Source organism: Urocitellus parryii, chromosome 11, assembly GCF_045843805.1.
Source record: "Urocitellus parryii isolate mUroPar1 chromosome 11, mUroPar1.hap1, whole genome shotgun sequence".
NCBI lineage: Eukaryota > Metazoa > Chordata > Mammalia > Rodentia > Sciuridae > Urocitellus > Urocitellus parryii.
Window position 1 is genome coordinate 102,372,547 of NC_135541.1, and position 68,831 is coordinate 102,441,377.

Consider the following 68,831-nt stretch of genomic DNA (forward strand, 5'->3'; position numbering starts at 1 on the left):
TGTTAATTTATTTTGGCTTTTCTTTTGACATTGTCCTCCAACCCTTCCTTCACAAACATCAAAGAAGAAAAGCTTTAAGTGCAAGGATCTCTCTAATTTAGGCTGGAATTACCTGACACTGTGAACTCACTGACATTTACTACAGAGTTTGACATAAATAGATTTATTTGCAATTTGTTTTTCCCTGTAGGAATGGATCATGAAGGAAATTAAAGAGTTTCTCTTTTATTATGATGAGAACTTCCCAACATTTTCTGCTATGACCAACTTCCAGGAGTTTTCTAGTCACCAGGATGGCTTGGTAAAGTTCAGTGTGTAATTCTTAGCTCTGAAAGCTGTTCCTGGGTAAAACCTGACCTCCCTAATACACTGAAGAATCAGAGGCTGAGGAAACCATTCTGTCAATTACTTTTTCTTATATTCTAGTGATATCCAGGTGACTTCCAATACTAAATGAAAACCTTAGGCCTTTTGTTGTATGATGTCCCCAGAGCAATATCTTCTAGGGGGCAATGTAGAAAAGGGGTTAATTTGTAGTCAGATCTACTTACTACTCACTGTTTGAACTTGGGAAAGCTGCTTAATTTCTCTGAGCCTATTTCCTCATCTGTAAAAATGGGGATCATTATAACCTACCTCACAGGGTTGTTGTGAGGATTAAGAGATGAGACATGGAAGCGCCTAGCCATAATTGGTAAATAGGTACTCAATAAATATTGGTTTTTCTTCCCTTTCCTCTGGCCCTTTTTCCCCAGAAGTGTTGATAATGGAAAAGTATCACAAAAAACTCATTTCATTCTAACATCAGTTAGAAGCAACTGGGGACTTTAAAAACTTTTAAGAATTAGCATAAGAGTTATGATGCATGAGGCTGTTTAAAGTGGTTCTAATTTTCTAATTAATGAATCATCATTATATAGACCTTTCTGTTGGGACTTTGTATTCTTTTAGATTCTTTATTCCCAACTGATTTTTAATCACAGGAAAAGATTTTAGGGGCTGCAAAGAAGTCCCTCTCCCTAGAATGTACCATGACAGTACCTGTGGGGCTGTCTATCGGTAAAGCTAATTCAGAACAGGCGCCACAGTACTTTCTAAGGTTATCAGTGAAAAGGTATCAGTATGGGGCTTTCACAGATTTATTTTCAGGTGACAATAAAGCCGAGAGGCAATTTTTACCAGAACTTCCCTTTTTGTGTGGTATCACAACAGAAAATTTTAAGAGATTAAGAGGATGCACTGGTTTGTTTCCGGGTGGGGCTGACTGGACAAACTACACACCTTTCAACTGGCCTTTTGTAAAGCCCACAGCAACTTAGAAGTAGTACCATAAGGACTAGAATATATTTTAAGAGCAGGCAGCAGTGGGCCAGAAGAGAAGGCTTGTCTTAAGTAGCATTGGTGTTACAGATCTCAGATATCAGGCATGGCCGGAGCTTAGGCAGGGCAATGTGTTCTTACTCGATAGATCAGACTGAAGCAACTTAGACAGAAAAATGTCCAACACCTGGGCAAGTGCTCTGGGCCGCCAGAACAGAACCTGAGACCAAAGGGGTTTTATGCCCAGCGAGAATTTAACAGTAGAAATGGACATGTTGGCTGTGGGTTCTTATTTGAGAATCCCAACCCCCAGCCTCCAAACCCGCTGTGAGACCTCAGAAGAGCAAATGAAAAGGAGACCCCGGTTTTTATACATTTACCCAACAGGTAAGGGGGGATTAAGGTTAGGAGGTGCGCACCGAGCTTCACAGAACCTGACAGCTCCGCGGAACCCTCGCCCTCCCGGGGCCTTCCGCTTTCGGTCTCCTCTCCTCTCTTAGAGCGGGAGTGGTTCAAGTGGTAACGGCCGCAGGGCGTCGCCGGAAGTGTCGTAAACGCCGGATATCCGGTTTCTCGGATCGCTAGTGAAGCTGACGGAGAGGGCCGCCGCCCAGCAGTAGACGCGCTGTCTGAGCCAGCGGAGAAGCACTTTCAGCAGAGTGTGAGTGAGGCCGGGCCCGGTTCCCTCTCCCGCCGCCGCCATGGGCTGCACGTTGAGCGCCGAAGACAAGGCGGCGGTGGAGCGGAGCAAGATGATCGACCGCAATTTGCGGGAGGACGGGGAGAAAGCGGCCAAAGAAGTGAAGCTGCTACTACTTGGTGAGGGGCTGGGGGCGGGGTTGGAATGTGGTGGGGAGAGCCCGGCTTTTCCGAAGCCTGAGAAGGGTCTAGCCTGACCGGCGGAAAGTACCCCAAAGGGATCCGGAGGGCGTGCCGGGGTATTGAAGTTGGTGGCTGAGGCCCGAGAAGGCGTGTTGAGGGGTGGAGTTTGAGGTAGTAGGAATTAGGCTGGAGAGGGTGTAACTCCGGACTGGTATGGCTTTTAAGAGAGTTTGGGAATATGGAGTTTTGAGACTGTGTTAGGAATTTGTGAAAAGCTCGTAAAGGAAGAGCCTCTATTAGGGAAGGTTTTACCTTGGGTTGGAGCGTGTTGGTAACTCTGAGGACGCGGAAGCGTATATGTTGGTTTTGTACAATGGTTTGGGAGTTTGAGCGTGGTGATACTTGGATGACAGAATAAAGCTGCAAGACTTGAATGTTTAAATGGAGAGGCTTGGACAGAATAGTCACATAAAGACCTTGTCATTTGTTAGAGTATTTTGAACTGTTATTAACGTGTTCAGACATGAAGGTATCTATGTGTTGAGATAAATGGTAAGTTCTTAGATATAAAGGAAAGGAGCTTGGGTGCAGAGGCAGTCTGTGCTTTTTCTACTTTTTTGTACCATTCGTATTCTCAAGATTTTATCTCTCTTTTTGTAAAAGGAGGGGGATGGTATGAATTGAGGAAATTCAAAGAATGACTTGAGTTTTGTGGCTGTCTAGTGGACAATAGATTACACATTGGAAATTGCTGAATAGTTGTTATGGGTGGTGTGCAGTGGAATGGAGTTACTTTAGGATAAATTATGGAATTGGACATTTACTGTAAGACTAATAAACTTCTGGGGAGCTGGTTATCTCTTGTGTTCTCTTTAAAGGAAAAATACTGCCTTTAGGACTACTTTATGTTACCTGATATTCATTTTAACTGTTTTTATGTACAGTCAGAAGCATTTTACTTAGCATGATTTAGTTTTAAACTTTTATAAATCATATGAAGTACTCTGGTATTAACTTATCGATAAATCAAGCCATGTTTCTTCATTGTTAGTATTTTATAGGGGTCTGTTAGAGTAAGTAGGAGTCATGGTTTCTGTAAGCAGTAAAACTTTACTTTTTAAAATAAATTGATTTTTTTGAGAAAAAGGAGTTACTTTAGGGAAGTGCCAGATTTTCACAATGTAAAGCTCCAAAGGACAGAATACAACATTATAACCCAAGACTCACTTTGTACTCCATTTTGTACCAAGTACTTCTCCTAGTCTCTTTATTTTTATTTAATTTAATTTATTTATTTATTGAGTACTGGGAATTGAGCTCAGGGGCACTCCACCACTGAGCCATATCCCCAGCCCTATTTTGTATTTTGTTTAGAGATAGTGTCTCACTGAGTTGCTTAGTGCCTTGCTTTTGCTGAGGGTGACTTTAAACTTGCCATCCTCTTGCTTCAGCCTGTCTAGCTGCTGGGATTACAGGCTTTATACCGTCCATATATCTTTGTTAATGTATTTGGTTGTTAGTAGATTGTAGAAATATTAGTGACAGCTTCTTTTGGATACAGAGGAAAAGTTGTACATTGAAAGGAGCTTCCAGTTTGAATACCAGAACTTCCAGAAGGCATGAATTTGAATTGTAGTTTTGGACTGTCTTTGTACAACAGCAATCTTCTGTGGATGAACATTTCCTTGGAGCATAGTAGATATTCCTTAAGTATTTATTGCTAGTTAATGTTGGACATTTGTCTTTGGGGCCCCTAAGAAGTTTGGTATAAAACACAATATCCAGGACATTAGCATTTTCTTTATTGATCAGTTGGTTATGAAATTAAAGGCATATTCTCATCTTTTGTAAATGATTTGATTTATTTACATTGACCATAAGAGAGACCCTCAGGACACTAGCCTATTGTAATATAATTGTAAACTGTGAGGCTTTTTAATGGCATGATGTAGCAGTCAGAACTTGGGCAAGCAGATCTTTTCCAAATGTCTGGAAAATTTTTTATTCAGGACTTTACAAATAGTGCATTTAGTTAAAAACAAAATTAAACACATGTTGACTTACAGAACTTGAAAAGCAATAAGTAAAAATCAAAGTACTAAAACTTTGCTTTTAATTTTTACCAGCTTTATTGTTTTTCAAGTGTGATTTTTATATAGTATTCTTGAGTAAGTTAAATTAATAAATTCAAATAGGTTGTAAAAACAGCTGCTCTCACTTGAGCCATATCATAATACATATCTTTAAGTTAAAATTATCTTTCATGCTATTTCTATAAGCATAGTACACCAACATAGTATCCAAGGTTTGTTTGTTTGTTTTTTTTTTTTGCTGTAGAATATCTCCTTTGATGTGCATGCAAGCCTTTTTTATTTTTACTTCAATACTATGAAAGTATCTAACTTAGTTTAAGTTGAAATCTCTCTACTTATCCTTGTCTCTTCTGGCTCACAATAGATTTTCTTTCTTACTGGGATATAGTTTTTTTTAATATTTACTTTTTAGTTGTAGTTGAACACAGTATCCTTATTTTATTTATTTGTTTACTTTTATGTGGTGCTGAGGATCGAACCCAGGACCTTGCACTGCACATACTAGATGAGAGCTCTACCACTGAGCCACAACCCCAGCCCACGGATGTAGTTTTGAATAATGATGGACAACATGGGTTTCCAATCTTAATTCCCATTTGCTAGATATAAACTTGGAAAAGTTATTTACTTAATTTCATTCTGCCTCAGGTTCTTTAAAATGGAGAAAATAGAGAATCTTCATGGTGTCGCTGTATGGATTAAACATGAAAACAATGTGAGGCAGAACACAGCCAAGCATATAGTACTACCTCAGTGAATATTACCTGTTACTGTTATTATGAAATTAAAGTGTATGTTACAGACTATAGGTAACACAGAAATTTAATTAAGATACTAGTATGGGCTAAATTAGCTAAGACTTGAGTATTGTAATTCTTCCTTGATTACTTTTGGTTTGAATTTCTTTCTAATTGGAAAGATCTCGGATATGCCAAATTAGTGTTCAATCACAATTTTCTCTTGAAAGAGAAAATTATATTATGAAAAGCTTCCCAATCAGTGTGTAGTAGACAAGATGGCATACAGGTGAGCTGTTTGCAATTTTTTTGTAATGTTGAAATTTTAAATTATTTTTATAATAGTTGAAATAATATTTGAACACTTCTGATGTGATTCTCTAAACTTCCTGAAGTTAGTAATTTGAAAAATATTTATTAGAAAGATTTATTCCAATTTAATAAATTGTAATACTTTGTACTTTTTTAGTCATAATTTCATAACAAAGAGTATTTTTCACCAAACCTCTCCAGTTTATTCCAGTGAGCCTTACAAGTACTCCTTCTCTTCTTCCCCCTGGACACTGGGGATTGAACCACTGAGCTATATCCCCAGCATTTAAACATTTTTTATTTTGAGACAGGGTCCTGTCTTTAAACATTTTTTTTTTATTTTGAGACAGGGTCCTGCTAAATTGCCCAGGGTGGCCTCAACCTCACTGATAGTTGAGATTATTGGCATGTACCACCACTCCCAGTTTATCATTTTCAGTGTGCACCCTGATATAACTGAAGTTGGGAAGCACTAGTGTGATTGATAAAGGCACTACTTTTGAATAGAAATAAAACTGAATTAAATTTCTACCTTTATTTACCACTATGAGATCTAGAACAAGTAACTCAACCATATGCATCAATATATTCACCCATGTAGAGTTGGGATGATAATACTTGTTTCATAATGTGCAATGAGATAATATATATAAAATGCTTACCATTGTTGCCTTCCAAATAATATTCACTCAATGACAAATTTTATCTCATGTTTGTGAGGCTTATCATTTTAGCTTTTTCCAGAGATATTTCAGAAAAATATTCAATTATTTTTCATATTACTATGTTCTTTCCCAAGCTTTTCAAAGAATTTTATATTCTTGGGGTGAAAGGAATTAAATCTATGGCAAGAATTAAGTTGCATGCAGATAATTGCATTAAAAACCTATATTGTAGGATATTTGAATTTATCTCTAATCCTGTATTATATAATTGATCATATTTAAATTTGCAAATTACTGACTGAGTGTGCTGGAAATAAGACTGTCCTTTGATACATATGCTATTATATTCTTCTATAGGAGGGTATTCATTATAACATTTGCCATTTATTTGGGATAAGGTTTATAGAAGTTAAATTTATTGTGAGGATTTGTGTTATATTGGGACAAAGAAAGAAAATGGCATAACAGATAAAAGTACGTGTTGCAAAAAACTTTTTTTATAGGCACTTTCTTGGTATCTTTTTTTTTTTAAGTTGTTGATGGGCCTTTATTTTATTTATTTATATATAGTGCTGAGAATCGAACTCAGTGCCTCACACATACTAGGCAAGCGTTCTACCGCTGAACCATGACCCCAGCCCATCTTGATATCTTTTACATAAGTGCATTCTTTTGCAGACTGAAATATGGTCCTTTTTTGGACACATGTCATAATGTGATCTTCCCTGACGATGATATTCTTGTCATACAGTGATGACCATAGAATAGGGTGCTCAGTATTTAGATTTGAAAGGGCATGTGACTTTATAATCAGGGCTGCAGCTATATTTTCTTTTTCTTTTTTGGAGGGGGTTGCTGGGGATATTGAACCCAGGGGTGCTTAACCACTGAGCAATATCCCCAGCCCTTTTTAAAATACTTTATTTAGAGACAGTTTCACTAAGTTACTTATTAGGGCCTCACTAAGTTGCTGAGGCTGGCTTTGAACTCATGATCTTCCTGCTTCAGCCTCCTGAGCTGCTGGGATTACAGGATTATTGGATAGCAATATTTTTTAATAATAATAATAATTTTAGCTCAGTATACTTATTTGCACTATTACAAAACTTTGTTTAGATTTTAGGCACTTGTTTCTGATAACAGTGGCTCCTGGTCAGGAGTCCTCTTTGGCAGGTTTGTGAAATCTGAAGCAATATGCTGTTTACACTGTCCCTCCTCCAAACAGCTGAACTGCTTCACCTTCTTGTTTCTCAGGGAAAAGGGAGTTGGTTGGTCTCTGAGATATTTCCTTTTTTTCCCTACCATCTTCTCTGTTCCTTCCTTGGTTTCTTCCATAGCATGCTTGCTTTTTTAAAACAACAACAACAACAAAAACATGGGATGCCTGCTACTCATTAGATCCATGAACTTTGAAAAAAAATTATTAACACAATTTATGGTTATATATGTTTTCGTGAGGAAGGGAACCATTTTATTTTTTCCCATCAGGTTCTTCCTTGGAGTTTTTGAGAAATCTGTTTTCCCCCAGTGCATTAATAAACTTGCTGCTACTTATTCCCAAGTCAGTACATCCCAGAGAACTAGCCTTCCTTCTTTACTTCTCTTCTCAGATGCACTTGTTGCAAACTTTTCTCTTCCAACACCAGCATTCACATTCAACATTATCTATACTTGGGCTGAGGTTGTGGTTCAGTGGTAGAGCACCTGCCTGGCATGTGTGAGGCACTGGGTTTGATCTCAGCACATGTAAATGTAAATGAATAAAATAAAGGTAATGTGTCCATCTACAACTTAAAAAAAAAAAAAACATTATCTAGACTGAAAACTGGATTTATTTTCAACTCCTCTCTTGCTCCCATCTCTTTATTATCTGTCAGTTGCCCAGTTCTGTCACTTGGTCGTTACCAGATTCCAAATTCTCTAGACCAGCAAAATTTAGAAGAAAAAAATTTTTTTGGTAGACCTAGGATTCCAGTTTTCTTTGTAAATACATTTAAAACATGTTTCACACACTATTGTCCACTGTGATTACCATTTAGTTCCTTTTACCATAAAACCTTTTTGATATTCTGAATTGGATATGATCTGTCCCTCTCTCTCTTTTTTTTTTCATTCATTAATTGTTTATTTACCAAGAAAAACTATTCTTTAGGCCATATATTCATGTTTTATAGTTCTGGAGCACACATCAGTAACAAACTTCCAATGACCACAATCCAAAGATTTTTTTTTCTCTTGATAATATATTTTATTTCAAAATTCAAGGAATAGTTTATACTTTGTAAAACCTCAGTGTGCATTATTTTGATTTTTCAAGTTAGAGCAATATATATGAAGGAAAAGAATTAGTACCATCTACAAATTAATCATCCCATTGAGCATTTGGACATTAAAAAATTTTCAGATGACTCTAAGTCGAAATTGCCTCAGATCTACAGTATACAAAGAGAATTCCTCATTAGATCCGTTTACAGTTCACTTTTTCAAAAGTCAACAATCCTGCATATAGTCTCATAGGTTTACATAATTGAACACATACACATGTAAAAATATGTCTGGAGAGAGACCAATAAATTGATCAGTGTAAAATATACACAAAGATATTTTTTATTTTTTTTAAATTTTTATTATTGGTTGTTCAAAACATTACATAGTTCTTGACATATCATATTTCATACATTTGATTCAAGTGGGTTATGAACTCCCATCTTTACCCTGTATACAGATTGCAGAATCACATTGGTTACACATCCACTGTTTTACATATTGCCATACTAGTAGTGTCTGATGTGTTCTGCTGCCTTTCCTATCCTCTACTATCCCCCCCCCCCTTTTTTTTATTCCAGGATCACTTTGCACTTTGAAAGATACCAGCATTCTTCATCTCCTCAGAATCTTTTTTTCTTTTCTTTTTTTTTTTTTGTGCTGCTAGGAATTGAACCTCAGGGCTTTGTGCATTCGAGCCAAGTACTCCACCAACTATGTTACATCCCCAGCCCATCCTTAGACTCTTTCATAGAATCATAATTTCTGTAGAAATCTTTATATGACTTCTTTCTTGGTTCAGTACACCAAACTTATAGAGGGCTGCAACCTCCAGGGTGACTGAATGCTCCAGCAGTATGAAACCCCAGATGCTTGGCCAGAAGGCTCTGCCTCTGAGGATTCGTCCAAGTGCTGGAAGCTATGGCAGCTACTTTCCTTCACACCAGCATCCCTCCTGATTGATGGAGAAATGAATGGTGTCCCTCTTCTTGAGATTTCATGGTACTTTTTTTTGCCAATTAGTGTCTGCCTTATAGCATGGTTATTTATATATGTAGTTGCTCCTAACTATATATGGTTCTTAGTTCAGGAGAACTACATATTTCTCATATATGTGTATTTCGGGACCTAATATAATGTTAAGAGCCTGTAAGAAATAATATCACTCATATCATACAAGTAAAAGGGAGTTTTATTGACAGAACACAGTAGGTGACTTCTTAGGCATTAGACATCCCAGGAGAGATAAGAAATTAAATACAAGCAGGTTGCATTCTCATGGACTGTGACACTATTCCCCACCCCCATTTCTCCTTCAGCAGAATGGCCACTTGCTGTGTTCTGTTCGCTAAGTCATCAGTTCGTATCAGCTTTCTCTGCTCACTTCTGATACTCTCCCAAACCCACCAGTATTCAACTTTGGCTTATTCTTACACCTTCTATGGCTCACATGCCACCTGACCTGGTATGTTAAGTGTTATGTGTCATCTGGCATATACTTCCAGGATCCCCCCATTCCAGGATCCTGGGAAAGAATATCAGATTGGTTCAGCCTTGTTAGATCCCACCAGTCTAGTTTTGAAGTAGGCAGGGTTGTTGGGGTATTGTGAATTTTATAAAGCTGTACTTTATAAATTTTTATAATTTTATAAGAGCTAGGGTGGGTCACTATTAGAAAGAATTAATAATTAATTAATAGATGTCAATGCCTACCACTTAGTAGACATTCACTAAATATAAATTGAATATAATGAAATTAGATGGAAATATTGAGGAACTAAACATATTACTGCTCTAATTTCTCATTAATTCACGAGAACATATCTGCTCATTTTCAATATGGTCATTTTGTATAGTTCAGAGAAAACAGTTCAATTCACCTTGAGGTAGGGTGTAGGATTCTATTCTAAGCTCCTGTTATCACATATCCAATTGAGAATACTTAATGTAAACTGAATTTAATTACCTTCTATTTTACTTTAGAAATGTTTAAAATATACATAATCAAATGTATTTTGGGAGGTTCATGCATCATCATCACCCCTGTTTTTTCTTGCTAATCCCCCCCCCCCCGTAAACCTTTTATGAACACCAAAAAAAATTGTTCAAAAGTAAGAAGAGAAGTAAACAGGTTATTTTGCTGGTTATATTGTATTTCTAGGTTTTTCATAAGGAGTAGGTAAAAACATTTGGCAAAGTAGATTTTGGTGTGGATAAGTTTTAGCTGTCTTGTGCTGTTTTTTGTTTAGTTATTTGGCTTAATTTCATTGGAGATTGGGACTTTGGAGGGAAAGGGGAAGAGGGGATACTTTAAATGTTCAGGAACTAGAATATTAGCAGTAAATACCAAAAAATAAAAATGTTACAAATTTCATTATAAGAAATGTCTAGACCAGTGGCACTAATTTTGTTTCAGATTACTGATGTTTATTTTAAATGTATTTTCTAGCCAACAGAATATAGTATAACTAAAACACATCCCTGATTATACAATTCAAAATAGGAGATACCATGTAATACAAGACAAAGAGCCTGAAAATTGAGAGATTAGTCCTAATCTTTGAACTTCATTTTTCTTTGACTCAATTGGTGAGGGATTTAAATTGATCTTAGGGTCCCTTGATGGTGAAGTTAATATGATTAACCAGATAGAATATTTAAGTTATAAAAGGGTTATTTTTGTGTTATTTTTCTTATTCTTGAGTGTGATTGAAATCGTTTTAACCCTACAAAACTTCTTGAGAAGATAGTTAAATTGAAGTTAGAAAAATGCCTCTGATGTAAATGTTCAAAAGAGAATACAAAGAAAATAAATTCTAATATTTGGATTTCCCTCAATTTTAATTGTCTTCATTTTAGTGTAGCTCTTTTGCAGTGTTTAGCAAGTTGGAGTTATCTTTAAGCTTTTATCTATCCAGACTATCCTGTTACCTGCTTAGTGATCAGCTGTATTATTTCTGTAATTCAAGCTGCTTGAACTGAATAACATTGTGGTAGGATTGCTGGTTAATTGTTCTAGTTTTGATATAGTGCTCTATGTAAATAACATATCCTGAAATAGCCTATTTTTGTTCTTAATGTTTAACAGAAATTAATACATCTGATGTACACTAAGCCAAGAACAAGGGTACCCAAAGACCAAATTTGTTTGACTGTACCTGAGTGTGGCTTAGAGATATTAGAAATAAGTTTTTAGGAGAAGCTAGTTTTTAGTCTGAAATTCCTTTGATTTCTAAATTTAACTTGAAAGATACTTAAAGGTTTAAGGAAGATTGTTAAAAATTAGCTGAGATTTTATCATGTTTATTGATCCATTACTGTTTTGCTGCTGTGGGCTTTTCTTTTTGTCACTGAGTCATATTTTTAAATTGATAAAATTTTAATATTCATGTAAAAAAGTTTTTTGAATGATGTATTTTAACATCTTAGAAATTCTTGTTATTTAACTCAAAAAGTAGATGATATTCTGATTTTTTTCTAGCTGCTCTTGTAAATCTACAACTGTTGAATTGGACATGTCTTGCTATGATCCAAACATTTGTATACTTTTATTCACCTGGCCTGCAAATAATACTTACCAGACTGGTCATATAGGGATCATTTCGACTGGATATATTTAAAATTATTAAGGTAATTTGATTCTGGTCATCTTGTAATTACTTTTCATATAAATATTGATATGTAACCTATTTATACTAGGTCAGGTACTAAAAATTGCTTTTATTTTTTCAAGCTGAATTTAATTTTTTGTTACTGGATTGAGCCCAGGGGTACTCAACTAGAGATGTGAGTCACATCTCTAGCCTTTTTTTGGTGGGGTACTGGGGACTGAACTCAGGGATATTAAACTGCTGAGCCACACTCCCAGCCCTGTTTTTAATTTTATTTAGAGACAGGGACTCACTGAGTTCCTTAGCACCTCACTTTTGCTGAAGCTGGCTTTGAACTGGCGATTCTCCTGCCTCAACCTCCCTAGCTGCTGGAGTACAGGGTGTGCACCATGGTGCCGGGCTCTAGTTATTTTTTATTTTGCGACAGGGACTCTCTGAGTTGCTTAGGGACTCTCTAAGTTGCTGAGGCTGGCTTTGAACTTGAGATCCTCCTCTGCCTCAGTCTCCCAAACTACTGGGATTATAGGCATGCACCACTGTACCTGGCTCCCCTCTGTTTTCTCTATTTCCCCTAGAACTGGGGAATCATTGACACCAAAACAGAGCACTGTTTGATGTAATGACATAATTACGGCTGTTAAGTTACTTAGAATTTCTGAAAATAATAATGTTAGTACTACTTTAGTTTATTGGTGTAAATCTTTTAAACCATTTTGCAACATTAATAAATTCTCACATATTTGGTTCATCCCAGAATATGATCCAATCCTAGGGTACTGCATCACATTTAGCCAAGGCTACTTTTTATTGAGCTTTTTGATTTTCATTGTTGTGCCATACAGTGGGAGGCTCATTTATTATTCATGATTATGTATCTCTGATTGTCTTATGAAAAAGGCACTTTTATAGCCTAGTGATAGAAATAAGAAATAGACAAGACTCTTAAGCAGTTCACGGGAGGTAGATGTACAATTAAACAATAGAAATATATGTGGGATGTGATTTGAGAGGGAGACAATTTTGTAAGGTGGAAGAAAAAAGATATTCATATCAGGAAGTCCTCTTGGAGGATGTTACATTTGAGAGGACCTTGAAAGATAAACAGGAATTCTTAAAGCAGAGACAGGAGAGAATTGTATTCAGAGGGAATAGTATGCATTAAGGCTCAGCATGAGTGAGCAAATAGATTTGACAAGAAGGATTGGTATAGGAGGAGGATAGGAGATGAGGCTGGAAAGATATGCAGGAGATTTGGAGAGTATTTATTTGAAAATTTTAATAGCTGTTTTTTAAGACATATTTTATTATATACACACAAACAGAATTAACATACCAAAGTCTTTAGACTTTGCTTTGTTTTTATTACTTACTTTTAAAAAATAGAAGTAAATACATATGTGAAACCCAGTTTTGTCTTAACAATGGTGAACATTTATATGTTAAAGGAAATTGAAGTAGGCCCTTACCTGGCAACTCAATTTGTTCAGAGTTTGATGTGTTTTGCCAATTACATGAACATGAACCTGTAACAAGCCTTATAAAACCAAGCAATAGATCACTAATCAACCATTTTTACATTCATAAATCACTTGAGGAAGCTGTTGGTTTGATTTTAAAAGAGAGACAGTTAGTTCACTCAGTTCCCAAAATATTACCAAAATATCACCTCTTGAGAATATGAACAAAGTAACTTTAGTAATGACAACTGGCCAAGAAGGAGGAGAAGCCAAGTTTCTTCCTCAACTATGCAGAACATAAGAATGCTTAAAGGAGCAGCCATTTGTCAGCAAGGAGGATGATTATCCTCTGCATGCCTTAATATTCAAATGTTGGCCTCTAGTGAGTAAGTTTCTTCACTTCTTTGAAAGCAAAGCAACAAAGAGCCATTTTGCTAATAATACTAAATTATATATGGTCTTTATGTATGACATGACTGAAAACATTCATTTATTTAGGGTAAAAAGGAACAGAAATGCCATGAACAACATAATGTACAAATAATCCAAAGACCTATTTTAGTCTATACAAATAATTCCATTATAGTGGAGGATGTCCTCCAAAGTTAACAGTAACACTAAATCCATTCATCAAAATCCATATATCCTGCTAGGAGAGGTGGCGTATTCCTATAATCCCAGACCTCTTGGTAGGCTGAGGCAGGAGGATCATGAGTTCAAAGCCAGCCTCAGCAACCTAGGAAGGCTCTAAGCAACTCAGCGAGACGCTGTCTCTAAACAAAATAGAGAAAGGAGAAAAGGACTGGAGATGTGGCTCAGTTGTTAAGCTCCCCTGGGTTTAATCCCTGGTACAAAAAAAACAAAAAAAAACAATATCCCATAATTTCACCTTTAAAAATATCAGAATCAAATCCTAGGACCCAGAAACATTGACAGCAGCACAGAACACTTTTCTACATATCTATTTAATCAAATGTAAATTAATATATCACCCTCTAGAAATATTTAATGTAACAGTAATTGACATTGAGCATACACATTGATGGCTTCAAAGATAAATGGTAATATTTAATTTTTTTGAGGAATAGGTACACAGAAATTTGTTTTATTACACATAACAAATATACCCTTTTATTAGCATTTAATATTTAATAAAAACAACAAACTTTTTAAAGGCTCTCTCCAAAAGTAATACTAATTTCCTTAAAGCCAGTTTCATTCAGTTTCCTTTATTTACTTATTTTGTTGTAAGGAATAGAAAACTCATTCAAACTAGCTTACAAATTGTTAGAATATAGATTTTTGTGGGAATACAGAAAAATTGAAGAACTGGTTGCAGGAGCTGAGGCGCCCGTTTTTCTTCTTGCCTTCACTATATCTGCCTCCTTTTGCTTTCTTATCTTCACTTGTTCCCCTCTGCCTCTTTCTCTTTTTTGGTCCCTTTGGTCCTGTCCATTCTTTATTTCTTTACTAACTTTCTCTTGGCATGCTCTCTTTTCACTCTCATGGCTTCTTTTTTTTAAGTCTTTCTGCTCATTTGTCTAGACACTTTCAACCTTTCTCTGAATCTTTTCCTTATGACCTTGGTGTAAATGAGGCTCTGTAAAGGTAGTGTGAGCATGTTTTTTCTTTCACATATTGTGAGCTTTTAGTTTAGGATAAGGTTTTCTATATCTTCTGGCACATATTTCTCAGATAACTGATTTTTCCTGCTCACCTTTTGGAGGTAGGTTTCACAGGTGTAAGCACCTGACAGCCTATGATTGGGTGATTACTCTGTCAGGCATTCATTACTGATCCAATCATGGAAGGAAGTTGGCCCAGATTATGTGGATGATTGACTACTAAGGAGAGTTAGGATTTTTCTAGAAGGGAGTTTATGGGCAGGCAGGTATTCTGAAATTCTGTCTAAATGAATGTGGTGGTGGTGCATGCCTATAAACCCAGCAATTCAGGAGGCTAAGGCTGGAGAATTGCCAACCTCAGTAATAAGACTCTAAGTAACTTTTTTTTTTGTACTGGGGATTGAACCCAGGGGTCCTCGGAACAACTCCCCCCTCCCATTGTAAAAATTTAATTCTTTTGTAAAAAATATTTATTTTTAAGTTGTTGTTAGACACAACACCTTTGTTTCACTTATTTATTTTTTTATGTGGTGCTTAGGATGGAACCCAGGGTTTCGCATGTGCCAGGAGAGCGCTCTACCCCAGCCCCCATTGTAAAAATTTGAGACAGAAACTCACAAAGTTGTTTAGGGCCTTGCTAAATTGCTAAGGCTGCCCTTGAACTTGTGATTCTCTTGCCTCAGCTTCCCAAATTGCTGGGATTACAGGCCTGTATCCTGCTAGTTAAGTTTTATAAAAATTTTCATATATATATATATATATCCACCATGCGGCCAGCGCAATGGTTTCATTAATGAGGTTCTTGGCATAAAAGTTCGCTAGCAGAGATCGAAATAAAACACACAGACTCAGTTACCTTTTTCTATGGCCAGGTCCGAAACGGCTCCCCTCTCTGGTTCCTATCTCTAACCGCCCGGTAGGGCAGCAAGGATTACTCAAGGCTAGCAGGAGAGAGAGAGAGGGAGCACGCCAGGGAGTAGCCTTTTATTGGGGAACAAGAAATTCAGGGGAGAATTCCATCCAATGAAGGTTGGGGGGGGCGCACTCCAAGGTCAGGGTCAGTGATTGGGCCCCCGGGGTCAGTGGTCAGTCACCCCCCCCCCCCACAGACCGGTTCTCTCATCAGGAGAGGGCCGGAAAAGTTCCGACACAGCCAGAACGCCTCAGACCCAAACCGGGAGTCGCCCAGTCATGTGTGAGAATGGCTCCCCACATATATATCCTTTAAGCCTTTTTAGTGATTGGTATGTGATTGCTTCCTTGAAAAAATCTTTTTTAGAAGAGAGCTCCATCATCTCTGTCTTAATTGAAAGTTCACTGACTTACTTAACCCATAAGGTATTTATTCATTCATCCACTAAGCGAATATTTAAAGAGTGCTCATTATATTTTTTGTACTCTTTTAGGTGTTGGGGTTACAAGGAAAGATTTGTAGTAGTTTATGCTACTGGAACAGAATGGTAGTACATGCACGGGAGCTAGGACAGGGTTTGAGATTAAGTTTAGAGGGAAAGGAGGCTGGTGAGTCCAAATTTATTCTCATTATAGTAGTGGGCTGAGAATTGAAGGCATAGCCAGGAGTGGGTGTAGAGTTGAGTAAAGATAGCCAAGGAATAGAAATCTGTTTCTGTTAACTGCCCACATTAAAAATTCCATCCATCTCAGCTGGCACTTACAAAATAAGATTAGGCAACCACTGACTATCATAGAAACTCGAGCCATTCATCCTACAGATAATTATTAAGTGCTTATTCTGTCCTAGTTTTGGAAGAGGGGGCTATAGAAAGAAGGCAGTTTTTTGTACTTTCAAGAATTATCCTTTTAAAGAGTTTAAGGATAAGTGGAATTCTAAACAGGCATAGGTCCAAATAATTACAAAAAAATTAACCAAGTACGAGTGTAACAGTGTTTGATCCTATCTTATAGAGCCAGGTTAGGCCTGGTCAGGGTACTCTTAAGGGTGAGGTACACAGGCATGGAAGGGTTAAAGATTTCATAATTATTTTAATCAAAATCAAGAAGACCATTTAACCGTTTATGAGAAGCCAGGAGATGAGGAGCTAGGAAGGTAGTCATATAGTGTTTTTAGACTAGCCAGAGCTGGGCTAGAGATAAAATTGAGGTGCAGTGACTGGGAGGGACGATCTGCAGTTTAATTTTGGAAATTAGCCCCTGGGACTGATGCTGAAAATGGATAATCTTTGCCAGCCATTGGGATGGCAGTAGAACTGTAGGAGAAGTGAAGAAGACTTCAACAATAAATTGGACTTTTACTTGAACAGGGGCATCAGGAGTATTTATAAATACAAGGCTTAGGATGTTTAGAGAAACAGTGGGGTGAGTAAACAATTATTCTGTTATTTTAGACTAAGGAAACTTGAACTTTGAACTCTTGATGACCAGCAGTTCTGGGCACAGAGAAGGCATATTTGTTGAAAAAAAAAAAGTGAATAATAATTTTTATTTGCTCAATGACATTTTCCCCCAGCTGTGATTCTTCTAATCTTTCCTTTTAATTAATTAAAAAGCAACTGATTTTTGTAGTTAGTACCTTGAAAATCACTTACATGAAATGTCATTGTTAACCTTTGTCTGAATTTTTACTGTTAGCTACTTACTACCTATTAATATGAAGGAACCAGCGAGAGCAATAGGTATTCTCATTGGAAATAGCATGGACTGTGTTCCTGTGATCCTTAATTGTAGGTATTTACAATTCTTTTCTTTTTTTCTCTTTTTAACCATAGCAGTCTAACTTGAAGGCTCTGCTAGTTTGAGTCTATATATAAAGTACCCTTGAGCATGAATAATAGGAGTTGACATCCTTACTGTCATGTACTCTGATTCTATCTACTATTGGTCCCTTCTGGAGCCAGGAGTGCATGTTGGAGAACATGCTAATAACTGCATATGGTAGCTGTTGTAAATTGAGTAGATAGGAAAGTAGGGAGCCATGATTTGATTCGAGACTTCTGTGTGTCAGAATAAGAGATTTAGTCAGCTTTTAGTGTTATAGTAATTATAGTCATGGAATAATAGAATATGAGAGTGCAACTATAGATCACATGTAGGCCTCCATGTTTTTAATTTTTTTGTAGTTGTGTATGGACAGAATGCCTTTATTTTATTTGTTTATTTTTATGTGATGCTGAGGATCCTCTGTCTTTTATATATAAGGACTTAAGACATTGTGAAGTTAGGTTATTTGCCCAAGGTCACCCAAGTAGACTTTGTAGAGTTCGGACTAAATTTCACTCTTCTGTTAGAGTTTGTAACATGGTGTCATTAGCTTTAAAAAAGGAGGGAAAAAATCTTCTTAACTGCCTGTGTTTAAATGAAAAGTGAGAATATGTTAGGGGAAAAAAATCTAGTTAACTTGCTTTAGAGGAGGGGCTGTCCATGCCTATTCTAATTATTTTTCCATATGTATGATAATGGACCTATACAAGAGAGAGAGTCTTGGTCTAGCATTGGCTAGAAGATTATCCAAAAATATTGTCATTCTGGTACTTCATTGTGCATACCTCTGGAAGAGGGTTTGTGTTCCAGTTATGATTCTGAATTATTAAAATTTTCAGGATTTCTCCACAGTAACAAGTATTTATTTAGAAGCAAAAGGAGGTGTTTCAGGTGCCACTGGAATGCCTGTCTCTCAGGTGGTAAGAGGTATAAAGGAAACTTTAAGGAAAAGCAATAGAGACAAAGGTGGGTTAGAAAACTGTGAGATAGGAAGCTGTAGACAGAGCTTAAAATATATTTAAGGAGGGGGGGTGGAGAAAATAACTAATGCTTTGACGTAGTTTGCTGTAGTTTTTAGGTTATAAATTGTTTATGTGTGTGAATCCAGATCTGATCTAGGGTTTTATGAAATAGTGAAATAGCTGCTGAATATTATGCCATTTCTACTGATGTTTTTAATAAAAGAAACTTTGGCAAGCCTTGACATTTCTTGATGATATTCTGAACAGTGAAAACACATTCATAAATAATAGTAGGCTAATATTTATTGAACATTTACTACATGTCAAGCACTTTTAAGCTTTTTCTATTAGTTCCTGTTTTGTGCTTGAAGACATGAATAGAAGAGTATAATATACTCAAGTATGTTATAAATATACTCAAGTATAAAAAATAAGTGTTTATTTATTTTTTTAGTTGTAGTTGGACACAATACCTTTATTTTATTTATTTTTGAATATCAGGCATTTAAAAAAATAGACTGATTTTTTAAAACCCATAGTGTTATATGTGTGGAAGGGGCAAATAATATGATACCTGTTCTTAAGGGATTTCTTTAAAATTAAGAATATATTTAGGTAAATACAATGATTAGGCAGTAGAGTATGTACTGGTAAATTGTTTTTCATCTTACAGTGATGGTGATTATGTGCATATTCCTCTTGTTTTACTTGATTATTTATAATTTTCTAAATTAATTTTACTTCTTGATTCTCTGCAGATTACTTTGCCTTTTTTATTAAGAATGAGACCATCTAACATAGCTTTTTTTTCTCCTTTTTCTCTCAAAAATCTTGTCATTTTTATTTCATCCTTTCTTTGTATTTATATAGGATGCCCTTTAAGTAGATATACTTTTAAAGATAATGTTTCTAAGTTTAACTGATCCCGTTCCCTTTTGTTTCTGGGACGTTCCCAATGTTTTCTCCTACCTATAGTCTAAACCCGGCCTAGTGCCATCCCTTCTGCCTACAGAATCATCTTCATTTCCCCCTTCTCTAAGCCATAAATTGTCTCTGAAGTAGTCTTTGCATCTACCCCATTTAAAAAATATATATTTATTTATTTTTTAGTTGAAGTTGGACACAATACCTTTATTTTATTTATTTATTTTCATGTGGTGCTGAGGATCGAATCCAGGGCCTTGCATGTGCTAGTCGAGCGCTCTACCACTGAGCCACAACACTATCCCCAACCATAACCCCAGCCCCATACCTCCTGATATTACTTTCCTTGATGGGAATATAGGCAACTTTTTTTTTTTTGAGAGAGAGAATTTTAATATTTATTTTTTAGTTTTCAGCAGACACAACATCTTTGTATGTGCAACTTTTAATGAAATTTTGAAGGAGTATGGCCAAAAAGATGTAGATAAAATTAAGAAGTCCTAAACACCACATATGTAGTGGGGAAAGGGGTGGGACATAGGAAAACAACTTGGGGAAAACCTAAGAGTGAGATGTTTTTTGAGACCCTACTACTAGAACAGTGGACTAGGGGGGCTGAGGTAAAACAGAAGAGCCTAGACTTAATAAGAAAGAATTATGAAAAGTGTTTGAATAATTTGGAAACTGTTAAGCTGATGCTTTTTTAGCAGTGCTATTTGGAAGTAATTGGAGAAGGCCTTTGAATTTAAGTTTGAGAAAATTACAGCAGTAGCACATAATAGGCTGAGTGTCAGGCTCCATCAAACATGAGAAGTAGAAATTTAATTTTAAAAAAACAAAGGAAGAGAGAAGATTTTGTTACAGCTTGATAAGGAGAAAAAAAACCAAATGGGTTCTAGATGACTCTTATTTTTCGTACTTGGGAGATGGATGAGATGGTAGCACTTTTCATAGTGATCTTAGAAGCTTAATGGGTTAAAGATGTTTAGTATACAGTGATTCACTCTTTTTTTTTAGTTATACATGGACACAATATATTTGTTTTTTTTTTTTTTAAATTTTATGTGGTTATGAGGATCGAACCCAGGGTCTCTCACATGAGAGGCGAGTGCTCTACCACTGAGCCATAACTCCAGCCCCTGATTCACTCTTCATGTGTATAAAATACCCAGGAACACCCATGAAACAAATCCTGTATTTAGTTTTGTGAGTAGTAAGATGTGCCTTCTTGGGGCTGGGGATGTGGCTCAAGCGGCAGTGCGCTCGCCTGGCATGCGTGCAGCCCAGAGTTCGATCCTCAGCACCACATACAAAGATGTTGTGTCCGCCGAAAACTAAAAACAAATAAATATTTAAAAAAAAAAAAGAAGTGCCTTCTTTCATGAGATGGAACTGGATGCCTAGTAAAAGCTTGTGGGAGGCATATAGTGTAATAATAAAGGGAAGAACAAGCCAATACTTTTTTTTTTCTTCCTCTGTTTCCCTCTTTCTCTCTCTCTTTATTTTTGTTTTGTGGTGCTGAGGATTGTACCCAGGGACTTGCACGTGCTAGCCAACTGCTCCACTATTGAGTTGTATTCCCAGCCCCAAATTGATGTTTTCTAAGGGAGCCTTGGAAAAGACTTTGTTTTGTTTTAAAGTTAGCACTTTAATAGAGTAGAACTTAATGAGATAGGTGGATATTGATGCTAAGATTAATAAAATTATTGATGGTCATTCAGAATAGTCCGACATGAAAGGCAGAAATGCTGTTTTCAATATATAAAAGAATGGTACACATTTTATTAACCTATACTTTTTTAGCATATAACCACTTATTAGTATAGAATGATCTGGAAATAGTTTTATACAATTTATACTATAACTCATATGCATTTGTATTCTTGTTTTTGAAATTAAATCATTAGTTTTCCTAGATGTATATATAGGAGAAATTCACTTCTTTCAAATAGTATCTTAAGAAAGTCACTGTGTGCTGCTGAATATTAACTGTATTGTTCTATCCCTGATTATGGACCATAGTAATAAGAATAAAGTCATATATAAATGTACATTTTTTTTTTGTATTGGGGATTGAACCCAGGATGCTTTACCACTGAGCCACATCCCTAGCCCTTTTTTTTTTTTTTTTGTATTTTATTTAGAGACAGGGTCTTGCTAGGTTGTTTAGTGCCTCACTAAATTGCTGAGGCTGGCTTTGAACTTGTGATCCTCCTGCCTCAGCTTCCCAAGTTGCTGGGATTACAGGCATGCACCACCGCACCCGGCTTAAGTGTACTTTTTAATTCTGCAAGAATGTAGCTTGTTTAAAATTTTTATATGGTTTAAATTATCTTTTAATTTACATTTTTGGTTGATGAAGTTGAAATATTTGGTAAGGGTCATGCTTATTATTTGTTCCATAATATTTAAGTAATTTATGTCAGGCTCAGTTTGAGGCTCTAGAAATATAGAGATAAATAAGCCTTGACCAAGCATATATCTTAGTAGGGAAGACAGGAAGTAAGCAAATCTGTTGTGTGAAAAAATGATATATTCTGTGAAAAAAATGTAACTGGGTAAGAAGAGAGTGTGATGGGGTGGAAGCTATTTAGGTAGATTAGTCGGCGAAGGCTGTTGAAGGGAGCAGAAATATGAGTGAAGAAGAAAATCTTGCAAAAATATATTCAGGTGGTGGGAAGAGTAAATGCAAAGACTGAGTCAGGATCTGGCTCAGTGAGAACCAGTTTGGTATGTTGGAAGAAAAGTAAGAAAGCTGGTCTGACAAGAGCAGTGAGAGCAAAGTGGAGACTAAAGGAGATGAGGGTGAGGAGGTAGGCAAGGGCTATTGAAGGTTACTTCCATGCATTTTAAGTGTAAATGGAGGCCTTGGGCCAACTCTGGTCAGAATTGTGACATGATCTGATTTACTTTTTTTTTTTTAATATTTTTTTAGTAGTGGACACAATACTTTTTATTTTACTTATTTATTTTTTTGTGGTGCTGAGGATCAAACTTAATACTTCACATGTACTAGGCAGGTACTCTACCACTGAGTCACAACCCCAGCCCCAGATGTACTTTTTACACAGTTTATTCCAGCCACTAAGTGAAAAACTATAAGAAAGGCATGGTCTGAAGCACTGGCCCACTTAGAAGCTTTCATTGTCATCTAGGCCATGTTTTCAATGTGCAAGGAACAAACTGTTTTTGTATGTTTTTATTTTTTTAAACAAACTAAGCTTTACTAATATTTAATGTATAGATCAGCACTGGAGCCCCCATTCTGTGTGCATGTTAGTTATATTTCAAGTTAGTTCACTTACCATTTTTAGCCTGAGCAACTGGATGAATGCTGGTGCCATTAACTGAGAAGATGAAGGGAAGAGTAGAGATTGTTTTAGATGGGTGTGGGGAAGTAGTAACTCAGTTTTGGGCATTTTAAATTGGAGATGCCTATAAATATCCATTGTAATTTATTCAGTAGGTGATTTAACTATACGAGTACAGATCCAATGTTAGAAACCAAGATTACAGATCCATGTTTGGGAGTAAAAGAGGCAGCATACACCACTTTGGAGCCAAATTCTGTGAATGTACATTACAGTTATGCAATTTACTGTATAATTGTGGGCATGTTATTTGATATCTCTTTGCTTCATTTGCCTTGTCTGTAAAATGAGGATAATAATATCAACCTCACAGGATTGTTGTGAAGGTTAAATGAGCTAATAGGGCAAAGTTCTTAGAGCAGACTGACATATCATAATTGTTAGATGTTAAATATTACTATCAGCTTATGAATGGTGTTTAAAACCATAATTCATAAGATTAGATGAGATAACTTAGAGTGTGGGTATAGATAGAGAAAAGGACTGAGGAAGAAGCCTTGAAGCAATACATTTTTTAGAATTCAGAAATTGGAGAAGAGAAACTGAGGAGTCAAAACCAGAAAGGTGTGGTAGCTGGAAGCATGCCTAGAAAAGAAAGTATTTCAAGGGAGAGAAGTCATCAACTTGGACAAATCCTGCTTGAGAGGCTGAGTAAGATGAGAAATGACTATTGGGTTTGTCAAGATGGAAATTGTTGGAGATCTTGAGAAATGGTTTTAGTAGATTGGTGAGGATAGAAGCCTTATTAGAATGGGTAAAGGAGAGAATTGAAGGTACAGAATATTGAAGGTACAGCGAGTATATATGACATGTTAGAGGAATTTTGCTGTAAAGAGGATAAATGGAGTAGTAGCTAGAGGAAAATAAGTGAGGTCAAGGAAAGGTAGAGATGAGTGTGGGTGTGTATTGACTAAAGATGGAAAGTCAGTATAGCATACGATTTGTATGAGCTGATCAGGATTGACCCAGTTAGCGGAGAAAAATTGTCATTTGAGTAATTGATAACATTAGAGCAGATTGACATCATACTTTGTTAAATATTATTATCAGCTTATGAATGGTGTTTAAAACCACAGGAAATTGCAGCAGTCGTGACTGTGAGCAGGTAAAATGAAGTAGTGTATAAGGAGAGGGTTAGTCTCTAAGATATCACAGAGCCAGTTCATCCATTGATGAGGGTCAAGAATACTAGTGGAAGTGCAGATGGATTGGTACATATGGTTATGGGAAAATGAGATAATTTTTCCTGGTTGTTTTAATTTTTACAAGATGGGGCAGAATCATCAGGGATAATGTTGGAGAGAGAGGCAATGGTGTTGGCATTTCGGAAGGTGAGAGAATGAATTGACTGGGGAAGATCTGGGAGGCAGATTGTCAAGGAGTTCAGAAGGCCTATTTGACAATAGTGATTGTTAGCTGAAAGTGATTCTGGTTTTGCAAGGAGGGAAGTGTGGTTTTAAGGGTCTGGAGGAGATATACAGTGAAAAGGTGGTGGAGGCAATACTTTTATTCTTCTGTTATAATGAGAAGTCAAATGTCTCTTAAGTCCTATGATGAGAATATTGCTTTTGAAATGTTCCTCCAGTTCATGGGCATGGCAAGTAGTCAACAAAGGAATTAAATAATCATTAATTTTTGCCTATGTTCAGTATATAATCATGTTTTATGATGAGTTACTAGAAATGCTTCTGGAATATGTCTGTTTTACACAAATTAAAGCAAGCAGGCCCTTGTCACTTTGAGTAGATTATACTTTGTTGCTGAGTTACATGAAGAAAGTAAAATGTTTTAATGGAGAAGCTCCATTGTTTTTTCCTGATAGACATAACAGTCTCACCCAGTTACCCTAGGACCTGTGGTTTTCATTAATTTATAGTTATCACCTATGTTGATTTCATACTTTTATGTGTGAATCCAGAGAAATTCAAAGTCTGTTTTTGTTTTATTTCAGGTGCTGGAGAATCTGGTAAAAGTACCATTGTGAAACAGATGAAGTAAGTTGGAACATGGCTTTTTGTAAGGCTAGATTTCCTCCTAATGGATAAAAAGTCCATAGTATCTTTTCATTTTAGGTCCATGGTATTGACTTGTGGTTTTCTTTTTAAAGAATCATTCATGAGGATGGTTATTCAGAAGAAGAATGTAAACAGTATAAAGTAGTTGTCTACAGCAATACTATACAGTCCATCATTGCGATCATCAGAGCCATGGGACGGCTAAAGATTGATTTTGGGGAAACTGCCAGAGCAGTAAGTGTTTCTCTTTTCTTTTTCACTTGCTTTTATTTAGTATGTGCAAGTTAAGCAAAAATTTTAGGTCATGTTTTAGGGAAATAAATTTAAGTAACAAGGTAAGATGTAACAAAGTACCGTGTGTTCATTTGAACAGCATTAGCAATCTACTTTAGAAAATACTAAAACCACCATAGGAGTATAGGAAATGGGATTTTGTAGATATACTATAGATTTCTGTGATAACTTCTATTCAGTTGCTTCTTTTATAGCACTATTGACATTTATTTTTTTAAATATTATTTTTTATTTGTAGTTGGACACAATATCTTTATTTTATTTTTATGTGGTGCTGAGGATCGAACCTAGGGCCTTGCACGTGCTAGGCGAGTGCTCTACCACTGAGCCAAAATCCCAGCCCCAGTTGACATTTATTTTATAGTAATTAATAATAATAGTAAATTAAAAGGAAGATTGCCATGATACATAGCTCTATTTTCTGAGGTATAGAGATTAAAAGCAAAATCGCTTTTACAGAATAAACTGTGAAGACATGAGCACTAAGTCCATTAATTTTGGGGGGCGATTTTAGAATTGAGGAATATTACATCCCTATACTGCATTGAACCATAGGCTTTAGAAATGTATTGTACAAAGTTATAAATATTCTTTAATGCCTTTCTCTACCACGCGGCCTGCGCAGTGGTTTCATTAATGAGGTTCTAGGCATAAAGTTAGTTAGACGAGATCGAAATAAAAACACAAGACTCAATTACCTTAATTCTATTGCTAGGTCCGAGACGGCTCCCCTCTCTGGTTCGCTCCTCTAGCCGCCCAGCAGGGCAGCAAGGATTACTCAGGGCTAGCAGGAGAGAGAGAGCGAGCACGTCCGCACGTCCGGGAGTAGCCTTTTATTAGGGAACCAGAGATTCAGGGGAGAATTCCATCCAATGAAGGTTGAGGGGGGGCTGCACTCCAAGGTCAGGGTCAGCGATTGGGTCCCCGGGGTCAGTGGTCAGGCACACCCCCACACGGATGGGCTCTCTCATCAGGAGAGGGCCGGGAAAAACTTCGACTTATGCCAAAGTGCCTCAGACCCTCAACGGGAGGCACCCGATCACGTGTGAGAATGGCTCCCAACACCTTTCTCATATCAAATATTAAAAAGCTGTATTGATTAATTATATTAACACTTAGTGGACCTTGAAGGTCTAGTTTGAAAATTAGGAGATTTGATGCCAGTAGGGAGAGAACCACTGTGAAGGTAGGAGATCTTTTATTGTCAGCCAAATTTCAAGGAAAGTATAGATTATTTCCTAGAAATAAGGAAGTCTTTTTTTTTTTTTAATAAATTTTCTTTCTTTGTACTAACTTTTCTCCTGATATCTTACTTTCTTTATTCCTTCCCTTTCTCTCTCTCTCTCTCTCTTTTTTTTTTTGGTGCTGGGTATTGAACCCAGGGCTTTGTGCATGCGAGGCAAGGACACTACCAACTGAGCTATGTCCCCTGCCCTCTTCCTCCCCTTTCTAATTCTTCTCTATTACTCACTCTGCTTCTCTTTTGTGTTTGTTGTATCTGATAACTAGTTAGTAATACTGTATGTATTCTCTACCCTCTCTCTGTTGGCTTTTTCTCCATCTCAGTTATTTATTTCTCTTAGATTCTTCTTTTTCCCTTCCCCCTTTTTCTTTCTTTCCCCTTTCTCTTTTATTTATTTCCTTTATCAAGTTAATGTTATTAATTTTTAGGTCATAACACTCTTATATCACTGGATGGAATTGACATCATTAATTCTTATCAGGCTCCTAAATCATCTAGCTTTCCAGTACCAATTATCCTACTCTACAGTCCTATGTAGTTTTGTTGTTTCTCTTTTTTTTCTTTCACATATAAGGATTTATATTTGCAATTCCTCTGTTCCTTTAGTTTTTCTATGATTGCCTAGAAAATGAATGGAAAGAATAGAGCTGAGTTTGGGATAGATTCCTTCTTCATATCTGCTTAAGGTTGAAAGTATGAAGCTCATTGTACATTGTAAAGAGGAACCTCTTTATAGACCTATAAAGAAGGTTTATTGTGGGGAATCAAGAGCAGATTGGTGAGAGATTAAATGGTATGGGAAAAAAATGTTTCTGCCTAAAAAGTATTTTCAGAATCAGAACAGCAAAAATATGTAGTAATAGAATATCATTGTATTAAAAAAAACAGTAATGCTTCATGAGATTATTTGAATACCTATATGAGTATAGATAGGTCAAATTTCAAAATCAAGGGATTGCAAATGTTAGGTAAATAATTATACCATATGTATAGAAGGGCTTGCTCACTGTTGAGTGAGTTTGACAATTTGTGTAATGCCTAAGACTTTTCTTAGTAATTGATTCTTTGTTTTAATCTTTTATCTTTGAGGGCTAGAGATGTAACTTAGTGGTAGAGCACTTGCCTAGCATGAGCAAGGCCTGGGTTTGACCCTTAGTACTGCTCAAAAGAAAAAAAAAAGTATATCTTTGAAAAGAGAGAAGGATAATATAGATCTTAAATGAATATTTTTAAAGACGGTTCAGCCCTAAGTGTTACTAGAGATGAAAGAACACAGGATAGGATTTTTTTTAAGTTAAAATAAATACCTTTATTTTATTTATTTATTTTTATGTGGTGCTGAGGATTGAACCCAATGCCTCACACATGTAAGGCCTCTACTGCTGAGCCATAACCCTAGCCCCAGAATAGGGTCTTAAAGGAGGGGATATTACTAGGCAAAAACCATTAATACCAAAGGCCCAACCAGAGTTTGGCAAAATTGTACTGTGGGCAGTTTGTTTTGCTTAGGTTGATGTACAAGTTCAGATAATGAATGGTCAAGTTTTAGGAGATTTGGTTATGATTTTATCTGTGATTTGAAATGCCTTTTACCTGTTTATTTTGTCTTGATGACTACTGAAAATACAAATGTGATTGCTCCCATTTTCCCTTTACTTTTTCTTTATACTGTATGTGTGTGTATATATATATATATATTTTTTTTTTTTAAGAGAGAGAGAATTTTTTTTTAATATTTTTTCAGTTTTCGGTGGACACAACATCTTTATTTTATTTTTATGCGGTGCTGAGGATTGAACCCAGCGTCCCGCACATGCCAGGCGAGTGCATTACCGCTTGAGCCACATCCCCAGCCCCTGTATGTAAATATTTTTAATATCTGCATTTCTCTATTTATCTTGAGGTAGACACTAGGTTTGGGTAGAAAAATAATTCTGTAAGAGCCTTTTTATTTTTAAACTTATAAGGAGGGATAGATAGAATGAAGTAAAACTTAATTCCCATAGCTCTTTTCTGAAATCTATACCTCTCACATATTTTTGCTTAAAAGCTATGATTCATTTAAAACACTGTGTGTGACTCATGACATTTTGTTCACATCTTTTTTTGTTCCCTTCTCTTAGGGCATTGTTATTTTGTGGGGGAAATCTATGGATTTTAAAATTTTTTCCCTGAGGGGTTTATTCTTCCCTCTATTCTTCTAGGCTTTTTAAATGCCTCAATTTCCTCTGCCTGTCTGTTGTCTGGACTAAAAGGGAAGAAGAAAATAATTTTTTCTTTAAGTTTGATTATTTTATTCCCTGTAGCAAGTTAAAAACTTTAGCCCCCCCCACTCATTTTTTTATTGGTGAATTGTACCTTTACATAATTATGGGATTTGTTGTTACATATTTATACATGCATACAATATAACAATATAATTTGGTCAGTATGGCTCCCCAGCTTTCTCCCCCCCCCTTCTATCTATCTACTGACCTCCCTTTGATTTTCATGAGACCCCCCTCACCTTTCTTTTCCTTTTTTCTAGCTTTCACATATGAGAGAAAACATGACCCTTGACCTTCTGAGTTTGACTTATTTTGCTTAACAAGATGATCTCTAGTTCCATCCATTTTCCTGTAGGTGACATTATTTTATTTCTTTGTGGCTGAATAAAACTCCATTGTGTATATATACTACTTTTTCTTTATCCATTCATCCATTGATGGATACTTAACGCTGTTTCTGTAGTTTGGTTGTTGTGAATTCTGCTACTGTAAATATGGATGTGCATGTATCACTGAATATGATGACTTTAATTCTTTAGGGTAAATACCAAGGAATGGCTTAGCTGGGTCCTATGGTGGTTCCAGGTCTAGTCTTTTAAGGAACCTCCATACTGATTTCCATAGTGGTTGTACTAAGTTCCAATGCCACCAACAGTGTAAAAGTATTTTTTTCCATCCTCTCTAGCGTGTATTATTATTTGTATTCTTGATAACTGTCATTCTTATTGTTGTGAGATGAAATCTCAGTGTAGTTTTTTAAAAATTTATTTATTTTCATTAGGTATATATGACAGCAGAATGCATTTTTGATTTATTGTACACAATTGAAGCACAACTTTACATTTCTATGGTTGTATACAATCTAGCGTCACACCATATATGCAATCATACATGTACCTAGGGTGATGATGTCCGTTTCATTCCACCATCTTTCCTACCTCCATGCACCCTCCCTACCCTCCCTCCCCTTTGCACAAAGTTCTTTAATTTTTCCCGTGCCTCCCACGTCTCCAGTATGGATCAGCATCCATTTATCAGAGAGAACATTCAGCCTTTAGTTTTTTGGGGATTGGCTTATTTTACCTAGCATGATATTTTCCAACTCCATAATGCAGCTGCATCAATGTTCATAGCAGCTCAGTTCACAATAGCTAAACTGTGGAAGCAACCTAGATGCTCTCTAATAGATAAATGGACAAAGAAACTGTGGTATATATACACAATGGAATCCTACTCAGCAATAATAGAGAATAAAATTATGACATTTGCAGGTATAAGTGGATCTCAGTTTAGTTTTGATTTGCATTTCTCTAATTGCTAATGATGTTAAACTTTTTGATATATTTGTTGGCCATTTGTATTTCTTCTTTTGAGAAGTGTCTGTTTAATTAATTGCCCATTTATTAATTGGGTTATTTAATCTTTTTTTAATATTGTTATCATTATTTTACTTATGATTTTTTTTAAGAGAGAGAGAATTTTAATATTTATTTTTTAGTTTTCGGCAGACACAACATCTTTGTTTTGTATGTGGTGCTGAGGATCGAACCCGGGCCGCACGCATGCCAGGGGAGCGCACTACCGCTTGAGCCACATCCCCAGCCCTATTTATTCTTTTTTTAAATTTATTTTTTCTTTATATATTCTAAATAGCAACCCTCTGTCAGAAGAGTAGCTAACAATGATTTTTCCCCATCCTGTGGGTGCTCTCTTTTCACATTCCTAATCATTTCTTTTGCTGTGCAGAAGCTTTTTAATATGGTGCTATTCCACTTATTAACTCTTGGCATTATTTCCTGAACTTCAGCAGTTCTACTGAGAAAATAGTTGCCTGTGCCTATATATGCTGGAGTGTTGACTCTATATTTTCTTCTAGGAGTTGCATAGTTTCTGTTCTAATTCATAACTCTTTGGTTCATTTGAGTTGATGTTTTGTGGAGGGTGAAAGATAAAGGTCAAGTCTCATTCTGGTTTTATGCTAGCACCATGCAGTTTTTGTTGCTATAGTTCTGTTAGTATAATTTGAAGTCAGGTATTGTGAAACTTCCAGCATTGCTTTTTTTTGCTTAGAATTGCTTTGACTATTCTGAGTCTTTTATTCTCCCAAATGAATTTTAGGATTTTTTTTCCTAGTTCTGTGAAGAATGTCATTGCTATTTTGATTGGGATTGCATTGAATCTGTATATTACTTTTAGTAGTATGGTCATTTTAACAATATTAATTTAGCCTATCCATGAACATGAGAGGTCTTTCTATCATCTGAGGTCTTCTTCAATTTTGTTCTTCAGTGTGTTCTATAGTTTTCATTTTAGAGATCTTTCACTTGCTTGGTTAGATTTATTCCTAGGTCCTCCCTCCCCCCAAGACTATTTTGAATGGAATTGTTTTCTTGATTTCTTTCTTAGCAGATTTATTGTTGCTATACAGGAAAGCTATTTATTTTTATGTGTTGATTTTGTAATCTGCTACTTTGCCAAATTTTTTTATTAGCTTTAGCAGTCTTTTGGTAGAGTTTTTTTTAGATCTTCTAGGTATAGGATCATATCTTTTGAAAACAGTGATGATTTGATTTCTTCCTTTCATATTTTTTATCCCCTTTATTTCCTTCTTTTGCCTAGTTGCTCTGGATAGAATTTTTAGCACTATATTAAATAGGAGTGGTGAGGATAGACATCCTTGCCTTGTTCCAGATTTTAAAGGAAATGCTTTCTTTTTCCCCATTTATTGTGAGGTTAGCTTTATGGTGTTGAGTTAGGTTCCTTCTATCCCTAGTTTCTTCAGTGTTTTTCCTCAGGATTGGGTGCTGAATTTTTCAAGCTTTCCCTGCCTTTATTGAGCTAAGTGATTTATGACCTTACTTCTTTTTATGTGATAAATTACATTTATTGATCCTTGTATATTAAACCATCCTTTTTTTTTTAAGAGAGAGTGAGAGAGGAGAGAGAGAAAGAGAATTTTTAATATTTATTTTTTAGTTATCGGCAGACACAACATCTTTGTTGGTATGTGGTGCTGAGGATCGAACCCGGGCCGCATGCATGCCAGGCGAGCGCGCTACCGCTTGAGCCACATCCCCAGCCCCTTAAACCATCCTTGCATCTCTGGAATAAGAACAAGTTGGTTGTGATATACGATATTCTTATGTTGTTGAGCACAATTTGCTAATGTTAAGTATTTTTGAATCAAGTTCATCAGAGATATTGGTGTGTAGTTTTCTTTCCTTGATGTGTCTTTATCTGGTTTGGTATAATATGATACTGGCTTTATAGAATGAATATGGAAATGTTCTATCCCTTTCTATTTCATGGAATAATCTGAGGAGTATAGGTATTAGTTCTTTAAAGGTTTGGGAGAATTTTGCTGAGAATCCATCTGGTTTAGGGCTTTTTTTTTTTTTTTGGAAAGCTTTTTATTACTGCTTCTATCTCATTACAAGTTATTGGTCTGTTTAGGTTTTCTGTATCCTCTTGATTCAGTTTTGGCAGATTATGTTTGTCTAGAAATATCCTTTTCTTCTAGGTTTTCCAAAATTAGAATATGTTTTCATGGTAGTCCCTAATCTACTGGATATCTGTGATGCCTGTGGTGATTTCTCCTTATTCATCTCTAATTTTATTAATTTGAACTTTTTCTCTTTTTTCTTAGTTTGACTAAGAACTTATTAAACTTAACCTCTTAATGTGCTAGTCTTTTTTAAAAAAATATTTTATTTTTTAGTTTTAGGTGGACACAATATCTTTATTTTATTTTTATGTGGTGCTAAGTGTCAAACCCAGTGCCTCATGCATGCTAGGTGAGCACTGTACCACAGAGTGGTGTACAATTCCAGCCCCAATGTGTTAGTCTTTTCATTTCTATTTTTAATTGTAGGCTTCCCTTAATAGAATGGGCATGCCATTTTCTTTCAGTAATCATGAGTAACCAAAATGGTTATTTTTCTGAGAAGGGTGGTATGGTGAGCAATAAAATCATTCCTCAGCTCAGTTCTGGACAAAGAATTAATTATAAATTCTTCCATGGTGCCTTGCTAGAAAAGGTCTTTGTAACACCTCTAAAGTATGACTCTGTGTGTGTGTATGTGTTTAATGAGACAATAATCAAGTTTTAAAGAATGGAGAATCATCTCTCTCTCTTACCTGCTTTCTTCAGGATGATGCTCGGCAATTATTTGTTTTAGCTGGCAGTGCTGAAGAAGGAGTAATGACTTCAGAATTAGCAGGAGTGATTAAACGGTTATGGCGAGATGGTGGGGTACAAGCGTGCTTCAGCAGGTCCAGGGAGTACCAGCTTAATGATTCTGCTTCATAGTAAGTAATTTTGCTTTACGAAACCATAACAGAACAAACATCATGGCCCTAGAGAAAGTTCAGTGCCCATCTCTAAGGAAATGTTTAAGTAATAGAAACTCTAGAAGTTTATAGGATCCTTTATTAAAGATGATCTCAATTTAGGATTATAGAGGACTTGGTCATTTATATGATTTGGAGAAAAGAGTTCCCTCATAGAATATAAATGGGAGATTTAGCACCACAAAATTAGCTTCATGGTATATTTATAACAAGCAAGCAAAGGAGAGACATCCAGTGTAGCTGAGCCTGGATCTCTTCCAGCTCTATCTAGTAAGTTCCCTGTGCATAAGGGCTTGGCACTGATAGCAGCTAGAGGGGTAAATTAGAATTGTGACACTCCTTTTCATGCAGCCAGTTGTCTGTGTATGGGCTGCATGCTATGATTTCTCTGGTACTAGTCACCACTTACAAATGTTTTGCCAGATTACAATAATAGACTTTATTATAGAAAGAGAACATTGAGTCATAAAATGAAGTTTGAAGCCTTTTTTTGTTAAGGAAATTTTCTTAATATTAGTTTTAGAAAATTGGTAATTAATACTTAGGTTGCCTATTATATGTCATTCCATTTTGACCCTGTACACATTTGTTTTAAGATCTGTAGTTATTGGTTTTTTTCATTAAACTTTTTGGGGGAACTTGTTGAGTACTTGATATCTGTGTCCTTCTCTGTACTAGATAAAAGCATTTAAACATTAGGTAATTCCTCCATTATTATATTTTCCTATTTTCCACATTCTTATTTTATCATATATTGTTATAAAAAATTAAATGATGTTTGAGAAGCTTGCTTATGACTTTGGAAATATTTCAGGATTCTTGCCCAACTTTTAATAACATTTTTTAGTTGGAGATATTAATTTAAATAATTCTCCCATGGTCATCAGGGATAGATTTTTTTTTCTTTTTTTTAATTTGTTTTAATTAGTTACACATGACAGTACAATGATCTTGACATAGGGGTAGATTTTAATTGCTTTTTTCTATCATAGATTCAGTAAGCTCTGGATCCTCAAACTACATGTGATTTACAAAGTTGGGTTTTTCCCTCCATAATTGTTCATCTAAGCTTGACTCCTTAACATTAATGGTAATATTTGGTTACATAGAAGATCTTTAATGATTCAGTTATATTGGTGCCATGTGTTCTTCAGTTTTTCAGCTTGGAAATCGGTGGAGAATTTGGCTTTGTGTCCCCCTGCCCACTACCACCACTGGGATTGAACTAAGGAGCACTCAGCCACTGAGCCACATCTCCAGCCCTATTTTATTTAGAGACAGGGTCTGACTGAGTTGCTGAGTGCTTCTCTTTTGCTGAGCCTGGCTTTGAACTCTCAGTCCACCTGCCTCAGCCTCCAGAGCTGTTGGGGAGAATTTGGCTTTGAAGCAATCTTTTAGTTATTCCATTGAACAAAAATTAAATTTTTTTTTTATATAATTTGTTTTTTACTTAGTTTAAAAAAAACAAAAACAGGCTAGCAGCTGTTTTCCTAGTGGTAAAGCGCTAGTATGCAGGAGGCCCTTGGTTTGAAAACAACCCCTACAAATTTATAATCCTGCTTCCTGAATTAAAACAGGAAATGTTCATTCTTACTATAGTTTTCATCATTCAAATGCCATTCTCTAATGTTCCATCAAGAGGTTAAACATGCAAATAACCTATTAGGCTTAAATGACAACTTTTGACAACTTTGGTTTTTCTACTGTAAACTTCAGAAATTTTTCTTGAATAACATTGTCATATTGTTTTATAAATTGGCCTGCACAGTGTAATTCTGTAGAATTAAAACCACTTTTGTTAGTGTATGCATAACCTACTTTAAATGTCCTATGCTAGGTTTATAGTTTTCCTGATTAATATTCCATGATACTGAAGATCTGATTTTGTTTTGCTACTTTAGTAACAGGTTCAGAATCTACTTTTGGCAACGAATTATTTAGTCTGTTGACTTGCTATACACATGATTGGCTTCATCAGGTAAAAATAAATGTATTTATTTTTTAGTTACCTAAATGATCTGGATAGAATATCCCAAAACAACTACATTCCAACTCAGCAAGATGTTCTTCGGACAAGAGTGAAGACCACAGGCATTGTGGAAACACATTTCACCTTCAAAGATTTATACTTCAAGTAATTATTAGCCTTTTTGCTAAATAAGCCTAACACAAACATTAACCTTTCTTACATTAAGTAAGCTTCTAAGATTTGTCTAGGCAATATTCCTTTGTTTAGAAACTTATCATATTATTAGCCATTATCTGAATGTTTTAACTAATGGGAGCCCAAACATTTCTTTTTTTGTCCAAGTAGAATAAAATATTTGATGCATTTGGAGGAAACTAAATTCAGAATTAAATTGTAGTTCACCTACCAATAGAATCAATCATGTGATTACCAATTTGTATTACTTTTAATTTTATTCTCTTTAGCTACTTTTTGTTAGTTTGAAAACAGACATTGAATCTTTAGAATGATAAAAATACTAAATGAACGTAACTTTCTGATTAGTTATGTGGCTTCGTTCTGCCATTTTTATATTAAATTTGAAATAACAGTGTCATTCCTTTCTTACTGGTTTCCATTTTACTTTAAGGAGATAGATCTAATATTGTGATGGGTCTTGGATTGATGTGTGCATAGAATTATCAACTAAGTTCTTAGTATAGCACAGAAAGGAAAAAGAGCTTGAGGGAATAGGTCTTTGGGGGCAATATAATGACATAAACAGTGATTGGATTGTTTTAGAGAGTAAATTCTAGTATTCTAAAACAAAGAATTTTCTTATAGAATTAGTAATTAATTCTAAAACAAGCCGCAGCTTGCCTCTGTGTTAATGGTCTTTTATAAATAATAAAACAGTCTCTTTGATTCCCATTTTCTGCTTTTGTGACCTTTGAGATTAGGAGTGAATTTTTCCCCTTTGATACATGATGTACTTTTTGGTTTCTTTATGCTTATAGGTAGAATAGGATAGCATTATTCTGTACAAAGGTAAATAACTACTACCACGGATCCTTTTAGTTTTCTTTTCTTTGAAATAGTTGCCTTCCAGAATTTGTGAAATCCATAGATATTTATGTATTATTGGGTACCAGTTGTGGCCTTGAAATTGTAATACACCAAACAGATTTAAAACCTGCTGCAGTATATTAATAGTTAAGCTGAATGTTTTTAGAATAGGCTACTTATCATTCTGATGAATTTATTTAACAAGAGCAGCAAAACCCACATGGAATAGCTAGTGAAACCATAGGAATGAAATGTCTCTTTGTGTACTATAAAATTAGCAATTTTTTATAATTAAGTGTTTTGACTATTATTTGTTTAGTGTGGGAAACTTTTGTTGATGTCATAGATTGTTCTTTAGTTAAGTAAATCCTGTCTATCGGATCAGTAGCAGATTGAATTAAAGTGCCACACCACTTTACTATTGACATGTAGAGATATCTTGTTATGAAGTACTATCATTTCTTCCTTTTCCTCTTCTCTCTAGGCAAAACTACTATCCATTTATTCAAACATTTATTGAGCATCTACCATATGCAAGGCATTGTGTAATTGCTTACTTGCCTCTCAGTTATGAGGTAATGTTTATAAAATGTTGATCTGTCAGTGAATGATATTGTAAATGTTAATATGTACTAAAAGCCCACCTTGGAACTTCACAGTGTTCTACCAGATTTATGGACTTTATGGAAGAAAATGCGGGAGTAAACTGGAATTATTCGTGCACTGGTCTCCCCTTGAAAGAGTTCCATGGTGAAATATGTGGTGTTAATCTTCCTACAACCTGTGATCTGACCCTTTGTTAAAGCCAGCTTGTTATTGCATTATTTCAGGTGTCATGCATGACCAGAGTTGAATAAAGAACTGTGCAAGAGCCGGGTGCGATGGTGCACACCTGTAATCCCAGCACCTTGGGAGGCTGAGGCAGGAGGATTGCGATTTCAAAGCTAGCATCAGCAAAAGCAAGGCAACTCAGTGAGACCCTGTCTCTAAATAAAATACAAAATAGGGCTGGGCATGTGGCTTAGTTGCCAAGTGCCCCTGAGTTCAACCCCTTGTACCTTCCCCACCAAAAGAACTATGTAAGATCAACCAAAAGAAGGGTTGGTCATAAATAAGATGAATATTCCCTTTCAAATGTATATCAAGAAAACACCAACTCTATCTTATATCTTTCGATCTCTGGGGGGTAAATAATCCTGGAAATTTAGGTCCTTAGATATTATAGATCTGATACAATAAACCAGTATAGCAGAGTTTAGCCTATAAAGTTGTTATCATGATTTTAAGAGTTTTATTTATCTATTTACATGCATACCTCATCAGATCCAGGTGGCAGCTAAAAGACATTGCTGAGTGTAGGTGACCCTGGCATTACAATAAATAGGTGAGGACACTATTCACAGAAATTCAGCACTTTACTAGAGAGTGGTGGACTAAAACTAATCTGTGGTGAAACAAAGTAGTTGAATAATTGAAACTTCATGTTATTATTAATTAGGTTCAAGAAAGACTTGGAGCTGGAAAATACCTGGTTAAGGAGTTTTAAAAAATACCGGGTTCTTTGTCCCACCATAAAATATAATTTATTATTATTTTTTCATAATTTTTCTCTCAAGTATTTTGACTTAACACAGGGAAAACTAACTTGTGAATCAGTAGGAAGATGTTGGAAAGCAGAATACAAATTAGAGACTTAGAGACAAATCATTCTGAGAGGCAGGGTGGTGGGATGGATGAGTATAGATGCTAGAATTCTTTAGGGTGCTTGAGTCTGGATCCCCAGTCCCCATCCTTATAGTAGTGTGCTTTTGAGAAAATTATGACATATCTATGCCTTAATTCATTCATCTGTAAAATGAGGTTGATAACAATAGTACTTTTGGGATGTTAGGACAGTAGAGTAAATGTTTTTAAGATGTCTAGGGTAGTGTCTGGCACAATGGTAAACACTCAATAAATACTGGTTTTATTATGATTGCTGTTATCTTAAGCTGTATTATTCAGCTCTTCATTTTTTCCTTTCTTTGTCCTCTCTTTCCTTTAATTCATTTCTGTGCTTATTCTGCTGACTTTTGGCATGTCCAATAAAAGATTTTATAGGGAAGAACCTCAACTATCTATCTAAATGAGAATTTAAATTATTCCTAAATTTTATTTTCTCATTTTGCTGTTTTTAACTTTTAGTCACAGATAATTATTTTGACTACATTTTATCTGCTCCTTGTTTGTCTTTTCTATTACAAGTGAGATTTTGAATATGTAATAATGGAAAGATTTTTAATCATTACAGTTTAGGGGTTGTATAAATATGATCTTGTTGAATTTGTGCTTTTTTCTCCTTGCTCAGGATGTTTGATGTAGGTGGCCAAAGATCAGAACGAAAAAAGTGGATTCACTGTTTTGAGGGGGTAACAGCAATTATCTTCTGTGTGGCCCTCAGTGATTATGACCTAGTTCTGGCTGAGGATGAGGAGATGGTATGTTGAAGCTTCTGGTTAAAAGCCTGTCTCATGCAGTCAGGAAATGGAAAATAACTCTCAAAATAACTGGGTGTATCCATTTGTTCACTAAAGCAAAACTTAAGATCCTTAGTTTTTCTGTGTGTCAGTGAGAGTAGATTTTCAAAATTAATTGTTACATCTCTTAAAAAGATGTAATAGCCCTCATTGAGTATGTGGACAGGGATAAATGGTTTTCTTGGTTTGTCCTTCTTCTCACCAATAATTATAAAAATGAGGACTGAATCAATTTTGTTATTAGTGCCTGACATATTTCCATGAATCCCTTTCACTGCTTTAAAACCTGTTGGTCTGTTTTTTTATTAAATTAAACCATTTTTTAATCCTCTTTTTTGCTTCTGACCTATTCTTCTTTTGGGGGTACTGGAAATTGAACCCAGGGGTGATTTACCACTGAGCTTTTACCACTGGAGCCAAATCCCCATCCCTTCATATTTTTCATTTTGGTTGTAAGTTCTGTGTCGAAGGAACCGCTGAGCTAGAGCCAGTCCTCATTTTGGGATAGGGTCTTGCTATGTTATTGAGGCTGGCCTTGGCTTTCAGTGCTCCTGATTAAGCCAGTCCCCATCTTTTTAGTCCTCCTGCTTAAGCCAATCCCCAGTAGCTGGGATTACAGGCATGTATCACCATCCTGGTTTGATTTATCAACCTTTGATTGTTTTTCAGAACCGAATGCATGAAAGCATGAAATTATTCGACAGCATTTGTAACAACAAATGGTTTACAGACACTTCAATCATTCTCTTCCTTAACAAAAAAGACCTTTTTGAAGAAAAAATAAAGAGGAGTCCATTAACTATCTGTTATCCAGAATATACAGGTACGGGTTTATGAAAGATTTTATTGGATATACATATCTTAGGTCAATACTTCAGTGACATTCATCCAACCAGTTTTTGTTGTGGGTGTTTATTTGTTTTTGTGGTACTGAGGATTGAAGCCAGGGGACTTTACTACTGAACTACATCCCCAGCCCTCTTTGTTTTTTATTTTGAGATGGGGCCTTGCTGAGTTGTTTAGGGTCTTGCTAAATTGCCTAAGCTGGTCTTGAACTTTCAGTCCTCCTGAGTCAGCCTCCTAAGTAGCTGGGATTACATGCATGTGCCACCATACCTGCCTGTTTTTTGTTTTAAATGTTTCATATATGCCCTTAGGGAGAGTATTCACTAGTATTGGTATCAGCATTAAGCACAATGATTAAGATCCCCTAGGAGCTGGGGTTGTGGCTCAGTGGTAGAGTGCTTGCTTAGTGTATATGAGGCACCGGGTTCTATTCTCAGCACTGCATAAAAATAAATATAATAAAGGCCCATTGACAACTAAAAAATATTTTTTAAAAAATCTCTTAAGTTGAGTACTATTGACATAATCAGGTTTTCTATGTTTACCTTAACTTTCTAACCTCATTTTTTGAGGAGAGTAAACAAGGATAAATATTAAAATTTGGTATATGTTCACAAAGATAAGATGCATTGTGTTCAAGAAACTCAATCTGGTTTTAGAAAGAGAAACATAATTTTATTGTAGTGCAAAATGTGCATTGATAGAAATAGAAAGAAAGAAAGAAAGTGGTTCCCTCCTATGGAGTCAGCATAATCTTTTCTTAGAAGAATGGCACTTGCATGAGCTGTTAAGAAGATGAATTAGAAGTCATCAGGCAGACAGGAATAAAAGCATTTTTTAAAAAGGAAATAGCATATTTGACAATATGGAGGTTACAAAAATGACAGGACTTGTTCTGGAACCTTGTGTTATTATAGGAATTTAAAGTGGTAGGAAAGCAGTGGTTAGATGGTCAGGAATGAGCTAATGGAGAGACAGTGAAGAACAGTTGGAAGATTTTAACTGGGGTGCATAAGGTAGCATAAATACTGCTTTAGAAAAACTGTGCAATAAATGATAATAAATATAGCTAATAGGGGAGCTGAATTACGAAGAACTTTGCCAGAATGTAGATAAAAACTTTTGGTGGGGACCCAGGGATCGCTCATATAAGCCAAGGCCAAGAATATAGATAGGTCTTTGAATGAAATTGGAACTAGGAAATATAAAGCTGTTAGGTATGCTGGAAGTACTCTTTATCCTTATCTGTTTCCTTCCTGCGTCTCTTTTTTATTCCCTTTCTCTAGTTATCAACTTTTTGTTTTACTTAGTTTTACAATAAAAGATGGCCTTGCCTGAGTTTTTGTTTCTTCTCCCATTAGAAAGGTTGTGTTGGGATTGCTTGGCCTTAAATTTGAATTCCTGAGATAGAAATTCTGGCCATAGTTCAATCAGGCTAAAATCTATGGGCTTAGTCATTGGAGGTGGGTGGTACAAACATGACTACCAAGGCTTCACCACTATGAAACTTGGAGGTCAGAGTCAGGTATTCCCAGGAGAGAACTCTTGTTAGCTGAAACACTATAAGTGCTTTCTATAAGAAAGGGAAAGGGTATGGCAAGGGTGAAGAAATGGGAAGAGTTAAAGGAACCCATATTTCTGTCTCAATTGGATATATGTGCTATGATCTGAATTCATATTTAGGATAGTTATTTTGAAATATCTATGGAACATCCATATGGAGATGTGTATTAGGTGGCCTAGGAACTTTGGAAGAAGTTGGGTTAGATATATATGTGTGTGTGTATCCATTTTGTTGTTGTGAATTTGACAATCCTAATTTCCTTTGTGCAATTAGTGAAATTAGGTGGGAAAAGAAGGAATTAAGAGTCTAAGAAGGGGGCTGGAGATGTGGCTCAGCGGTAGCGCGCTCGCCCGGCGTGCGTGCGGCCCGGGTTCGATCCTCAGCACCACATACCAACAAAGATGTTGTGTCCGCCGAGAACTAAAAAATAAATATTAAAAATTCTCTCTCTCTCTCTCTCCCCTCTCTCACTCTCTCTTTAAAAAAAAAAAAAAAAAGAGTCTAAGAAGGATGGATGGATAAACAATTGTGGCATATACATACAATGAATGTGATTTAGCCATAGAAGGGAACAAAGTACTGATAGTTGCTCCATCTTGGATATATGTCAAAAATATACCAAGTAAAAGAAGCCAAACATAAAAGATCACATATTATGTGAATTCCTCTTATGTAGAGTATCTAAAATAGTTAAATTCATAGAGATAGAAAGCATGTAGGTGTTTACCAGGGGAGGAGATATGGATAGCATGAGGAGTGATTACTTAATGGGAACAGGGCGTTTCTCTGGAAGGTAAAAACAAGTTTTGAAACATTAGAAGAATGATAGTATAACATTATGAATATATCAAATGATATGAAATTGTATGCTTTAAAATTGTTATGTTGGGTGAATTTTCCTTGATAATTAAAAAGCAAAATGTGTAAGTAATCTTTTTGTTTGGGTATTGGGGATTGAACCCATAGGTGCTTAACCACTGAGCCACATTCCCAGACCTTTTTGTATTTTATGTTGGGACAGAGTCCCATTAAGTTGCTTATGGCCGGGCTGGGGATGTGGCTCAAGCGGTAGCGCGCTCGCCTGGCATGCGTGCGGCCCGGGTTCGATCCTCAGCACCACATACCAACAAAGATGTTGTGTCCGCCGAGAACTAAGAAATAAATATTAAAAATTCTTTAAAAAAAAAAAAAAGTTGCTTATGGCCTCACTAAGTTGCTGAGGTTGGCCTTAAACTAGTGATCCTCCTGAGTCAGCCTCTTGAGCTGCTAGGATTACATGCATGTGTTACCTCACCTGGCAGAGTCATTGGTTTTTGGACAGAAGGAAAGACATCTCTAAGTCCAGAGAGCAGATATTGGTAACTTTTAAAACTAGCTGGTAGGCTAAAAAGTTGAGGTATACTTTAAATCTCATGGCCTCTATTTTCTCAAGAAAGTAGGAATTGACATCTGTTCAGAGTAAGGAACACAGGGAGGTGAGAATTAGATGAGTTTATAGAAAGGAGCCAAGTTTTTAGGATGGGAAGAGAAATCATACTGAAGTAACAGGGTTAGCATTAATTATGAAGGGCCTCTGGGAGACTTCACCAAGGCAAAGAGCCTTCATTATCATATCCATTTTGTTGTTGTGAATTTAACAATCCTAATTTCCTTTGATTTCATTAAAGATTCTCACAGTTCTGCTGAGCATGGTGGTGCTTGTAATCCCAGCGGCTCAGAAGGCTGAGGCAGAAGGAACATGAGTTCAAAGCCAGCCTCAGCAAAAAGCAAGGTGCCAAGCAACTCAGTGAGACCCTCTCTCTAAATAAAATACAGAAAAGGGCTGGGGATTCAGCTCAGTGGTCAACTGCCCCAAAGTCCAATTCCTAGGACCAGAAAAAAAAAGATTCTCATAGTCCTGATTTACCAGTTATCCATTTTGACTGAATATGATTTACATGTCACTCATTTGCGTCCTTTAATTTACTGTGGGTTTCCTAGTCCTGATTTACCAGTTACCCATTTTGACGAATATAATTTACTTGTCACTCATTTGTGTCCTTTAATTTACTCTGGGTTTCCTACAGAGTTCAAGAAACCTACTATAGACATTTACAAAGTTGTCTTCCTTCAGTTCTTTAAATATTTTCTTTAATTTTTCTTTTTTTGATAAATTCTTCTTCGTTATCAAATTTTCTTTGTATTCTTGGTGGTTGATACTTTTGGTCATGCTTGATGTCATTGAAAACATCCTCTGGTTTAGTGGAATAAAAGTGTGTAATGGCTTTTTTGAGTTTCCCTGACCTTGCATTCGATTTAAAAAACTACTTTTACTATCTTCATAAAGGGCACAAAATGGTGTAAAAGGCAAATATTTTGGCACATGCCTGCAATCCTAGCAGCTTGGGAGGCTGAGGCATGAGTATCTTGAGTTCAAAGCCAGCCTCAGCATCTTAGTGAGGCACTAAGCAACCTAGCAAGACCCTGTCTCTAAATAAAATATAAAAAGAGCCTAGGGATGTAGCTTAGAGGTTAAGTGCCCTGGGTTTAATCCCCTATACCAAAAAAAGAAAAAGTTATAGATGTTACTGAAAACAGGGTTTACTTGTGGTTTTCTGATCCCTCCTAAAAATAACAGCTTTATTAAAATATAATTCAGAAACTATAAAATTCACCTTTTAATGTGTATAATTGGGATCCTCTTACCTTTTGCACCTGTTGGTTTATCCCTTTGGTGGTTTAAATTATTACTTTTAACATTCTGAGGCTAGAGGCTGGGATTGTGGCTGAACGGTAGAGCACTTGCCTAGTACTCATTTACTCAACATCCCTGACCCCAGAGGCCCTGGGTTCGATCCTCAGCACTACATAAAAATAAATAAAATAAAGGTCTTGTGTACAACTACAACTAAAAATTAAATATTAAAAAACGGGGGGCCGGGGGCTGGAGTTGTGGCTTAGTAGTAGAGCACTTGCCTAGCATGTGTGATGCACTGAGTTCAATTCTCAGGACCACATATAAATAAATTATAAAATAAAGGTCCTTGGACAACCAAAATAATATATATTAAAAAATAAAACTCTGAGGCTAAGCCCTCTTAAAAGTGGGATGATTTTGAAAAGAAGTATGCCTTATCCTTTTGAATTGTTCATTTTAAGATCTTTCCAAGTAGCACAGGCTGTCTTTGACCTTTTCAACAATTGTGTTTTCTAGAAATGCACCCTCCTACTTCCCTTGGTTACTTTTATACTTTCTAGATTTTTTTCAGCTGAAATATCTAAAGAAAGGGGATAGAAAAATTTGTTATTTTCCTCAGTCTTTGTGATTATTTTATTTTAGTTTCAATGGGAGATTGCACGAATGAAGAATATAATGAAGAGATATAAAATTCTGTTGCATCATGTTCCCTTTTTTCATAAGGAAATGGATGGCCTGACTTAATTGAGTTCAGCTGTTATAATTTGCACTGATAATATTGAGTATCTGTTTTAGGTTCTAATACATATGAAGAGGCAGCTGCTTACATCCAGTGCCAGTTTGAAGATCTGAACAGAAGAAAAGATACCAAGGAGATCTACACTCACTTCACCTGTGCCACAGACACCAAAAATGTGCAGTTTGTTTTTGATGCTGTTACAGATGTCATCATTAAAAACAACTTAAAGGAATGTGGACTTTATTGAAGAGGGTGGATGTTAGTAAAAGGTAAAAACATCATACAGTTTTGCTAAAGTGCTATAGTATAATCTCTTGGCTTTGTAAACTTTTTCTAATTAAGAATGTTGTTCTTTTCTAGCTACAGCAGTGTGGAGTGTTGAGACCAGACATCATTTGCTGTCTCATGGGGCAGCTGCAAGCATGACGGGACCAGGGAATGGCAGAAGCATGCAGAATCTTAGCACTCTTTAGCACAATTTTCTGTATTAGGGAACTTTTAATTGACATGAGATACTCAAGTCAGACATTGGAATTGGAACAGCTGTAAAGCATGGTTTCATCATCAAGACATCACTTGGATTTTATAATCTTAAATTTTAGGGCAGATCTGAAGTTGAGGTGCTGCATTCCAGAACTTCAATATGTGGCTTACTTTTTTTTCCCCCTTCTTAACAAATTCATTTCTGAAGTTTTTTTCATCAAGAGAATAACTCATTACTAAATTTTACTTCCTTATTTGCAAAAGAATCTTTATTAAAACACAGTCTTAACTATGCATATGATGTCACCAAATTATCTTGAAAATATTCCTCTTAATAGGAACTCTTTGTTTTTAATTCCTGGTGTGGTCAGAATATACATCAATAATTACTTAAAATTCTGTCCAGTTATAGGGACTATAAATACAGCTTTTTTGAATGCAATATTATACTTTGTGTTCAAAGTAAACTGTGGTGGTTTCTAAATGGTAATTACATTGGAGAGGTCTGCAATACGATTCTAGCTCTCTTTTTTCTTTAAGCTTATGTGGTTGAAGGTTAACCTTGTTTTATGCTAATTACCAAATTACTAGGTACATGCTGATGTAGTATGATAAAGTCAGCTTCTTGGATATGGACACACCCAGGGCAGCTGTTAATTAAAAATATAAATTGCTAAATTCCAAACAGAACCAGTGACTTTGCTGCTACATATCTCTAAATTGACCACTTTGATATTCTTGCTTGTTTGTCTCGGTCATAGGGAGTTTTATATAAAGTGCCCCTTGTTTTCCATCTGTGGTCTTTTTTGTTGAGAGACATCTATAAAGTATCTTAACAGTGCATGCTTTTACTTTGTAAATGTGGTGCCAAATCCCTGTTTGCCATTGTTTTACTGAAGTAATGTTAAATGTAGTGATCCTTAGTAAGTTCTTTTACCCAAACTGTTGCATTTTAGGACTTTTCCACTTTGTCATATGTACAGATTTTAATCTGTTATAGTTGGCAGCAGTATTAAAATGGTGAGTAAAGAGTCCAGGTTTGCTCCTGTTTGTAACCAGTCTTTTTTCTGGAAGCATTGTCTTCTGTTTATTTTTACCAGTGCTGAGTGTGCTTCGCCTTTGTCTGAGAGTGGGTTCAGGTAGAAGTGTTCCTTCATAGACTATTCCCTTGGTGTAATAGTATTGTTGAATCTTGACTTTATGGATGAAGGTTATATGTCCTGTCTGTGTACAAGTAATATGCAGTCATAATCTGTCCTCCAGATTTGCATTTTGCTGGCATAGAGCTATATTTACTTTAGCCTAGAGTCTTTTTTGTTTAATGTACAGCAAATGTCATTAAATACTGAGCAGACCATTTGAGAAAGGCAAATGAAGAGAATGCATTTTGAGCATTTCAAATCAGTAATTTGAGCAGTGCCTTTTGGGGTCCAATCATTTTTAATTGGATTCTGTTTCATCTTTTGCTTTGGCCTTATTCATTGAAGGTTGGTGGTTATCAAAGCTGCTTCAAAAAGCAAGCCATAGCAGTTCAGGGTCTTCAGTGGGAATTTTTTTTTTAAACTTCTTATTCTTTTTGGAAAATCATAACTAAGCAGATGGTATAGCTGTATTATGAAACACAGTTTTCATTAGGTGTAGAAAACTTGATCTGAAAGAAAATTATTAGCTTCAATTGGTGTTTGACTTAATGTAAATATGGGTTGATAGGTCTAACTCGTTTTAAATATTTCCTTTCCTTACTGTATTCTTCTGTAATATAGGATCATTTGGTAATTAGTACCAGTGAAATACTGTTTTTATAGTTTTTCTATACTGTGGGTTTAATGGAATGGTATTGTTGAAAATCTAAAATAATAGATAATCCAAATTTAATTTTACTTTGAAATGCATTTTGTATTTTCATTTGAATGTCTATCTGATGGGTGTTTTGTGTTTTTTTTTTTTAAGTCCTTCTATTAACAAAAATAGTCCTCCACTTTTCTGTCTTGACAACAGTCTATTTGCTTGAAGATCATTCCTACCATACCATCTCAAGTAACTTATCTAAATATACATCCCTTGAGGATAGATGAGAGGCAGTTTAAGCCAGCGGTTTTCAAGTATGACTTGAGTCAAAATCACCTGGACATATCTGAAAAGATTGAATTTTGTCTGGTAGAGTAGTAATTTGTAACTTTCAAAAGATGATTCTTATCAGCTAGGCATTCAAATTACTAATTAATATTTTGAAATAAAAGATCTTTTCTTACAACAGAGCCAAAAATGTGGGGGAAACATCACATCTACTAGCCTGGACAGAGATTGCAATTTTTAATCGGAGAAGTTAAAAGTTACTCTCCTCCTCAACCCAGAATGCTAGAGATTTGTAATGGATAATGTTTCTGAATTTGGGTGACCAGACTTTTGGGCCATCTAAGAAGTTGGCATAATTAAGAAAATTAAAGTTTGAACCATAAATACACCCTGGAGGGCTGGGGTTGTGGCTCAGTGGTAGAGCACTTGCCTGGTATGTGTGAAACACTGGGTTCAATCCCCAGCATCACATTAAAAAGATAATAAATAAATATTGTGTCCATCAACAACTAAAAAATATATTTTTTTCTTAATAAGTACACCCTGGAAGGAAGGATTGCAACAATAATTTTGTGGATAGCCACTTCTTCTCCTGATTAAACATTGGACAGAGAGATGCATTCTTCTTGATGGACAGGCCTCCCTAAACTTACAAATTCAAGCTTAGATTGATTCCACCTCCTGGAATGAAAATTCCAGTGCCTATTATTCATCAGTACGTAATGATGATATTTTCATCTTGGGACAGTTCAGATTCTAAATTTCTAGTTCAATATAGCATTTTATTATTTTTTCTGGTAGGCTGTTATTTTTCACAAGGTACTATAAGGTGAAACAAAATTTTTAAAACCTTGTTTTTTTAATGTTCACATGTGTTCATATGTTACATGTACATTTTTAGACTAAAAAACCTGTTTATTCTAAGTTATTACTCACCCTGTATTCTTTTTTTTGGGCAGGGGCCGGGATGGGAAGGTACCGGAGATTGAACTCCTGGGCACTTGATCACAGAACCACATCCCCAGCCCTATTTTGTATTTTATTTAGAGAGAGGGTTTTACTGAGTTTTTTAGTGTCTCACTTTTGCTGAGTCTGGCTTTGAACCCATGATCCCCCTGCCTCCGCCTCCTGAGCCTCTGGGATTACAGGCATGCGCCACTGCTTCTGGCAGTCCTATATTCTTATATCCTGGTCACTATTCTCCTGTTTTGACTGAGACTTATTTTGGACTTTGCTTTCATGGCCTGATTAGTCACTTCATATGTTTCTCCATTTGTTTAACCTGTGTGACATAGTTCTGGAATTTCATGTTGTATTGCAGTTACATGTAAGTTTAAGTTAATCTTTCCTTTCAGTTAAAAACCTGCCCTTGATTTTTTTCTCCCTTTTCAGTTGTTAAACAACAAAGTCCTCTCAGCAGCACTGATTTCCTTCAGTGTTACTACTTGTGGAATCCTTTTCCTTTGCTATGTAATGCTTTAAGAACAAAGTTATCTTAATTTACCAGTGCTACCAGGTAATCATTGGGTTCTATTTCAGACTTCATAATACAAATCAGATCTGACCTGAACAGGCACAGCTCTCCACACAGCTTTATGACCATCATATTTTGTTATATAGTTCTTGTAATCACAAGAGCAAAAAGTTGGTTGTCTAGAAGTCTGAAATTGATGTTGGTTTTTCTGCCAGCTATCTGGGAGTAAAAAGGTTCTTTGAGGCAGTAAGGAAGTAACTTCTAGGTCAAGGTCTTTGTTCCCTTATCTTTGTATAGCTTTTAAAAGTTTCCCCCCAATTTTGTCATTGCCTTTTATGAGTTACTTCTGCTGAGGATAACATAACTTTAGAACTAGTAAGGGCAGAGCAGTTATTTTCTTTTTGTGTGGTGCTGGGGTTTGAACCCAGGGCTTTGTACATGTGAGGTAAGTGCTCTACATGTGTTGAGCTACACCTCCGGCCCTTTTTATTTTTTATTTTGAGGCAGGGTCTTACTAAGTCGCCTAGCCTGGCCTTGAACTTTTTATCCTCCTGCCTCAATCTCTGGAGTAGCTGGCATTACAGGTGTGCACCAGGACAGATTTTTTTTTTTTTTCAGTTTTAGAGATTGAACCCAAGGATGCCTGTCATTGAGTTATATCCCAAACCCTTTTTTAAATTTTATTTTTGAGAGGGTCTCATTAAGTTACTGTGGATGGCCTTGAACTTTTGATTCTCCTGCTTCAGTCTCCTTAGTGTCTGGGTTAAAGATCAGCACAAATGTTAAACAGTAAGTACATGGATAACCTTAATTAAAATTACTAGTGAAGCGACTGAATTAATTTCTGTTTGCCAATAAGAAGTACTTTTTGTACTTAAAGTGCCTTCCAACAGAAAAATTAGTCTGAGGATTGGTTGTGAAAGACATTCCTACAATGTAGATACAGAGAATTTAGTTTTTATACAAAATTAAAACAAGAAACCAGTATCTGAACATTTTTATTTCATTTATTTCATGGCATTTATTATGCAGTAAAGATTGAAAGATGTACATCAAATTAAAGACAAGAAAATCCTGTATCAGAGGTGATTATTTGTAATAATATGAATAGTCACTTAGAGTTGGTGAAATAAAGCAGCACTGGCTAGCTCTAAACTATTGATGGGTCAAATGTAAAAAGTCTTTGTCCAGTAGTAATGTTTTCTTTTCCTGAAATCTAGTGGTAATCATAAGATGGCAGAAATAATCAAATATTAAAATATGCTGTGGGATACACTATCTAAATGTATTAGCTATTCACTAACTAAACTGTTAAAATCTTTGACAGCTGGAATATTAATTCTGTACAACCTGGTCAATTGTCTGCTCCTAGCCTCTGCCTCTGACCTTAATATTCAGAATATCCAGAATAACCCCAAAGACTTTTATATGCAAGAGAGATTCCCAGTAGTTAGAATAAAAGAAGTTACCTGTTCTTTCTGTTTATCCTTGTTCATCTAGGATAAAGGTGCAGAAACCTCTGAAAGTCTCATGAGATTGAAAGTTGTTTGGAGTGATGGGTTCTTGTCCTTTTTTTGCTATTTGCCATGAAACCTTGCATAGGTTACTTTTAGTCATATCACTCATCTGTTCTCTAATGATGGACTAGACTAAATTATTCCTTCCTGCTATAATCTGAGGTTCTGATCAAATGGAAATAATATATTTGAAGATGTTTTATAATGTTCTTTGTGATACTCAGGATTATACTGTACTGCAGAAAAGTTAACATCCTGTGGCAGCACCAACAAATGTATTCATTGTAGCTGGTGGTCTTTTTGTAGCATTTCCCTCATAGTCATTCTGAAGACCTGAAATGAAGGTGAACTATAAATTACTCTAAATTCGTGAGGCAGGGTGAAAAGTTGGGTTGCTTTGTTTTACATATCAATCAATTCTTTTCTGTTCATACTGGTGCTTACTTTTTCATAACCAAAAGGCAGAAAAGTTCCCTCCCACAGTCTCCAATCTGTCTGTCTGACCTCACAGAAACGTCTTCACATATTACAGAGCAGGACCACCAGAGGCTTTGGCACACTTGCAGTCCCTCGCCCAACATGGAAGTCCTGCTGGAAACTGTGCTGCGGGGGCTGTGCCGGGTAGAGAGGGCAGTGGGAGGTAAGAGCTCTCACCCTTCACCACCTTCTCCACCCAGCATGGCCAGCACACTTTGGTCTACGGCATATCTCCAAGTAGAGAATGGGCTTTGAATGCTGTTGTTACCTTGGGGTTGGGGGATAATACTCTGATTTGGACTATTTGGTGGGGGGAACAACATGAATTTTATCATCAGAATAGGAATTGTTACAAGTAAATGTGTCTTTTATATTGCTTTAAGACTGAATAATTGTGTTTCTTTTATCCACTGTTCCTTTATTCACAGAAAACAAAAGCACACTTCTGTCTCTTCCATTTTTTAAATTTAAAAATTCAGTATTTTAAATTTTCTTTTTCATGTTAAGTAAAGTATATGTAAACATCCAATTTACCACTTAAATCATTTTTAAGTATATAAAAAATATACCTTCCATCTCCAGAATTTTTTTTCATTTTGATTTAAAACTCTACATGTTTCCCACCTCTCAACCCCTCTCTTTGAATTTTAGGTAATTCACATAAGTGGAATCATGTAATATTTGTCTTTTTGTGTCAATCGTATTGTATTTTGTTAAGATGGAGAAACTATCATTAGATATATGTGAAATGTAGCCTAATTTATATTTGGTTTATTGTCATTAGAGTCTATGGTAGGGAAGAATGTTATGGTGTCTGCCTCTAAGGATATGAACAGAAGATTATGCCTTCAACAGACAAATTTATTTATATTTTTGTGATTTTTTTTTTTTTTTTTTTACTAATATTCCATTTTGGGACCTCTGCTTCTTAGTTTTCAGATGGTTTTGTTAAATATCAATGATTTGGAGGTGGCTTAACTAAAAGTTAACCAAGACTTTGTTGAGAGTAGTTTAGAAGAATGGGAAATTGATTTTATAGTATATGATAGGCTATTGGTGGCAATGTCTGTAGAAGGACCACTTGCTTTGGATTCAGGAGAGCAATTAGAGTTCAAGTTCTACTTGCCAGCAGTGTGGATCTTGATAAGGACACATTACCTCTCCAGGCCTGAACTTCATACCTGTAAATTGCTAATAATGGGCCCAGAATATTTTTTTAAGTTCCTTCTGACTTTAGCATTCTAAGAATTAAGGTTGCAGTGTAAGAAAATAGGGTTGAATCTGTGTCTATGAGTTTGTTACAGAAAATAATTTCAGATGGCTTGTAAAGAAAGGTATGTAAAATTCAGTACTGTACATGTAAACTTAAAATGAGGCAAAAGAAGAATAATGATAGACTATATGGCATAGATTTAGTTTGAACTTTCTTAATAGCCATTTTATGCAAAAGAAAAAAACTTTTCATGCACACAAAGGCTCCATGAGATAAAAATTAGCCATTTGTGTAGAAGTACAAATGCATTTTCTCCAGTTTTACACAGTACAAGGTTTGGGAACGATGTCTGGGCTTGATGACTTAAGCTGGGATAAGAGGTTAATTTGCTTTGTTTGGGGAAGCTTATTGAAAATATTGAAGAAGCCCTCTTACCTTTACTTGGAGGAGAGCCCATTCTGGGCCAGGAGTTTCAGACTTTTTGTTTTACTTGGTTTTAAAGTATAGGTGAAGGGGGGGTACCCAGGGCAGCAAAATTTTATTTTGTGTATACTCATTAAAGTAGTTTTAACTTGAAAACATTCTAAGAGGGGCTGGGAATGTGGCTCAAGTGGTAGTGTGCTTGCCTGGCATGCGTGCGGCCCGGGTTCGATCCTCAGCACCACATATAAACAAAGATGTTGTGTCCGCCGAAAACTAAAAAATAAATATTAAAATTCTCTCTCTCTCTCTCTCAAAAAAAAAGAAAAGAAAGAAAGAAAACATTCTAAGATAAATGTAACCAGATCCTGTCAACAGTTGTGGGACTCTTGCTTTAAGAACTGCTCTTTCTCCCCTATCCTCCACTTTTTGATAATAACTTATGTGAATTTGTTTATAAAGCAGTTAAAAGTTTGAATATCTGTCAGAAAAGAGAACTAAAATAATAATCCTGTTTTGTTCTGCAAGAGGTGTTTTAATTGTTCTTCCAGAAGACTTGTTCTACTGGCTCAGCTTCCATACTGGTATTGGAGAGAAGGTTCTATATGAACATTAATAACCAAGCAACCTGATTTAGACTTCTGTAATTTGACTCATAATCTATTTCTTCATAGATTCAAGGATGAAGGAAAAGCTAATAAGAAGCAGCTGGGGCTGGGTTTGAGCACAGTGATAGAGTACTTGCCTCGCAGGCATAAGGCACTGGGTTTGATCCTCAGCACCACATAAAAATAAATAAATGAAATTTGTTTCCAGCTACAACTAAGAAAATTAAAAAAAAAAAAAAAAGGAAGAAGCAGCAGCTAACAGGCTGGCACAATTAAAATGAAAATCTGCTCTGTGCCAGAAATACCCATTCACACTTAGGCTGGGGAAGTGCGGCCATACTCTATAGAAGTGGAATAAATGGTATAAATTACGTTGTGGGCCTGAATAGAAAAGATCATAATTAAGGGTTCTTTAACCTGAGGCTTCAGAGATCCAGCGATTCTATGCATAGACTGTATTTAATATGTTAGTTTCTTTTGTAATTCTCAAGTGTTTTATGTATTTAAAAATACTCTCAAAAAAAAAAATAAAAATACTCTGAGCTGGGTGCTATGGCTCATATATGTAGTCTCAGCTACTTAGGAGGCTGAGGCAGGACAATCATTTGAGCCAATGAGTGGGAGGCCAGCCTGGGCAACATAGTGAGACCTCATTTCAGATAAACAAACAAAATATATTCTGTTAAGAGGTCCATCGGTTTCATCATAACTGCCAGAGAGATCCATAATAACAAAACAGACTCAAAATCCTTGCTTAAGTTTTTTAATTGTCAGTAGATATAGCCAGATTAGTTTTTCCCATAATTTTCCTCCTGAGTTGTTTTTAAAGGAAATCAGAAAGACTTAATTGGATTCAATTTTAACAGCTGCAGATTTATTCTTCATTGTATATCAAGCCTTATATGCCTCTCTGGTATTAATATTGATAGTAGCAGCCTAAGTGTGAATGGGTGTTTCTGGCATAGAGCAGATTTTCATTTAATTGACTTTTTCTTTTATATGTTAAATCTTGGTTGCCAAGAGCTTTTCTCACTAGGAGTTGTAAATGCTAAATCTATACTTGACTTCACCACCTCCTGTCAAGATAAATGCAAGCTTTGTTTCCTCACAAAGGAGTTCAAAGGAATAATTTACTCCTTGGTGGGTTTGGGGAAATATTGTTCTCAGCCAGTATCACATGAACCTAACAGCAAAGATTTCCAGTGCCTAAAGCAAGCTCAGCTGCCTTTTTGTTCTCCTGAAACATGCAGCAGTTGAAATGAGAAATTAAAAATTGCTCACTTCTAAATTCTATGATAGAGAAATGGCAGCAATAAAATTATCTTAAGTGGGAGTATGTTGATGTCCTCCAAGTTTAGTCATAAAGTATCTTATATAGCTCAACAGTCATTAATACAGATACAGGAAACAGTCTTTTTGGCAGCCTGAGGGTAGAGAGATAAGCTGTGCTTATTAAAGATAATCATTTTTGGATGTATGCCTTAGAAACTAAAAAACTCACGTTTCTTACCCAGCGATCTGTATCTTTGAGCTAAGGCACATAGAGATCTATTAGTAAAAAGGGGCTGGTAGGTTTATTCAAGTTTTGTATTAAATAGTTTTTTGGTGGACTGTAGGGAAGGCTTGCTGTTTTACTTGGGGTAGTTTGTTGAGATAGTTTATTTTAAAAGCCAGTTGGTGAATTTCACAAATTTTGCAGATTTATATGGGCTTGCTTTTTGTGATTAACCATAGCAGCTTTTATGTGCCTTCCCTTCAGTTATGTTTGTGCTGCTCAGAGTAACCCTGTGAAATAGGTTGCGAAGTTAGCTTCTTTTTATAGATGAGAGATTTGAAGAGTTCATAGTATTCAATTCTTTAAGTAGAGTCAGTACTGAAACCTGGATGTTATGAGTCCTAGCCTTGCACTCTTTAAACTGCACCAGCTATCCCACTTTAAAAAGATGATGCAAGATACTTTTGTAACTCCGCATCATTCTCCATATCCATTGGAGAATGGATTCATTTTTCATGTTATAGTATTTTGACCCATAATTTTCTGCTTGAAATTACCCAGATTCCAAGCCTGTTTACAGAACATATACCTGAGGACTGGTGAAGATTAGAAGAGCCCGCAGTCCTTGAGGTTTTCTTTGATGATGATATCTGTAACTGCATCAAACACAAATTTGACATTCTGTGTATCTGTAGCACAGGTCATGTGACTGTAGATTTCTTTGACATCTTTTCGCATATTGAGGTCAAGGAACTGGTTCTTGATATAATTCCCCGCATCCTCAAAGGAGTTGTTCCCTGGTTTTCCAGAAAAAATAGTAAAGAAGTGGGCTGAATAAATCCTTGTCTATTGCTTGTTCACTTTTTAGGTGGCCAATTTGATCCTTAAAATGTTGTATTAGACAAATACAGTTGGGGGCCTGTTTTTGGAACAGGGGTTCAGCCTATTGTCATCCAGTGTTTCTCACTTGAGTAGACCAAGGAAATTGAGGAGGGAAGTATCTCTGTGTCTCTACCTTTGGTTTCTGGTAGGTATCCTTTGAACAGTCAGTGCTCTCATGCATCTAAAATTTGCTGTATTTCAGACACATCTTTATTTTAAACCTCTAACTAAATGCCTAAGCTTCCCCTGAGACAAGGTCCTTTATATCTCCTTAGCATAGGGAATGAGGCAGTTAGTTGCTAGTTACTACAAAAAGATATCACTGTTGTCTGGAGCCCTTGACACTTACCTTCATATTCTGGAAAACAAATACTGAGATGGACTTTCTTGATTTTTTCCTCAAAAAGATCTTTCTTGTTGAGAAAGAGCACAATGGAAGTAGCCGCAAAGAACTTGTGGTTACATATGCTGTTGAACAGATGCAAAGACTCATGCATACGATTCTAGTAAAAGGAAACACCATTGAAGATATCAGATTGGGTTTATGGGTTGGTTGTTTGCTTTCATTTTTGTTGCCCTTAGATAACCAATACTCGAAATGTAAAAGGATAGATACGGGAACAATTTTTCTCTTTTTAATGTGGAGTAAAGCCAACATACCTGGGTTCCTTCTAACCTCATTTCTATCATTTTAATAGCTGTATAACTTGGGGAAATTATTGAGTTTCTCTTGAGTCTCAGTTCCCTTATACTGTTATCATGAAAGTTAAATGAGGGCATATATAATGGTATCTGTATAGTGGCTAGCATATAGGTATACAATAAATGTTATGCACCTCTTTGGCAGCCAGGACACCAGCAAGGACTTCAACATCCACAAATACTGCCAATAATAGGGTCCTAGATCTCAAGTTTGGACAGGAACATGACAGGTATACTTTGGTTCTAGTGCCACATGTTGAAGGCTAGAGAACTTCCCAATGCACACCACAAGCACTTCTGCTCTTTTTATTTCCTTCTGTGATTGCTACTCTGAAAGAGTGAGAAGTGGTGCTATATATGTGCAGTCTGCAGATTGCCCACACTAGCCAGCATGTAGGAGACAGGCCTTTAGGGACCTGAAGTAGGTTGATACCTGACTTGAGCTCAGTCATCTAATAAAGCAAGAAAGATCAAATTTGTAGCATTATCTCACTCTTACTACTCCTACAAAATTCTTTAAAAACCTCAGAAATCAAGGTTAAAGATAGAAGAGACGTTGGAAACTGAATAGTGTTGTAAAATATTTTGGCTGAAGATGTAGAGTGTTCTAATGTGAACTTGAGCTTCTAAGGGGAATGGAAAAGAGCTGAAGTTGAAGTGAGGAATAGGAGGATGGAATGTTTTCAATGAGTAGGTTGCTGGCTTCCATTTGTGAAGCAGATGTTTATGTGAAATTAGTGTTTTCAACACCTTTGACATCCTTTATCTGTCTTATACTCAGAGAATGTAACTGCCCAGGATCTGATACTTGTCCTGCAGTACTCTTACAGAACTTCACAGGTTGAAGGGAACCACCTCAGGTGGTTCCCCCTCAGGTGGTTCCCCAGCTTTCAGTTAAGTTGGCAAGTGAGAAACCCGGTCTACTAGTGTCACCTTACTTCTGTTGATACACAGTACATTTCTAGGCTTCTGAAGTGAGGTTAGTAGCTCAACATCTCTATCTGGGAGATTTATACCCCTTACCTTGTTTTTTAAAAAAATACTGAAATCTTCTGGTGAGCTTTGTGATAGTTAAGTAATACTTTGATGTCTAATCTGAGACAATCTCATTCTTAGTAAATCTAGAGCTCTAAAATACTAACCTAGAACCTGCAGAAGAGGTATTTTAGAATTGCTTACATGAGACATTCATTGGTCTGCGAGAGGTCAGCTAGATTGTTAGAGTTCCCTCAAGTCACTCAGTTTGGGGCATTGGGATGACACAAGCTTAGAGAAAGGGTTACGGCAAAAATTTGTCCTACTAAAGCTGTTTGGTTGAAAAGTCACTTACCACTTCATCATCTTCCACCAGTACCATGTCGTACGCACTGAGCGCTGCACAGAAGATGATGCAGGTGACGCCCTCAAAGCAATGGATCCACTTCTTTCTCTCAGATCTCTGCCCTCCCACATCAAACATCCTGTGGGAGAAAGCAGATGTTCATAGGTATGCCCAGAATATGACCCACATGCCTTTGGTGTTAATTTCCCAAAGTGGCTACTTGGAGTCAGTTAGCAGCAAAATGAGAAGTAGAAAGGAAAAGGGAAAGAAGTAGGACAGTAATTTAGATTGGGTTTCAGCAAAGGCCTAGAAGCATGCCCATGTTCCTTTTTAGGATTACACATGTGTATCTGAGATACCCCAGGGAATCTTGTACTCACCTGAAATTCAAGTCTTTGACAGAAAACTTGGTTTCAATAATGCCTGTAGTTTTCACTCTAGATCTCAAAACATCTTGCTCATTAGGAATGTAGTTGGGGTCTGTAATCCTGTCCAGTTGGTTCAGGTAGCTAGAGAAAAGTGGTTTGTATTGATAACATTACATTCTCCACAACCAAGGTGAAGAAACGTAAAGCATCTTGCCCACAGTCACATAGTAATGATGATGGAAACAGAACTGGAATCCATATAATTAAATCTAGGATTCTTTCTTTCAAACCATTATGTGTCCTTCAAAAAAAAAAAAAAAAAGTAAGCAATGGGCTAAGGGACTGCCCATTTTAGGCAGGAGTTCCATCCAATTTAAGTCAAATCAGATTAAATTATCCTTGGATCTTTTTTGCGTGAGTGCAAGCTTTTCTAGACTGAATGAGATTGACTGGTTTAAATGGGGTGAACAAAGTTCCATCATGAGGCAAGAGTAGACTGAAAGAAACTAGAGACACAAGACATGAAGGCAATACATAGACTTCATCCTGAATCACATTGGGGGAAAATCATTTGAGCTAATAGGGGAAAATTGAACACTGATTTGGATATTAATTATATTAAGGTATTATTAAATATTGTGATATTGTGCTTTTCTTTTTAAAAAATCCTTATATTTTTAGAAATAGTTTATAGGATGAAATGATATCTGAGATTTGCCTTAAAATAATCTAGTGGCACACACCTATTATCCCAGCTACTCAGGAGGATGAGGGAGAAGGATTACAAATTTGAGGTCAACTTGGGCGATTTCAATAGACTCTGTCTCAAAAAAGGTTTGGGGATATAGCTTGGAGAACTTCTGGATTCAATCCCCAGTACTGCAAAAATAAGTAACTGAGTGTAGGGGTAAATGAAGAGTTGGCCATGAATTAACTATTGAAACTAGGTGATTCATTATTTTAGTCCACTTTTGTATATCTTTGAAAATTGGCATGAAAAGTAAGAGTTTTTTTAAAAGGAGAGGAAGCTTGGTGCAATGGAGCATGCCTGTATTCCCAGTGGCTCAGGAGGCTGAGACAGAAGGATCAAAAGTTCAAAGTCATCCCTAGCCACTCAGCAAGGCCCTAAGCAACTTAGCGAGACCCTGTCCCTAAATAAAATACAAAAAACAGGTTTGGGGATGTGGCTCAGTGGTTGAGTGCCTCTGAGTTCAATCCCCAGTACCAAAAACAAAAAAAGAAAAGATAGGAAGAAGGCAGATATGAAATGAAATGACTGAGATAAACAGGGAACGAAAATTAACACTAATGCCTAATGTATGCATGGTATTTTAACATTAAAATTCTCATTGAACCTCATACACCTTCAAGATGAATATTCCCATTTTATAATTAAAGGGAAAATTTAAAGAGTTAAATAACTTGCCTGAGATCAAAAGACTTTGTGGTATGCTCTAAGAAAGCTGAACTGAATGCAAATCTAGCCTCTGATAGTTACATATGTGACCTCGCTGAAATGGTTTTTCATTTATAAACTAGGACTAGTAAAAAGTATTATCTACCTGAAGGCTTATCGTGTAGATGTGTAAAGGATCTCAAGACAGTACACATGGTACAGCTAGCAGGGACTGTGCCTTGGAAAGGGAGCAATCTAGAGAGAGTAAATGATCCAAACAGGAATTTAATGCAGGTCTGTTTAATTGCAAAATTCATGCCCATCTATGACATCTGTTACAGACACACTTGATAACTCGGTCTCAGTCTGTGTCTTTTGGAAGCAGCTTTGCAAAGTTGCTAGTCTCTGATTCCTGATCACCTTCTTTTGGTTTGCCCTGGTGGTTTCTGAGTCCCCTGCCCTAATATTCTGACATAGATGCTATGGTGAAGGAAACTTTGATTCCTGCTTGATTATCTAGTAGAGCCTGAGTAAACCAACTTGAAAAATCAACCCTGAAAGAGCCTTCAATGCATTACATGTCTCCTGAGAGAGTGTGTGGCAGAACTACAGGGCTATCTTTTGATTCTGAAGGAAGAGGCTAAGTGTTCAACTTAAAAAGAACAGAGCTGAGGGCTACTAGGTAGAGCACCTCTGTTTTGAATTTTGTCTCTTCTGATTTGTAGCCAGTGTGTGGTAATGCAGAGTGGTGGGAACTGGCAGATACCTGTGTGGCATTAAATTTATTGTGTGGGTCTCCAGCTTTCTATGCCAGAAATTTAAGGCAATCCTGGAAGATTGCCTAAGCATCATCCTGCCTCCTCCCCAGTCAGAATCTTACTAGGATGCTGAGTCATTGAGCTGATATTCTGCAGCTCTTTCGAAGCAAGCTTGAACTCCACCATCCTTCCACAACTTTCTGATGACCTCCACCAGCTCAGGAGGCATGGTCCCCTCCTCAATGGAGTCGGCCAGGTTATTGAGCTGTCGCCCATCATCCTGTAACACAGAAACCTGGCTGAGAATGACATGAGCAATAGCTTTCCAGGAACACTGCTGAATGGAAAGCATTTTGCATTGCCACCAGTGGTTAAATGTGGCAGTCTCCAGTTAAAGCACACTTTAACTTTTAAGTGTGTTCCTCAGATGTAGAGTGGGCAATATATCCAGCCCTGGGATGCCTATAGGATAGCTGAGATCATAGGTGCTTCTTCTCTGTTATTCCCAGCTTCTATCCTTAGTCTGAAAGTGGACTGCCACAAAATGTGTGTCCTTTACTGTAGGGAGACTGGAAGTTTAAAGGCTACATTGACCATGAAATAAGATGGAAGACAGGCCTTTGCTTTTTCAATGGTTTAAATTTAGGAAAAGGCTCATACTAGAACTAGGGGTTTAGCTTCTAAAAGTTTCATGACTAGGGCAAGAAGAGCAATTTAAATGGTAAAATAAGACAAAAAGGGAGAAGAAGCCGGGTGCAGTGGTGCATACTTGTAAATCCCAGCAACTCGGAAGGCTGAGCCAGGAGGATTGAGAGTTCAAAGCCAGCCTCAGCAACAGAGTTACTAAGCAACTCAGTGAAACCCTGTCTCTAAATAAAATACAAGAAAGGGTTGGGGATGTGGCTCAGTGATTGAGTACCCCTGAGTTCAATCCCTGGTACCAAAAGAAAAAAAAAAGTAGGGGCGGGGAGAAGCAGAGAACAGTTTTGTAAATATAAAAGTGAGGTTTGCTTACTTCTCTGGACTAGGATTTAAAATTTGGCATATGGGATTTTAGTTAAGCAATTTTTTTTCTTACCCAATTTCCCTCATTGTTGGTCTTTTGTGTGTGTGTGTGTGTGTGTTCTTTTTTTCTTTTTTCTTTTTTTTTTTAGCCTTTCTTGCTTCCACCCTTAACCACATAAGATTAATCACGTACCGCGCAGCTTGGTTCAGCATAGTCAATGCCCAGTGTGGACATAGCCCGGATGATAGCCAGGATGGACTGTAACACATTCCCATAGATGACAGTCTTGAACTCCAGGCATTCTTCTGCTGTATACCCATCCTGGTGAATGATCCTTCAAGGGGCAGACACCCAGCTTTTAAATAACCAGACCTAAGGGATTGGGAATCTAGGGGGACTTAAAAGGTCATAAGAACCCCATCTCTCTAGTTCTGCTATCCCAAAGTGCAGAGTGGGAATCAGGTTTTTATACTCAGTTTCCATGAGGCTGAAGAGCCTTTCACTCTGAGTACCTCCACTGGTTCCTCTGAGTACTTCCCCCAACCACAGTCCTTTGGGGTTTTGTTCCTACTCACTTCATCTGCTTGACGATAGTGCTCTTTCCTGACTCCCCAGCACCTGGAAGGAGAAATGCTTATGCTTCCAGTTTCCACCAGTTCTCCCCAACATTCCAGTAGATGGTCTGTGAGGAGTCAGAGCCATTGCTTGCTTGGGAGCCTTGTAAGGGGAGAATTTGTTAGAGGAATGATTGCTGCCCTCAATTTCTGTCTCCTTGAGCTCAGGCCATTTGCCCTGGGTTGAGAGCAGAATTTCTCAACTTCAGCACTTATTTACATTTTGGGCTAGATTTTCTTTTTAGTGGGTACTGCTCTGTGCATTGCAGGATATTTAGCAGCACTCCTAGCCTCTACTCACTACAGATCAGCAGCATCCCACTCTTTAGTTGTGACAACCAAAAATGGCTCCAGATACTCCCCAAATGTCTCCTGAGGGTCAAAAACCTCCCATTGAAAACCACTAATTGATTCAGGAGAATTCCTTGGACACATTTTTTCACTGTTTTTGACTCAGTGAGTAGGACTGGAGAAAGCTGGGCCTCTTTACTGGAATATTCTCTATGGTTCCCTTTATTGACTAAAATATCCTAATGCTCTCTTCTCTTTCCACTTCAAAAATTCACCTTCTGGGCAAACAGAAAGAATCAAATGATTATTGTCAGAGGGGAAAAAGTAGCATTCTGTTCTAAAAACATTCAATAAAATAATATCCACATTTTTATTTTCTCAAACATCTAGGCAATTGCTCAGATCCTAAATACAGACGAGTATGGCATTTCACAATGTACCTTTCATTCTACATAGATTTGTAGCAAAATAAACACCATACATGTAGTTAAAAAAAAAAAAATTCACCTTCTGGGCTGGGATTGTGGCTCAGCGGTAGAGTGCTCACCTAGCACGTGTGGGGCCCAGGGTTAGATCCTCAGCACCACAAAAAAATAAATGAAATAAAGGTATTGTGCTCAACTACAAATAAAAAATAAATATTAAAAAAAATCACATTCTGGGCTGGGGATATAGCTTAGTTGGTAGAGTTCTTGCCTTGCATGCATAAGGCCCTGGGTTCAATAACCAGCACCACAAACAAAAAATTCACATTCCCTTTGACCCTCCTTTACTCCATGCTACCCTGATCCCTCAACCTCCTACCACTTAGCCTGTGCTGGTTCCCTCTAAGCTGCTTATTCTGAACCTAGAATTTGCTTTAAGCTTAAAAGGTCTTTCAGTGGCCCCACCACCTCCATTTCCCCTTGTGTAACTTCTGAGCTTCTCGGAACCTGGGTTGAGCTTATAGAGATGCTCCTCTAGTGTGTCCTTAGGCTGTGCCACAGTAGCTGAGAAAAGGACTTGCTTTAGCTTGCTGCTTCAATTCCCAGGCTCCTTATGAGCTTGGAAACACAGCCCAGGTATCCAGGCCCCACTTGCTCTAGCTAGCCTACTCCTGTGGTACTACTGGTGCTTTTTTGTTTTGTTGTTTTTTTTCCTTAAGCCTGTTGTCAATTTTCTTGTCTTGGTTCTATTTATGGTCATGAACAATTTCCCTGACTGACCCACTGAGATGCTTTTATTTTCTCAGTACAGACCAGTGATCTGCTTAGGAGCTCATCAAGTTGATGAACCTCCCATCTGTCAGGGGTTTTAGAGGCAGTTACCTAATAGAAAACAGGAGGGGACTTCTTTGGATAAAGATCCCATTCCTCCCACATCAGGATTCCCTACTTCCAAATTTTTACTGAAAGCCAGAAGGAACCAGTGTACTTGGCAAGAACCAGTGGATCTATGCCTGGGACTATGTAGGAGGATTGTATGGCAGAACTGCTGAATCCATTGGTAAGGGAAGGTCCTGTCTGATTTTGGACCAGAGTTCTCACTGCAGATTGGGTAAGTGTCTGCAAGGTTAGGGTTCTTGGATTTGCAAAATCGAAATGAAGTGCTGCATTTGGAGATGGTGGGTTTAACCTCACTCTTGGATTATTACTAGTTCAAGGAAGAAGAGAAAAATTCCAGTAGCTTTGGAATTCTGGGTTCCCTTGGAGTGGCTATATAGACTTCACATAAATGGCCCTAGAGCTCCCTAACTCCTAGCTTGAGACTGGATAGGGAAGAGGGAAACTGGTCTGCCCTCCCTCCTCCCTTGGGGTGGGCTGAAACACCTGCCCTCCAGGAAAACAGGAAGAAGCATTACCTTCCCCTTCTCTGGCTCTTCTTTGCCTCTCACTCACCCAGCAATAGCAGCTTGACAGTCTTTGCTTCCTTGTCAGCATCCTCCTGCAGCTTCTTTTCTAGCTCCTTGGACCTCTTGGCCAGTTCTTTGTCCTCAGTACTGGCTCCACTCCCCATCTCTGCTGTTCCCTCCTCAGCTATGTCCTTGGCTTCTAGGCTTCTCCTGTAAACTTTCCTATATGTGAGATGGAAGAAAAGGAAAAACTAAGTCCAGATGGAGTATCGATCTCTTGCTTCCTTAAAATTGATTTACATGTGGCTGGGTAACAGAGTGGGCTATAGGTTGTTGTACCCTGCCTCCCCTGGTTGAGACTCCCTACCCCAACTGGACACCTTCGTCTTAGTCTAGGGATTGTAGTCTTTATGTCTAGCAATGTGATGGGTCAAGCCAATTAAGAGCTTTGCCAATAAGCAAAGGGCAAAGACTCAATCAAACATTCTGTAATGAGAGAAGTGATTCAGATTCTGACACAGGAGGGAAGGGTACAGGTAGGTACTGGAGCTCTTTGGAATGAAATATGCCCACCTCCATCCTTTTGGGAATCTTGTCTCCTGAAAGCCACCTGTGCCCTTGGAATTACTTGCATTGTAGAGCTATAGGTTAGGGGCACAAATGTAGGAAGCATTCCTCATGCTGGGCCTCTAGATTACAAGGTCTTTGTTTCAAGGGCCTCAATAAATCAAAATATACTCTTGCATCAGAGCAGACTGGTTCTGGCAAAGAATTGTTGTTCGGGATTGAAAAGATTGAAAGATTAGGAAACTTTTATGCAGCTTTTCCAGTGGTTGTTGCTCCAAGAAGATACTACCATTGTTCTTTTGTGTGGGCCCATCTCTTGTGTTTCTGTTTTTAGCATTTAGCTCTTCGTGTTTAAGGATCTGTTTGCCAGTGTGAATTCCTCCCCCTGAAGGTCAGTTACCTAAATCTGATTCATCTCTGAACCCCTCAGAACTGGTAGTTTATTAGTGCATTCTCATCCAAGAGTTGGTGAATGAATAAGTGAAAGGAAAAGGGTCCGTGATAGAGAGAATAGGACTGCTACCCACGACCCATCAAGGCTGCTTGATGCCCAACTTAACTTGGCAAGTGAACATTGCTGGTATTTAGAGAAGGGTTTGTGTTGCCTCACACAACAAACTCTGCTTCCTGTGGCAACTGGAGTCTTGACTTAGTCTTCTGAGGCTGGGGCAGCTCTCACTCTGGCCCTCATCCAGTTGCCTTAACCAGGGAGAAATGAGGGTGCAGTCACCTCACAGACATCGAAAAATTTCCACTGGTCATATTTCTCAATGTCGTTGTTTCATTTAAATGAGTCATGGGTGGAGCCTCCTCAGGCCAAGATTCTTTACAACTTTGCTACTCAAAATGTAGTGTAACGACCAACAATATTATGACCTAGAATTTTGTTAGAAAGGCACAGTTTGGGGCGGGCCTAAGTCCAGATCTTCCAATTCAGAGTGCATTTTAACAAGATCAAAAGTGACTTTAAGGGGCTGGGATTGTGGCTCAGTGGTAGAGTGCTCACCTTGTATGTGCAAGGCCCTGGGTTCGATCCTTAGCACCACATAAAAATAAGTAAATAAAGGTATGGTGTCCAATTACAACTAAAAAATAAATATATAAAAGAAGTGACTTTAAGGATATTAAGATTGGGAAGTACTGCCCCAGGGAATTGTTTTCCCCCCAAGCTTGCCTCATCCTGAGAATTCACGTGGCATGATTATTTCTGTTTCATGAAGTCTTACAGGCCACTGACTGGAAGATCACCTTGCTTTCAAAGATGTTTTAAAAGTACTCATAATTTAAAAGGGTACTTCTTAGAATCAGTAGGTGTCAGTAATTATGTTAATTCCAGAGCCTGAGAAACTGTATTTTAAGTTAATATAAATAATTTTTGTCATCTGGCAAGTTTGGAAAACCCTGGCCTACAACAGTTCTCAATTTGGGTGTACGTTGGCATTTACTGGAGAGCTTTTTAAAAAAAAAAAAAAAAAAAAAAAAAAAACATTGATTTAATTGGTGTAGGGTACAGTCCAGGCATGAAAATTTAAAATTTTCCCCAGGTGATTCCCATGTGTAGCCAACCTGGAGAACCATTAAGAAGATTTAACTTGCTCTTCCCTTTTAGAGCTGGAAATGTGCAGCTGTGACCAGTGGGACAAGAAAGTGGGAGGTAGAACCTGGTTCTGCTCCCTACCAAACAACCTGAGCCCTGGCTGATCTCCTCCCCTCTGCCCTCTTTCAGCTGGCACCTGGGAGGTTGGTCTCTGGCAGCTGTCGAGTGGCTTTGGTGCAATAGTGTTTTCCCAGTTGAAAACCGGCAAGTGCTTATTGACTTAAGGGAAAACAGGACTCTGAAATTGTGACATCTTGGCATCTTGGTTATAAGGTTTCGATAATTATACCTCACCACCGTCCTGCCCTGCCTTACCCACAATATTGGTAACTTATACCTAGGCCAGAGCTGTGTTGAAGGCTGCACCTTTCAAAGCAAGGGACTTCTAGGAACTCTGCTAAACCATTTAGGTGGCTCATAGCAGTTAATTCTCATAACAACTTCAAGGTAAATGCTGTTTTCCCTAGTTTACAGACCAGACAACTGAGACTTGAGGGTTCCGTAACTTGTTCAAGGTTATATATCTCAACAGACAATCCAGTGATCTTCCTTGCCACTACCCACCCCTGCCCCTCAATAAGCAGCCATAAAGGCAAATTGGGAACCCAGGAACAGCAGCACTTGCATTGTAAGCGGAGCCACAAACTGGTTTCACACGTGAACAGATGCTTGAGTGTGTTCCTTTGTCAGCCTCCACTGCTGCAGACTTCTGTGTCCTGCTTTGTTAGCTTTCTCACTAGTTCTTAGGGAACTCTTGGCCCTTGCCTGGCCTGAGAGCATGGTGGGATCCACCACTGTGGCACCATACTATGCCAGGACATATTCCCCAGGGATCTCTTACCTCCAGTCACCAGCTCTGTGCCTTCCCTATGACTGTTCTGGTAAAATAGGGAAGGCAGGTAGTGCAATTCCCATTTTAGAGGTAAGAGAAGTGAAGCACAGGAAAGTCTCAATTTTAGTATTTCTCAAAATTCTCACTTTGCTGACAAAAGTCAGAGCTAGAGCTCAGGTGTTTGGTTCACATCCCTTTATTACCACATAATTTTGAGAGGAAGAGGAATCACTGTTTCTCAAAAAATTTGGGCATATTTCTGAGTTAAGGGGAGAGCTCAGGATCTGTCATTATCAGTAGTAAATCTTGTCCCAGAGACAGTGCAGGGATATGACACAGGAGGGAGATGCCTTTAGGACCTTCCAGTCCAAAAGAGGAGGAGGAGGAAATTCACAAATTAACAGTTTAATTAAAGGGACACTACTAATGCTGGGGAATTCAGAGTTGTTTAAAACCTAGCCTTCACCCTAGGAAAGGCAGTTATATACACATCTAACTGCTGGACTGGTAGGTTCTGTGGTAAAAGAAAGGAAGGGGTGATTGTAAAATAGACAGACTCTCCCTAGAGAAGCAGAACAGCCATAAAAATGGGGATATGCATTTTGGGAGGGGAAAAACCATGAAAAAGGCATAGTGGCACATGAGGTATAAAATGTGCTCAGAGAAGATTGAAAAATTTGATGTGACTGTACTGGAGCAAAGAGTGCATGGAGGGTAGGTAGAGCTAGGAGATGAGGACAGGAAAGAGAAATCGGGGTCAGCCAGTGAAAGTCCTTGAATGACAGGTTAAGGGGTTTGGCTAAAATCCAGTGGGGACTTATAAACAAGTACAGATGGATACAGCTGCACGGTACTATAAACAGTGCTGTGTGACTGAGGTGACAAGGTAAGAGGAGGTGGCTGCTGGGAGAGGCTGAGAAACGAGCAAAATGGCTTGGTTATATAAGGATCTGGGCATAGGATGGGACTTAGGAAATTGTCCTGGCTAAGGATCTTTTTGAAAGTTCAGGTGTCCTCTTCTCCCAGATATAATGTCTGCTAGGAGTGGTGTGGCCTAGGGAGGCTGGCATAATTGGCAAGCCAGAAGGGAAGAGAAGCAGTTCTTCAGAGAAACAGGAGTGCATAGAAATTGGGGGCCCTCAAGGGCCTGGGTTCCAGGGGTGGGGGGCAATTAAAGAACCCTAGTGGGAAGAGGCTGGGAGGGAAGTATCTGTTTAGAGGTAAGAAAGACCCCAAAGGCTCAAGATTAAGACCTCAATGTGAAAAGCAGAGGCTGTGGGAGGATCACTCCTTCCTTTCCCAAGCTGTTTTTTTTTTTTTTTTTTTTTTTTTTAAGACAATGAAAACCCACTGAGATTCTTTTTGATGTTGAGTAGGTGGGAGATTGATGCTTAGCTGTAACCAAGGCAGACTTCCTAGCAGCCACAGTACACCACCAGATGGCCAGGAGTACCAGGGATGGAGGGGAGGGTTATATAGAGAAGGGAGTATTGCACATGGGACCGCTGAATGCTCATAAAGGACTAATTAACTGGTTTGCCTAGGTTGGTTGGAGGGCAGGGATTGCCACCTATTGGCTAAATAGGTGGGTAGATCCAATGCTAGACAATTTTTTAAATGCAGATAGGTAAAAAGAAAAATATATATATATAACCCATAATTCCACCACTCACAGATAATAATTTTTTAACTTTTTGATGTTTCTTTTCTATGCATATACATCACTTAATTAGGACCATATCATATGTATATAGCTTTTTTGCATTAGTTTTTTTTCAATTTCATATTGTAAACATTTTCATATCATTAAAAAATTGTCCAAAAACAATTTTAATGGCTGTATTTCATTTTCTGCCTGACAATAATTTAAACATTTCCCTAGAGTTGGACCTTAAGTTTCCCAAATTTTAACTGTGTGATAAACATTGCAATGATGAACAACTTTGTGCATACATATTTTTCTGTCAGTGGTTTTTAGAAGAACAATTTCCTGAAGGTGGATTACTGAGTCAATTAGTAAGAACCTTTTTGAGACTCTTGATTAAATATTACTAAATGGCTTTTAGAGCAATTCAATGTTTATGGCCACCAGTTGTGTTTGTGTGTGTGTGTCCCCCATTTTATTCACCTTGCTTGCTCTGTTAGATATGTATTTGTTTGCTATTTTTGATAGGCAAACATTATCTTCTTCATAGATCCCCCCACCCCCTATGTGTACAGAAGTCTTTTTTTTTTTCAGTGCTGGTGATTGAACCCAGGTCTCTGAAAAGTGCTAGGCAAGAGCTCTGAGCTACACCTTTAGCTCAAGACCCACTTTTTTTTTTTTTAAGTTTGGGGTGAGGAGTAGATCAGGGGTCAGTGGGGTGGACACCAGAGGGTAGGTACAGAATAGGGTTCAGAGTCCAGAATCCAGGGTGGGGAGAGAAGAGAAAGCCAACTTTGGGAAGGAACTCTGTGGGGGAGGTGAGAACTGGGA

The 68,831-nt window shown here is 37.1% G+C and overlaps 2 protein-coding genes across 2 annotated transcripts; one reads left to right on the plus strand and one right to left on the minus strand.

Moving 5' to 3' along the window:
• The first annotated feature begins 1,820 nt into the window (after positions 1-1,820).
• On the plus strand, positions 1,821-46,747 carry Gnai3 (G protein subunit alpha i3). Its single transcript, XM_026402816.2, has 9 exons — positions 1,821-2,139; positions 24,855-24,897; positions 25,011-25,152; positions 32,873-33,030; positions 35,078-35,206; positions 38,433-38,562; positions 39,271-39,424; positions 44,484-44,696; positions 44,788-46,747. Exons 1-8 carry the CDS (start codon positions 2,022-2,024, stop codon positions 44,672-44,674), a joined length of 1,065 nt encoding a protein of 354 aa, XP_026258601.1. The 5' UTR covers positions 1,821-2,021; the 3' UTR covers positions 44,675-44,696; positions 44,788-46,747.
• Positions 46,748-54,796: 8,049 nt separating this feature from the next.
• Positions 54,797-63,523, minus strand: Gnat2 (G protein subunit alpha transducin 2). The gene is made up of 8 exons (XM_026402802.2): positions 63,406-63,523; positions 61,199-61,241; positions 60,816-60,957; positions 59,740-59,897; positions 57,476-57,604; positions 57,105-57,234; positions 55,422-55,575; positions 54,797-54,987 (listed from the first exon to the last, which is right to left on the minus strand). The coding sequence occupies exons 1-8, from the start codon at positions 63,521-63,523 to the stop codon at positions 54,797-54,799; spliced, it is 1,065 nt and encodes a 354-aa protein (XP_026258587.1).
• Between the last annotated feature and the right edge of the window lie 5,308 nt (positions 63,524-68,831).

Coding starts and splice junctions, on each gene's coding strand:
- Gnat2 (XM_026402802.2), bottom strand. CDS start 63,523: ATGGGGAGTGGAGCCAGTACTGAGGACAAAGAACTGGCCAAGAGGTCC. Junction 60,958..61,198: donor ACTATCGTCAAGCAGATGAA/GTGAGTAGGAAC, acceptor TGCCCCTTGAAG/GATCATTCACCAGGATGGGT. Junction 57,235..57,475: donor GTCAAAGACTTGAATTTCAG/GTGAGTACAAGA, acceptor TTTCTCCCACAG/GATGTTTGATGTGGGAGGGC.
- Gnai3 (XM_026402816.2), top strand. CDS start 2,022: ATGGGCTGCACGTTGAGCGCCGAAGACAAGGCGGCGGTGGAGCGGAGC. Junction 25,153..32,872: donor TTGGGGAAACTGCCAGAGCA/GTAAGTGTTTCT, acceptor TGCTTTCTTCAG/GATGATGCTCGGCAATTATT. Junction 35,207..38,432: donor TTCAAAGATTTATACTTCAA/GTAATTATTAGC, acceptor CTCCTTGCTCAG/GATGTTTGATGTAGGTGGCC.